Below are 57,843 nucleotides of genomic sequence, written 5' to 3'. Positions count from 1 at the left end.
CTTTTTGGGTCTGGCTTACCTCACTCAGGATAGTGTTTTCTATTTCCATCCATTTGTATGTAAAATTTTTTGAGGTTTTTTAAAATATATTTTGGAGATCAGTTTTTTGTCTGATGTGGAGTTGATGAAGATCTTTTCCCATTCAGTAGATGGCCTTTTTGTGTCGTTGACTGTGTCCTTTGTTTTACAGAAGCTTCTCAGTTTCAAGAGGTCCTGTTTATTTATAGTTGCTCTCAGTGCCTGTGTTACTTGGATTATGTTTAGGAAGTGGTCTCCTGTGCCCATGCATTGATGTCTACTTCCCACTTTATCTTCTATCTATTTCAGGGTGGTCAGATTTTTATTGAGATCTTTAATCCATTTGGACTTGAGTTTTGTGCTTGGGGATAGATACTGCTCTATTTGCATTCTTCTACATGTTGACATTCAGTTATGCCAGCACCATTTGTTAAAGATTCTTTCTTTTTCCATTATATAATTTTAGCTTCTTTGTTAAAAATCAGGTCTTTATAGGTGTGTGGATTAATATCTGGATCTTTTATTTGATTCCATTGGTAACCTGTCTTCTTTTATGCCAATGCCAAGTTGTTTTCATTACTGTAGCTCTATAATAGAGCTTGATATCACGGATGGCGATTGTGTCTGGAAGTTCCTTTATTGTACAGGATTGTTTTGGCTATCCTGTTTTTTTTCCATATGAAGTTGAGTAATTTTCTTTCGAGGTTTGTGAAGAATTGTGTTGGAATTTTGATGGAGATTGCATTGAATCTATAGATTGCTTTTGGCAGGATTGCCATTTTTTATTATGTTGATCCTACCTATCCAAACCATGGGAAGTCTTTTCATTTTCAGGTATCTTTTTCATTTTGTTTCTTCAAAGACTTAAAGTTCTTGTCAAACAGGTCTTTCACTTCTTTGGTTAGTGTTACCCCAAAATATATTATGTCATTTGTGGCTATGGTGAAGGGTGATGTTTCTCTGATTTCTTTCTCAGCTTCTTCATTATTTGTATATAGGAGAGCTACTGATTTTTTTTGAATTTTACTTGTATCCTGCAATATTACTGAAGATATTTATCAGCTGTATAAGTTCCCTGGTAGAATTTTTGTGGTCACTTATGTATACTATCATATTGTCTGCAAATAGTGACAGTTTGACTTCTTTTTTTCCAATTTGTATCCCACTTGATCTCCATTTGATGTCTTATTGTTCTAGACAGAAGTTCAAGATCTGGGTTAAATAGATAAGGAGAGAGTGGACAGCCTTGTCTTGTTCCTGATTTTAGGGGATTCTCTTTGACTTTCTTTCCATTTAATTTGATATTGACTGTCTGTTTGCTGTTTATTGTTCATATTATGTTTATATATGTTCCTTGTATCCCTGACCTTTTCAAGACCTTTATCATGAAGGGGTGTTGCATTTTGTCGAATGCTTTTTCAGCATCTCATGAGATGGGCATGTGTTTTTTTTCCAGTTTGTTTATATGGTGGATTACATTGATAGGTTTTTTTTAATTTTTTTTTTGGTTTTTTTTTTTTTCGAGACAGGGTTTCTCTGTAGCTTTGGAGCCTGTCCTGGAACTCCCTTTGTAGACCAGGCTGGCCTCGAACTCACAGAGATCCTCCTGCCTCTGCCTCCCAGGTGCTGGGATTAAAGGCGTGCGCCACCACTGCCCGGCTTTAATTTTTTTTTAATTTATTTATTTATTAAAGATTTCTGTCTCTTCCCCGCCACCGCCTCCCATTTCCCTCCCCCTCGCCCAATTAAGTACCCCCCCTCAGCCCGAAAAGCAATCAGGGTTCCCTGTCCTGTGGTAAGTCCAAGGAACCCCCACCTCCATCCAGGTCTAGTAAGTTGAGCATCCAAACTGCCTAGGCTCCCACAAAGCCAGTGCGTGCAGTAGGATCAGAAACCCATTGCCATTGTTCTTGAGTTCTCAGTAGTCCTCATTGTCCGCTCTGTTCAGAGAGTCCGGTTTTATCCCAGGCTATTCCAGACCCAGGCCAGCTGGTCTTGGTGAGTTCCCAGTAGAACATCCCCATTGTCTCAGTGTGTGGGTGCACCCCTTGCGGTCCTGAGTTCCTTGCTTGTGCTCTCTCTCCTTCTGCTCCTGATTTGGACCTTGAGATTTCAGTCCGGTGCTCCAATGTGGGTCTCTGTCTCTGTCTCCTTTCATCGCCTGCTGTAGGTTAATATTCAGGAGGATGCCTATATGTTTGTCTTTGGATTCACCTTCTTATTTAGCTTCTCTAGGATCCCTAATTATAGGCTCAGTGTCCTTGGTTTATGCCTAGAAACCAAATATGAGTGAGTACATCCCATGTTCCTCTTTTTGGGTCTGGCTTACCTCACTCAGGATAGTGTTTTCTATTTCCATCCATTTGCATGCAAAATTCAAGAAGCCCTTGTTTTTTTACTGCTGAGTAGAACTCTAATATGTATATATTCCATACTTTCTTCATCCATTCTTCTATTGAAGGGCATCTAGGTTGTTTCCAGGTTCTGGCTATCACAAACAATGCTGCTATGAACATCGTAGAGCATATACTTTTGTTGTATGATAGGGCCTCTCTTCGGTATATTCCCAAGAGTGGTATTGCTGGGTCCAGGGGTAGGTTGATCCCGAATTTCCTGAGAAACTGCCACACTGCTTTCCAAAGTGGTTGCACAAGTTTGCATTCCCACTAGCAATGGATGAGTGTACCCCTTTCTCCACAACCTCTCCAGCAAAGGCTATTATTGGTGTTTTTGATTTTAGCCATTCTGACAGGTGTAAGATGGTATCTTAAAGTTGTCTTGATTTACATTTCCCTGATCGCTAAGGAAGTTGAGCATGACCTTAAGTGTCTTTTGGCCATTTGACCTTCTTCTGTTGAGAATTCTCTGTTCAGTTCAATGCCCCATTTTATAATTGGGTTGATTAGCCTTTTACAGTCTAGTTTCTTGAGATTTTTATATATTTTGGAGATCAGACCTTTGTCAGTTGCGGGGTTGGTGAAGATCTTCTCCCAGTCAGTGGGTTGCCTTAGTGTCTTAGCGACAGTGTCCTTTGCTTTACAGAAGCTTCTCAATCTCAGGAGGTCCCATTTATTCAATGAGGTCCTTAATGTCTGTGCTGCTGCGGTTATACGTAGGAAGTGGTCTCCTGTGCCCATGTGTTGTAGAGTACTTCCCACTTTCTCTTCTATCAGTTTCAGTGTGTTCAGTCTTTAATCCATTTGGACTTGAGTTTTGTGCATGGTGATAGATATGGATCTATTTTCATTCTTCAACAGGTTGATATCCAGTTTTGCCAGCACAATTTGTTGAAGATGCTCTCTTTTTTCCATTGAATACTTTTAGCTCCTTTATCAAAAATCAGGTGTTCATAGGTTTGTGGGTTAATATCAGGGTCTTCCATTCTATTCCATTGGTTGACTTCTCTGTTTTTATGCCAATACCAAGCTGTTTTCAATACTGTAGCTCTGTAGTAGAGTTTGAAGTCAGGGATGGTAATGCCTCCAGACGATCCTTTGTTGTATAAGATTGTTTTGGCTATCCTGGGTTTTTTGTTTTTCCATATAAAGTTGATTATTGTCTTTTCCAGATCTGTGAAGAATTTTGATGGGGATTGCATTAATCTATAGATTGCTTTTGGTAGAACTGCCATTTTTACTATGTTGATCCTCCCAATCCAGGAGCAAGGGAGATCCTTCCATTTTCTGGTGTCCTCTTCAATTTCTTTCTTCAAAGACTTAAAGTTTTTGTCAAATAGATCTTTCACATCCTTGGTCAGAGTTACCCCAAGATATTTTATGCTATTTGTGGCTTTCATGAAAGGTGATGCTTCTCTAATTTCCCTCTCTGTTTCCTTATCCTTAGTGTATAGGAAGGCCACTGAATTTTTTGGAGTTGATCTTGTATCCTGCCACATTAGTAAAGGTGTTTATCAGTTGTAGGAGTTCTTTGGTAGAGTTTTTGGGGTCGCTTATGTATACTATCATATCATCTGCAAATAACGAGAGCTTAACTTCTTTTTTTCTGATACGAATCCCCTTGATCCCCTTATGTTGTCTTATTGCTATTGCTAGAACTTCAAGCACTATATTAAAGAGGTATGGAGAGAGTGGACAGCCTTGGCATGGTCCTGATTTTAGTGGGATGGCTTTGAGTTTTTCTCCATTTAATTTAATGTTAGCTGTCGGCTTGCTGTAAATAGCTTTTAATATATTTAGGTATTACCCTTGTATCCCTAATCTCTCCAAGACTTTTATCATAAAGGGGTGCTGAATTTTGTCAAATGCTTTTTCAGCATCTAATGAAATGATCATATGGTTTTTTTCTTTCAGTTTATTTATATGGTGGATTACATTGATAGATTTTCGTATGTTGAACCAGCCCTGCATCTCTGGGATGAAGCCTACTTGATCATGATGGATAATTTTTCTAATGTGTTCTTGGATTCGGTTTGCCAGTATTTTATTGAGAATTTTTGCGTCAATATTCATGAGTGAGATAGGCCTGTAATTCTCTTTCTTGGTTGGGTCTTTGTGTGGTTTTGGTATCAGGGTGACTGTAGCTTCATAAAAGGAATTTGGCAATGACTCTTCTGTTTCTATATTGTGAAATACATTAAGTATTATAGGTATTAGGTCTTCTTGGAAGTTCTGGTAGAATTCTGCATTGCAACCGTCTGGTCCTGGGCTTTTTTTGGTAGGGAGGTTTTTGATAACGGTTTCTAGTTCTTCGCAACTAACAGGTCTATTTAGATCGTTCACCTGGTCTTTGTTTAGCTTTGGTATGTGGTACTTATCTAAAAAAAATGTCCATTTCTTTTGCATTTTCTAGTTTTGTGGCATACAGGCTTTTGTAGTAAGATCTAATGAGTCTCTGAATTTCCTCTGTGTCTGTGGTTATGTTCCCCTTTTCATTTCTGATCTTATTTATTTGTGTGTTCTCTCTCTGTCGTTTAATTAGTTTGGATAGGGGTTTGTCGATCTTGTTGATTTTCTCCAAGAACCAACTTTTTGTTTCATTGATTCTTTGGACTGTTTTCTGTGTTTCTATTTTGTTGATTTCTGCCCTCAGTTTGATTATTTCCAGTCTTCTACTCCTCCTGGGCGCGTCTGCTTCTTTTTTTTCTAAAGCTTTCAGGTGTGCTGTTAAGTCTCTGATGTATGGTTTCTCTGTTATCTTTAAGTGGGCACTTAGTGCGATGAACTTTCCTCTTAGCACTGCTTTCATAGTGTCCCATAGGTTTGAGTATGTTATCCCTTTATTTTCATTGAATTCAAGGAAGACTTTAATTTCTTTCTTGATTTCTTCCTTGACGCAGGTGTGGTTCAGTAGTTGATTGTTCAGTTTACATGAGTTTGTCGGCTTTCTGGAGATAGGATTGTTGTTGAATTCTAACTTTAATCCGTGGTGATCTGATAAGACACAGGTGGACACTGATATTCTTTTGTATCTGTGGAGGTTTCCTTTGTTTCTGAGTATGTGGTCAATTTTCGAGAAGGTTCCATGAGCTGCAGAGAAGAAGGTATATTCTTTCCTATTTGGGTGGAATGTTCTATAGATGTCTGTTAAGTCCCTTTGCTTCATTACCTCCAGTAGTTCTCTTACTTCTCTATTAGGTTTCTGTCTGATTGACCTGTCCATTGCTGAGAGAGGTGTATTGAAGTCTCCTACTACTAGTGTGTGTGGTGTGATGTCTGCCTTGAGTTTTAGTAATATTTCTTTTACATACGTGGGTGCTTTTATATTAGGGGCATAAATATTCAGGATTGAGATGACATCCTGACCAATTGTTCCTGTTATGAGTATAAAGTGTCCATCTCGATCTCTTCTGATTGATTTTAGTTTGAAGTCAGTTTTGTTAGAAATTAATGTGGCCACACCTGCTTTTTTCTTAGGACCATTTGCTTGGAAGACCTTTTCCCAACCCTTTACTCTGAGTAGATGCCTGTCTTTGTGGTTGATATGTGTTTCTTGCAAACAGCAGAATGTTGGATCCTGTTTTTGTATCCAATCTCTTAGCCTGTGCCTTTCTATAGCTGAATTGAGACCATTAATATTACGTGATATTAATGACCAGTGGTTGTTTACGCCGGATATTCTTATTATTTTTGGAAGTAGAATTTGTGTGTCTCCCTTCTTTGAGTTGTGCTAGTGAAGGGTTGCTAGATGCCTCAGTTATTGTAGGCAGTGTTGGCAATGTTGGATTCCTTGGGTTGCGATTTTCCTTCTATTATTTTCTGTAGGGCTGGATTCGTGGCTACGTATTGTTTAAATTTGTTCTTATCCTGGAATGTCTTGTTTTCTCCATTTATAGTGAACGAAAGCTTGGCTGGGTATAGTAGTCTGGGCTTGCATCCATGGTCTCTTAGCTTCTGCAGTACTTCTATCCAGGACCTTCTGGCTTTCATGGTTTCCATAGAGAAATCAGGTGTAAGTCGGATTGGCTTACCTTTATAAGTTACTTGGCCTTTTTCCTTTGCAGCTCTTAGTATTCTTTCTTTAACCTGTATATTTTGTGTTTTGATTATTATATGGCAAGGGGATGTTTTTCTTTGATCCAGTCTGTTTGGTGTTCTGTATGCTTTTTGAATATTCAAAGGAATATCTTTCTTTATGTTGGGAAAGTTTTCTTCCATAATTTTGTTCAAAATATTTTCTGGGCCTTTGAGCTGTGACTCTTCTCCTTCTTCTATTCCTATTATTCTTAGGTTTGGTCTTTTTATTGTGTCCCATAATTCCTGAATGTTTTGTGATGAGAATTTATTGGCTTTGCAGTTTTCTTTGATCAGAGCGTTTATTTTCTCTATGGTGTCCTCAAAAATGAGATTCTTTCTTCTATTTCTTATATTCTATCGATTATGCTTGTTTCTGTAGGCTCTGCTCGTTGACCTAGATTTTCCATATCCAGCTGGTCCTCAGTTTGTGTTTTCTTCCTTGCTTCCATTTCAGTTTTCAATTCTTGAACTGTTTCCATTACTTGTTTGATCGTTCTTTCTTGGTTTCCCAGCGTATCATGTACGTATTTACTCATTTCTTCAAATTTTTGGTTATACTTCTCATCCATTTCCATAAGGGCATTTTTCACATGTTGTTTAAGGGACTCTATTGCTTTCATAAAGTCAATTTTTTCCACTTCTTCTGTGTTAGGGTGTTGAAGACCTTCTGTTGTAAGATCATTAGGTTCTGGTGTTTTCATGCTGTTTTTCAGATTATTGGGTGAATTCTTGCCTTGGCGCCTGCCCATCTCCTCCTATCGATGCTATCTAAGGGGTCTGTTAAAACTGGTTCAGGTTTCCCTGCTGGCCAGAAACTCCTCTTACAAAATGCCCTTGCTCTGTTTCCTGGTTCCTGCAGGGGGCCAAGATCCCTCTCACCCCTCAGAAGGGTCTTCAGGAATAGGACCCGGCTCCTCCTTTGCCAGGGACCTCCCCAACTGAAGGCCTACCTCTTTGATTTAATTGTAGTGGGGCGATCTGCTCTCGGTGTTGCGCGAGGTCCCCGCAGCCTGCTTCTGCTGCCACGATGGTTCCCATCGCTTGTGGCCTGTGTCCTCTGCTGCCGCTCAGGTCCCAGCTGGTCCCAGCCAGTCCCAGTTGGTCCCGGCCTGCTGCGGAGGTCGTCCTCTGGCCGCCTCCGCCGTCCAGTGTTCCGGCCGCCTCCGCCATCTGGTGTTCCGGCCGCCTCTGCCCTCCGGTGTTCTGGCCGCCCTGATAGGTTTTTGTATGTTGAACCAGCCCTGCATTTCTGGGATAATGCCAACTTGATCATGATGGATGATTTTTTTTTTGATGTGTTCTTGGATTCAGTTTGCTAGAATTTTATTGAGTATTTTTGCATCAATGTTTATGAGGGAAACTGGTCTTTAATTCTCTTCCTTGATTGAGTCTTTGGTTTTGGTATCAGCGTAATTGTAGCCTCTTATAAAGAGTTTATCAATGTTCCTTCTGTTTGTATTATGTGGAATCCTTTGAGAAGTATAGGTATTATCTCTTTCTTGAAGTTCTGGTAGAATTCTGTACTGAAACCATCCAGTCCTGAACTTTTTGTTTGGGAGCCTTTTGATGACTGCTTTTATTTCCTTTCAGGTTATAGGTCTATTTGAATCGTTCACCTGGTCTTGATTTAATTTTGGTATGTGGTACCTATCAAGAAAATTGTCCATTTCTTTTACATTTTCCTATTTTGTAGAGTATAGGCATTAGTATGACCTAATGCTTCTCTGGATTTCCCCAGTGTCTGTTGTTTTCTCTTCCTTTTCCTTTCTGATTTTGTTAATTTGGATGTCCTCTCTCTGCCTTTTGATTAGTTTGGATAAGAATTTGTCTAGCTTGTTGATTTTCTCAAAGAATCAGCTCTTTGTTTCATTGATTCTTTGTATAGTCTTCTTTGTTTCCATTTGCTTGATTTCATCCCTCAATTTGATTATTTTCTGTTTTCTACTTCCCTTGGGTGAGTCTGCGTCCTTTTGTTCTAGAACTTGCAGGTGTGAGATTTTTCTGATTTCTTTATGTAAGCACTTAGTCCTATGGACTTTCCTCTAAGCACTGCTTTCATAGTGTCCTGTAGGTTTGGGTATGTTGTTGCCTTCATTTTACTGAATTCTAGGAAGTCTTTAATTTCTTTCTTTATCTTTCTTACCCAGGTGTGGATCAATTGAGAACTCTTCAAGTCTCATGAGTTTGTAGGCTTTCTGCAATTAGTGTTGTTAAATTCTGACCTTTAACCCTATGATCCAATAAGATGCAGGGTTTTCTTTTTCTAATTTTTTTGTATGTGTTGTGGATTGGTTTGTTACTGAATGTGAGGTCAATTTTAGAGAAGGTCCCATGAGGTGCTGAGAAGAAGGTATATTCTTTTGTGTTTGGGTGAAATGTTGAGTCATAACATCTGTTATTTCTCTTATTTTTCTATGAAGTTTCTCTCTGGTTTACCTTTTCATTGAGGAGAATAGGGGTGTTGAAGTCTCCTCCTACTAGTGTGTGTGGTTTGATATGTGATTTATGCTTTAGTAATGTTTCTTTTACATATGAGGGTGCCCTTGTATTTGGGGTATAGATGTTCAGTATTGAGATTTCTTGATGTATTGTTCCTGTTCTGAGTATTAAGTGTCCTTCTCTATCTCTTCTGATTGGGTTTAGTCTGAAGTCTATTTTGTTAGGTATTAGGATAGCTATACCTGCTTGTTTCTTAGGTCCATTTGATTGGAAAATCTTATCCCAACCCTTTACTCTGAGGTAATGTTTTTGAAGTTCAGATGTGTTTTATTTTTGTATACAGTGGAAGGATGGATCCTGCTTTCATAACCATTCTCTTAGTCAGCCTTTTTATAGGTGAATCAAGTCCACTGATATTAAGAGATATTATTGATTAGTGATTGTTGTTTGTGGTTGTAGTGTTTGTATTTTGTGGTAGTGTTTCCATTTTGGGGGACTTGCTAGTGTGAGGTTTTCTTGTTACCTTTGTTTTTGTGGGTGCACTTATCTTTTTTGGGTTGAAGTTTTCCTTCTAGTACTTTCTGTAGGGCTGGATTTGTGGATAAGCATTGTTTAAATCTGGTTTTGGCATGGAATATCTTTTTTTCTCCATCAATGTTGATAAACAACCTTGCTGGATATAGTAGTCTGGGCTTGTATCCCTGATCTCTTAGTGTCTGCTGCACATCTGTCCAGGACCTTATGGCTTTCATGGTTTTCATTGAGAAGTCAGGTGTAGTTTTGATAGGTTTGCCTTTATATGTTACTTGAGCTTTTACCTTTACAACTCTCAACATTCTTACTTTACTCTGTATGTTTTGTGCTTTGAGTATTATATGGTGAGGGGTTTTTTTTTTTTTGGTCCAATATATTTGGTGTTCTGTTACCTTCTTGTGCCTTCATAGCTATATCTTTATCTAGGTTTGGAAACTTTTCTTCTATGATTTTATTGAATATATTTCCTGTGTCTTTGAGCTGGATTTCTTCTTTTTCTCCTATCCCTATTATTCTTAGTTTTGGTCTTTTCATGGTATCCCAGATTTCCTAGATGTTTTGTGTTAAGAATTTGTGGGATTTGTCATTTTCTTTGACTGATGAATCTGTTTTCTCTTTTATTTATTTATTAAAAATTTCCACCTTCTCTCCTCCTCCCATTTCCCCCACTCTCCCTTCTCCCCCTCCCTCTCCAGTCCTAAGAGAAGTCAGGGTACCCTGCCCTGTGGGAAGTCCAAGGCCCTCCTCCCTCCATCCAGGTCTAGGAAGGTAAGCATCCAAACAGACTAGGCTCCCAAAAAGCCAGTACATACAATAGAATCAAATCCCAGTGCCATTATCATTGGCTTCTCAGTCAGCCCCCATTGTCAGTCACATTCGGAGAGTCTGGTTTTATCACATGCTCATTCAGTTCCAGTATAGTATCTTCAACACTGGAGATTATCTCTTCCATCTCTTGTATTCTGTTGGTTATACTTGCCTCTGTAGTTCCTGTTCATTTGCCCAGGATTTTCCTTTTCCAGAATTCCCTCGATTTGTATTTTATTTATTGACTCTATTTCAGTCTTCAAGTCTTGAACTGTTTTAACTGTTTGGTTGTTTTTACTTGGGTTTCTTTCTTTCTTTTGTTTTTTTTGCTCTTGATTTACAATTGGTGATCCCAAAGAAGCTAAGTAAGAAGGTGAACCAAAGGAAAAGCATATAGTTGTCCTCTTGGCTATGGGAAGTAGACAAAATTGCCGGGGAGAAAATTGATTTTATTCATTTATTTATTTATTATTTTTTCATTCAATTATTTACACTTCCTTCCCCCTCCCAATTCCCTCCAGCTCCCCCACACCCCCTTCTCCCTCTCCCACCCTGCTTCAGAGAGGGCAGGGAAGCCTGCCCTGTGGGAAGTCCAAGGCCTTCCCCCCTACATCCAGGCCTAGGGAGCTGTGCATCCATATAGACTAGGGTCCCAAAAAGCCAGAACATGCCATAAAAACAAGTCCCAGTGCCTTTATCAATGGCTTCTCAGTCAGCCCCCATTGTCAGTCACAATCAGAGAGTCCGGTTTGATCACATGATCATTCAGACCAAGTCCAGCTGTATTTGGTGAGCTCCCATTAGAACAGGCACACTGCCTCAGTTGATGGACCAATCCCTCTCGGTCCTGACTTCTTTTCTTATTTTCTCCCTCCTTCTGCCTTTCAACTGGACCTTGGGAGTTCAGTCCGTTGCTCTGATGAGGGTTTCTGTCTCTATCTCCATCCGTCGCCGGATGAAGATTCTATGGTGATGTTCGAGATAATCATCAGCGTGATAGTGGGGCAAGGACCATTCAGGCACTTTCTCCTCTGCTGTCCAAGGACCTAGCTGGGGACATCCCTGTGGACACCTGGGATCCCCTCTAGAGCCAAGTCTCTTGCCAAACCTAAAATGGATCTCTTAATGTAGGTATCTTCTTCCCTGCTCCTATATGCGCCCTTCCTCCATCTCCAGCCTCCCACTCCCCCAAGCTCTTGCCAGTCCTTCCCTTGTGCCTTCCCTCTCCCCCTCTTCCCTTTTCCCCAATATCACCCCCACTCCTGCCCCCACCCCCATACTCACAAATTTTGCCCCACAGTCTTGTTCGTTTCCAATTTCCAGGAGGAAATGTTTTTCTTTGGGTTCACCTTGTTATTTGGCTTCTCTGGGCTTGTGAACTATAGGCTTAATGACCTTAGTTTATTGCTACAGTCCACAAATGAGTGACTACATACCATATTCATCTTTTTGAGTGGGTTATCTCACTCAGGATAGTGTTTTCTAATTCCATCCATTTGCATGCAAAATTCAAGATGCCATTGTTTTTTTTACCTCTGAGTAAGTACTCTAATGTGTATATATTCTACACTTTCTTTATCCATTCTTCCATTGAGGGGCATCTAGGTTGTTTCCAGGTTCTGGCTATTACAAACAATGCTGCTATGAACATAGTTGAAAAAATGTTTTTGTAATATGATTGGGCATCATTTGGGTATATTCCCAAGAGTGGTATTGCTGGGTCCAGGGGTAGGTTGATCCTGAATTTCCTGAGAAACTGCCACACTGCTTTCCAAAGTGGTTGCACAAGTTTGCATTCCCACCAGCAATGGATGAGTGTACCCCTTACTCCACAACCTTTCCAGCAAAGGCTATCATTGGTGTTTTTGATTTTAGCTATTCTGAAAGGTATAAGATGGTATCTCAAAGTTGTTTTGATTTTCATTTCCCTAATAGCTAAGGAAGTTGAACATGACCTTAAGTGTCTCTTGTCCATTTGAACTTCTTCTGTTGTGAATTCTCTGATCAGCTCAGTGCCCCATTTTTTTAAATTGGGTTAATTAGCATTTTAATATCTAGTTTCTTGAGTTCTTTATATATTTTGGAGATATGACCTTTGTCTGATGCAGGGTTGGTGAAGATCTTCTCCCATTCAGTAGGATGCCTTTTTGTCTTAATGACCGTGTCCTTTTTTTTTTTTTTTTACAGAAGCTTCTCAGTTTTAGAAGGTCCCATTTATTTAATGTTGCTCTTATTGTCTGTGATAATGGGGTTATTCTTAGGAAGTGGTCTCCTGTGCCCATGTGTTGCAGTCTACTTTCCACTTTCTCTTCATTCAGGTTCAATGTGGTCGGATTTATATTGAGGTCTTTAATCCATTTGGACTTGAGTTTTGTGCATGGTGATAGTTATGGATCTATTTTCATTCTTTTACAGGTTGACATCCAGTTATACCAGCACCATTTGTTGAAGATGCTTTCTTTCTTCCATTGTATACTTTTAGCTCCTTTGTTGAAAATCAGCTGTTCATAAGTTTGTGGGTTAATATCCGGGTCTTCTATTCGATTTCATTGGTTGACGTCTCTGATTCTATGCCAATACCAAGCTGTATTTATTACTGTAGCTCTGTAATAGAGTTTGAAGTCAGGGATGGTAATGCCTCCGGAAGAACTTATATTGTATATGATTGTTTTGGCTATCCTGGGTTTTTTGTTTTTCCATATAAAGTTGATTATTTTTCTCTCAAGGTTTGTTAAGAATTTTGTTGGGATTTTAATGGGGATTGCATTGAATTTTTATTTATTTATTTATTTATTTATTTAAGATTTCTGTCTCGGGGGCTGGAGAGATGGCTCAGAGGTTAAGAGCACTGCCTGCTCTTCCAAAGGTCCTGAGTTCAATTCCCAGCAACCACATGGTGGCTCACAACCATCTGTAATGGGGTCTGGTGCTCTCTGCTGGCCTGCAGGCATACACACAGACAGAATGTTGTAGACATAATAAATAAATATTTAAAAAAAATAAAAAAGATTTCTGTCTCTTTCCCGCCACTGCCTCCCATTTCCCTCCCCCTTCCCCTATCAAGTATCCTCCCTCGTCAGCCCAAAGAGCAATCAGGGGTCCCTGCCCTGTGGGAAGTCCAAGGACCACCCACCAAACTGCCTAGGCTCCCACAAAGCCAGTACGTGCAGTGGGATCAAAAACCCATTGCCATTGATCTTGAGTTCTCAGTAGTCCTCATTGTCCGCTATGTTCAGCAAGTCCGGTTTTATCCCAGGCTTTTTCAGACCCAGGCCAGGTGGCCTTGGTGAGTTCCCGATAGAACATCCTCATTGTCTCAGTGTGTGGGTGCACCCCTCGCTGTCCTGAGTTCCTTGCTCGTGCTCTCTCTCCTTCTGCTCCTGATTTGGACCTTGAGATTTCTGTTCGGTGCTCCAATGTGGGTCTCTGTCTCTGTCTCCTTTCATTGCCTGATGAAGGTTAATATGCAGGAGGATGCCTATATGTATTTCTTTGGGTTCTCCTTATTTAGTTTCTCTAGGATCACTAATTTTAGGCTTAATGTCCTTTATTTATGGCTAGAAACCAAATATGAGTGAGTACACCCCATGTTCCTCTTTTTGGGTCTGGCTTACCTCACTCAGGATAGTGTTTTCTATTTCCATCCATTTGCATGCAAAATTCAAGAAGTCCTTGTTTTTTACTGCTGAGTAGTACTCTAATGTGTAAATATTCCATACTTTCTTCATCCATTCTTCCATTGAAGGGCATCTAGGTTGTTTCAAGGTTCTGGCTATTACACATAATACTGCTATGAACATAGTTGAACAAATGCTTTTGTCATATGATTGGGCATCTCTTGGGTACCAAGAGTGGTATTGCTGGGTCAAGGGGTAGGTTGATCCCGAATTTCCTGAGAAACCGCCACACTGCTTTCCAAAGTGGTTGCACAAGTTTGCATTCCCACTAGCAATGGATGAGTGTACCCCTTTCTCCACAACCTCTCCAGCAAAGGCTATCATTGGTGTTTTTGATTTTAGCCATTCTGACAGGTGTAAGATGGTATCTTAAAGTTGTCTTGATTTACATTTCCCTGATAGCTAAGGAAGTTGAGCATGACCTTAAGTATCTTTTGGCCAGTTGAACTTCTGTTGAGAATTCACTGTTCAGCTCAGTGCCCCATTTTATATAATTGGGTTGATTAGCCTTTTACGGTCTTGTTTCTTGAGTTCTTTATATATTTTGGTGATCAGACCTTTGTCAGTTGCGGGGTTGGTGAAGATCTTCTCCCAGTCAGTGGGTTGCCTTAGTGTCTTAGCGACAGTGTCCTTTGCTTTACAGAAGCTTCTCAATCTCAGGAGGTCCCATTTATTCAATGAGGTCCTTAATGTCTGTGCTGCTGCGGTTATACGTAGGACGTGGTCTCCTGTGCCCATGTGTTGTAGAGTACTTCCCACTTTCTCCTCTGTCAGGTTCAATGTGTTGTGACTGATAGTGAGGTCTTTAATCCATTTGGACTTGAGTTTTGTGCATGGTGATAGATATGGATCTATTTTCATTCTTCTACAGGTTGACATCCAGTTGTGCCAGCACAATTTTTATTGAAGATGCTCTCTTTTTTCCATTGTATACTTTTAGCTCCTTTATCAAAAATCAGGTGTTCATAGGTTTGTGGGTTAATGTCAGGGTCTTCCATTCGATTCCATTGGTTGACTTCTCTGTTTTTATGCCAATACCAAGCTGTTTTCATACTGTAGCTCTGTAATATAGTTTGAAGTCAGGGATGGTAATGCCTCTAGATGATCTTTTATTGTATAAAATTGTTTTGGCTATCCTGGGTTTTTTGTTTTTCCATATAAAGTTGATTATTGTCTTCTCCAGATCTGTGAAGAATTTTGATGGGGATTGCATTGAATCTATTGATTGCTTTTGGTAGAATTGCCATTTTTACTATGCTGATCCTCCCAATCCAAGAGCAGGGAGATCCTTCCATTTTCTGGTGTCCTCTTCAATTTCTTTCTTCAAAGACTTAAAGTTCTTGTCAAATAGATCTTTCACTTCTTTGGTCAGAGTTACCCCAAGATTTTTTATGCTATTTGTGGCTATCGTAAAATCTCTGATTTCCCTCTCTGCTTCTCTATCCTTTGTGTATAGGAGGGCTACTGATTTTTTTGAGTTGATCTTGTAACCTGCCACATCACTGAAGTTATTTATCAAATGTAGGAGTTCTTTGGTAGAGTTTTTGGCATCATCGATGTACAGTATCATATCATCTGTAAATAACAAAAGTTTGACTTCTTCCTTTCCAATTAGAATCCCCTTGATCCTTTTGTTTTGTCTTATTGCTGTTGCTAGAACTTCAAGTACTATGTTGAAGATATATGGAGAAAGTGGACAGCCTAGTTTTGTTGTTGATTTTATTGGGATGGCTTTGAGTTTCTCTCCATTTAATTTGATATTAGCTTTTGTCTTGGTATGTATTGCTTTTATTATATTTAGGTATGATCCTTGTATTCCTAACCTCTCCAAAACCTTTGCCATAAAGGGGTTTTGAATTTTGTCAAATGCTTTTTCAGCATCGAATTAAATGTTCATTTGTTTTTTTTCATATATATATATATATATATATATATATATATATGTATATCCATCTCTGGGATGAAGCCTACTTGATTGTAATGAATAATTGTTTTGATGTTTTCTTGGATTCTGTTTGCTGGAATTTTATTGAGATTTTTTGCATTGATGTTCATGAGTGAGATTGGTCTGTAATTCTCTTTCTTGGTTGGGTCTTTTGTGGTTTTGGAATCAGGGTTACTGTAGCTTCATAAAAAGAGTTTGGCAATGACTCTTCTCTTTCTATTATGTGAAACACATTAAGGAGTATAGGTATCAGCTATTCTTGGAAGTTCTGATAAAATTTTGCATTAAAACCATCTGGTCCTGGGCTTTTTTTGGTTGAAAGGATTTTTTATGACAGCTTTTATTTTCTCACGACTTATAGGTCTATTTAAATTGTTCACCTGGTCATGATTTAATTTTTGTAAATGGTATTTATCTAAAAACCAAGTCGATTTCTTTTACATTTTCCAACTTTGTTACATATAAGCTTTTGTAGTACGACCTAATGATTCTCTGAATTTCCTCAGTGTCTGTTGTTATGTCCCTCTTTTCATTTCTGATCTTGTTAATTTGCGTGTTCTCTCTCTGCCTTTTGATTAGTTTGAATAAAGGTTTGTCAATCTTGTTGACTTTCTCCAAGAACCTGCTCTTTGTTTCATTGATTCTTTGGATTGTTTTCTGTGTTTCTATTTTGTTGATTTCAGCCCTCAGTTTGATTATTTCCAGTCTTCTACTCCTCCTGGGTGTGTCTGCTTCTTTTTTCTAGAGCTTTCAGCTGTGCTCTGAAGTCTCTTATGTGAGCTTTTCCTTTTTTTTAAATGTGGGCAATTAGAGCTATGAACTTTCCTATTAGCACTGCTTTCATATTGTCCCATAGGTTTGGATGTGTTGTGTCTTTATTTTCATTGAATTCCAAGAAGACTTTAATTTCTTTCTTTATTTCTTCTTTACTCCTGGTATGGTTCAGTAGTTGACTGTTCAGTTTCCATGAATTTGTAGGCTTTCTGGGGGTAGCATTGTTGTTAAATTCTAACTTTATTTCATGGTGATCTGAAAAGACACAGGTGGTTACTAATATTTTTTTGTAACTGGAAGTTTGCTTTGTTACTGAGTATGTGGTCAGTTTTCGAGAAGGTTCCATGAGATGCTGAGAAAGTATATTCTTTCCTATTTGGGTGGAATGTTCTATAGATGTCTATTAAGTCCATTTGATTCTTTACTTCCATTAATTCTCTTATTTCTCTGTTAGGTTTCTGTCTGATTGCCTTGTGTATTGATCAGAGAGCAGTGTTGAAGTCTCCTACTATTAGTGTGTGGGGTTTGACGTGTACTTTGAGTTCTAGTAATGTTTCCTTTACATATGTGGGTGCTTTTATATTAGAGGCATAGATATTCAGGATTGAGTCTTCATCCTGATGAATTGTTCTTGTTATGAGTATAACGTGTCCTTCTCCATCTCTTCCGATTGATTTTAGTTTGAAGTCAATTTTGTTAGATATTAGTATAGCCACACCTGCTTGTTTCTTAGGTTCATTTGATTGAAAAACCTTTTTCCAACCCTTTACTCTGAGTAGATGTCTGTTTTTGTGGTTGAGGTGTGTTTCTTGTAAACAGCAGAATGTTGGATCCTGATTGCACATCCAATCTCTTAGCCTGTGCTTTTTTATAGGTGAATTGAGTCTATTGATATTAAGTGATATTAATGACCAATTATTGTTAAAGCTGGTTATTTATTTATTTATTTTGGTAGTAGAGTTTGTGTGTTTCCGTTCTTTGAGTTGTGCTGGTAAAGGGTTGTTATATGTCTGAGTTATTGTGGGCATTGTTGGATTCCTTGGGTTGCGATTTTCCTCCTATTACTTTCTGTAAGGTTGGAGTTGTGGCTACGTATTGTTTAAATTTGTTTTTTTCCTGGAATATTTTGATTTCTCCATATATGGTGAAAAAAGCTTACCTGGGTATAGTAGTCTGGGCTTGCATCCATAGTCTCTTATTTTCTGAAGCACATCTATCCAAGACCTTCTGGCTTTCATGGTTTCCATAGAGAAGTCAGGTGTAAGTCTGATAGGTTTCCCTTTATAAGTTACTTGACCTTTTTCCTTTCAGCTCTTAAAATTCTTTCTTTATTCTGTATGCTTTGTGTTTTGAATATTGTATGGTGAGGGGATATTTTTTTTTGATCCAGTCTATTTGGTGTTCTGTATGCTTCTTGTACCTTCATAGAAATATCCCTCTTTAGGTTGGGAAAGTTTTTTCTATGATTTTGTTGAATATATTTTCTGGGCCTTTGAGCTGTAATTCTTATCCTTCTTCTACCCCTATCATTCTTAGGTTTGGTCTTTTTATGGTGTCCCTGATTTCCTAGATGTTTTGTGATGAGAATTTGTTGGATTTGCTGTTTTCTTTGATCAGTGCATTTATTTTCTCTATAGTGTCTTCAGCATCTATATCTTGAATTCTTTTGGTGATGCTTGTCTCTGTAGTCCCTGTTTGTTTACCTAGATTTTCCATATCCAGCCATCTCTCAGTTTGTGTTTTCTTCATTACCCCCATTTCAGTTTTCAAGTCTTGAACTGTTTCCATTATCTGTTTGATTGTTTTTTCTTGGTTTCCTAGGTATCTTTTAGGCATTTACTCAATTCTTCAAACTTTTTGTTATTCTTCTGATCCACTTCTTTAAGGAAGTTTTTCACATCCTTAAGGGACTCTATCACTTTCATAATGTCTATTTTTTCTACTTCTTCAGGATTAGGGTGTTCAAGTCTTCCTGTTGTATGTTCTCTGGGTTCTGGTGTTATCATATTGTTTTTTTTTCAGATTGTTGAGGAATTCTTGCACTGGCGCCTACCCATCTCTTCCTTCAAATGCTCTCCAAAGGATCTTCTGGTACAGGATCTGGGCCACTTGCTGGCCAGGGACCTCGAAAGGACCTCCTGCCTGGTTGCACTCACCACTTTGTCCCAAGAGCCTCAGCCCCAAAACAGGCTGAGTTGGGGGATCTTATGACCCCGTAGAAGAAAAGGGGTACCTGGGAGCAAGCTGGGATGTGATAGGAAGAGGGAGGCAGTAGCTGGGGAAAGAAGCCCCTGCTGAATGACCAGAAAGTTTAGGGGGTTGAGGGGCATCTGTGCTCCCTTTTTGGGGCATCTGCTGGCCAGTCAGGTACACACTCACCTCTTCGATGCGATTTCTAGTACAGCTTGGGTTTCTTTAAGAGATTTATTGATTTCTTCCAACTTTTTTGTTTGTTTTTTCCTCCCTTTCTTTGAGGGAAATTTTCATTTCCTCTTTAATGGTCTCCATTATTCCCATAAAGTTACATTTCAAATAATTTTGTTTTCCTTCTTCTGGGTTAGGATGATGAAGTCTTCCTGTTGTGTGAAATTGGGTTCTGGTGTTACCATGTTGCTTTCTATTGACATCTACCCATCTCTTTCACTACTTGGTGCTGGCAGTGTTTTTGCCTCTTAGTCCTATCCTTGCAGTGTCTGTGTCTTTGGGAACTGTTCTGGATCCACTCTGTACTGTCACTGTCTGTGTCTCAGTGAGCAGCTCTGGTCTCCCTTGGCTCATTCTCTTTGTCTGCTCTCTCAATTCGCTCTCTTGGTCCACTCTGTGCAGTCATGCTTTATTTTTCAGCATTCCTCTCTTCGTTTTTGCTCTGTAGTTGGAATCTATGTTTAATAGTTCCTCTGAGGTCACTGGGGATAGAAGAGTTTGAGGGTAGAGTGGGACTTATAGCTTGTAGGTTTTAATCGATGGTATGGGGTCTCCTTCTAATTTTATGATGATTTTTGGGATCACACACAGGCCATCAGGCTTGTGTATCAAGTAAATTTACCTGAAAACAACCTTGGCAACCTTGGAATTTGTTTTTCAATCATAGACAAAAAGGCTCAGTACCTTGGGAAGATGAGTAATGGCTCTACAAAGACATGGATATTGTTTTCTGCTGTTTGGTTGTGTGTATTTCCAAATTGTGCTAGATAAACTTTTCTGAAAATTTTTTAAGGAACAGCAAAGACCACCACCATGAACATGGATCAACACAGTGGAGACATATGGAGGGTCTATGCAGGGGCTGTAGAGTGTGAACAGTGTGTTAAATATTTCACTTCAGCTACTGGGCTGTTTACTTCTTGTACTCACCTGGGGTTTCTCTACCAAACATTGTCCTGAGCACAGCTGCTCCTGGGCTTGCAAGTCCCTCAGGAGACAATCAGACCCATTGCTGCCTTTCCTGTAGTCTGCAAATGATGCCCAGAACTGTGACCTTGGATGCAAAGAGTCTAAGAAGACTAAGGAGAAGGGAATAAAACTTTTAATGACTCTGGGATTTAGTGGTCACCCACCTCCACCATGTTGTGACCAATATTCTCCTCACAGTCCGTAAACCTAGAATTCCCAGTGTGATCTTAGCCTCAGGTCCTCGATCGAGAGCATCCTCCCAGATATAAGCCCCCTTCACTGTAAGCTACTGCTCCATATGAGGCTGTCCTGTCACTGATTGCCTGGTGCCCAGCAGGCATGTGGCTGTGTACTCTCTTTCCTGTTGTCTTTGGTTGTGTCTTTGTGTCTGCTTTTTCCTTACCAAGAGCCTGGCTGTTGCCAAGGCAGAGGCCTCACTTTGACCGTCCTGGGGATGTAATTGTGGGAGGCAGCTTCTCCATCTTTGATCTCTCTATTGGAACCCTGTCTGACTTCACTGTTCCACCATCTGGACTGCTGGCTTCAGAGTAAGTGTTGGATGTGGAATGGGAGTCTCTGAAACCCAGAAGAAGCTTTAGAAGGTTGTGTGAGCCTTGGATAGGGGTTGATTCTCAGAGTCCCAGATAGATGGCCACCACGTTTCTCTGTGTATCCATGCAGTAGCTCTGTTGCTGTCCTTTTACATCACCTCTGTCTGTCTGTCTGTCTGTCTTGTTTGTCCTGAAGTATGGGTGCTCTTGTACTGGGTGTAATGTCTGCCCTCCACAGGCCAGGTAGGGCTTCTTGATTCTTCTGTATATCCTTGGTTCTTAAAATAGTGTCTGTGTAGGTGTGTTTGCTGAATGGATTAATGTGTAAATAATAGATTTTCATCATTTATCAGCCTCTGTGATTCCTTTGTGCTGTATTCCTTTTGTTTGTTATTTTTTCTAAGCATCATGAAGTCTCGAATTCACTAGGTAGTCATAGATGACCTTGAATTTCTGATCTCCTGCCTCCCCATTCCCAGTGATGAGATGATGGGCTGCACCACCACATTCAGTCCATGAGGTCCTGGAGATCCAGCTCATGATGTTAGCCATATGAACAGTTCCACTTTTGGATATAATCATTCCAGCGTTTGCAATATACTGTAGTTTCCAAAACAAGCCTTTTTAAACATTTGTATTTAGCTTTATTACTTTTAATTGAGCATAGGGTACATGGCTGTACTCTTATCACTCAGAAAGCTGAGGCAGGAGTATTATTAGTTCCAGGCAAGATTGGGGAACACGATGAGTCTCGTATCAAAAACCATTTAAGAGTGGTTTTTAAATTAACATCCATCATTTTTTATTCAATTACAAATGGATGAGATTTTTTTATTACTGTGTTTTCATATTTGACATCATTTGCATTTTTAAAGGTTTATAATTATATTTACATACAGAAAACTCAGCAGTACATTTAACCCTGTGTAGTGGCGAGTTCTTTGGCCTTTGCCTTTTCCAGCTTGCTAATTCAAGCCACAGATTTGGACCCAGGACATTGCCTCCCCAGTGGCGGCAGATCTCATCATATCTGTCGTTGTAATTGGTCCTAATAGCTTCTACCAGCTTGGCCAGAGCACCCTTGTCTCCCGAGTTAACCTGTGTGAAGGCAACAGTGGTGCACGTCTTCCTATGACCAGCCTCCCCAGCCTGGCCTTTCTTTTGATGATGCAATAGGGACTCACATGTCTGCTATGCCCAAATTATCTACCAAAGACAGCATTTCACATCTCTTCTCTCTGTCTTCTGGCTCTTACTATGAGCAATTCTGAAATAGATGTTAATTACTGTTAATTCTAACCAAATGTACTGTGCAATAATTTTTTGTTTGTTTGCATAAGACAGGGTCTCTATATATGTAGTTTCCTGGTACCTGGATGTGTCTCTGTCATACATGCTGGTCTCCACTTCACAAAGATCCATCTGCTCTACCTCCAGAGTGCTGGGATTAAACAAGTGTGCCACCACACCCAGCTAATTCAATAGATCTTCAGTTATCCATTCTGTCTTCTGAAACTGTCCCCTCTGATTACTGGCTCCACATTCCCTCTGGCTCCCCTCTGAGTATTCTGAACTGTGTTTTTGTGCACATCTATGTAGAAATACCTGTGGAGATGTTATTCTACTTGTATCTCTTGAGTCCCTGTGTTTATTCTTATTCTATATATCCCATAATGTGTGATTAATTTGGGCTTCTCTTTCCCTCAGCATTTCCAAGTGGGGCTACCGCGTGGCCCAGAGTTTTGTCTTTGCTATTGAGGAGATCAATAGGAGTGCTCACTTGTTGCCCAATTTGACTCTGGGCTTCTCCATTCGAAACTCTGGGGACTCAGTGCATGGAGCCCTCTACCAGACAATGAGCTTTCTCTCGAGGCAGGAGGAGCCCATCCCCAACTATACCTGCCAGCATGGCTCTCCTCAGGCTGCTCTGGTTGGGGACACACGGTCATCCCTGTCTGTCTCCATGGCCAGACTTCTGGGGCTGTACAAGTTTCCCCAGGTGAGTTACTCAAGCCTTCTTCCTTCATGAATGTAGTGCAGTCCCTTAATGATGATAGAGAAACAGATGGTGATGGCCACAGGCATGAGCAGCTCTGCTGTGGAGCCAGGCTCCCTGCAAGTATTCTCCATGTCCAACATGGTTCCCCTCCATATACAGATAAAGATAGTTTAGAGAGAACTGGCATCCCTCTCATTGACCAGGAAACTGAGAACATTTCTTTTTATTTATTTATTTATTTATTTATTTATTTATTTATTATGTATACAATATTCTGTCTGTGCGTATGCCTGCAGGCCAGAAGAGGGCACCAGACCCCATTACAGATGGTTGTGAGCCACCATGTGGTTGCCGGGAATTGAACTCAGGACCTTTGGAAGAGCAGACAATGCTCTTAACCTCTGAGCCATCTCTCCAGCCCGAGAACATTTCTTTTTATTTAAGAAATATTTTTAAAGATTTATCTATTTTTATTTTATGTGTATGAGTATTTTTCCTTCATGTATATATACACATGTACATATACATGTATCCATATATGCAAACATTTATATGTGTATATATGCATCTATATATTTATTTATATGCACACATGTATTACATGTTTGCCTGATGCCTATGAAAATCAGAGGACATTGAATTCTCTAGACTGAGTTACAGATTTCTTTAACTGCCATATGGGTGCTGGGAATTGAATCTCAGTTCTCTGAAATAGTAGTAAGTACTCTTAACCACTGGACTATCTCTACATCATTTATTATTATTATTATGCGTGTGTGTGTTTGTGTGTATACTCAACACCAGTGCCATTGTACTCATCTGCATGTTAGTTAAAAGACACCTTATGGGAGTCAGTTATTTTCTTCTATGTTGGTTCTGGGAAGTAAACTCAGCAAACAGGAAAGTCTTGCAGTGGTGGTGTGATAAGAGCTAATCGTTGTTCTTGCCTGGTGGTTCTACTGGGAACCCATTGGTCCCTACCAGGGACAGAAAGAAGGTTTGTGGGGTGAAGACGCTAACCAAGCTCGATGACTTGAGTTTGAACCTCTGGAACCCATGTGGTGGAAGAGAACTAGTCCCCACAATTTGTCTCCTGACCTCCACACATGTACTGTCAGACAACACACACACACACACACACACGAAAATGAAAAAGGACAGCATCACAGCTGTATGCAAACCAGAGAGTTTAATATACGTTTATGTGTTTTGTTTCTTATGTGAGTCTATGCCGCAGGTGTAAGAGGAAGCTAAAAGAGGGTATCAGATTTCCTTGACTTGGAGTGACAGGCAGATGTGAGCCACCTGGTGTGTGTGCTAGATCTTGAACTTGAGTCTTCTACCAGAAGAACAAGGGTTCTTAACCACTGAGCCATGTCTCCAGCCTCCTTCCCACCTTCAAACCAGATCATCAGCCTTATGCATAAGCCCAAATCTCATACACTCTTCTATTGCCTGGTTCTTCCTTGACAGGTCAGTTATTCATCCTCATTACCCAGCCTCAGTGACAAGATCCAGTTCCCATCTTTCCTTCGAACCTTGACTAGTGACCTCACATCTTGCCGTGCAGTGACCCAGCTGATCATTCACTTTCAGTGGTCCTGGGTGATCATTCTGGCCCATGATGATGACTTTGGGCAGCAGGCCAGCTCTTTGGCCAGTCAGGAACTGAGCTCATTTGGTGTGTGCATTGAGTTCACCCTCCATGTCCCTTCCCATGAGTCCATGGGGAGGATTGGAGAGATTGTCCAGAAGATGCAGAAATGCACAGCCAGGGTTGTTCTGGTTTTTCTAAGCAATTCAAATTTCCAGCTTATTCTATATAGGTTACTGGGTGTTCCTGTTTCAGGCCAGGTCTGGGTCAGCAAGGGCACCCTGCACATGGCACTTGCCCTGTCTATTCCAGGCATTTCCCAGGTATTGTTTGGCACATTTGGCCTTCTGTATCACAGCAGCAGGGCTACTGGCTTCCCAGAGTTCCTTGCTAACCTACGCCCCAGCCAGACTCCAGAAGATATGTTTATAAAGAAGTTCTGGGAGTTTACCTTTGATTGCACATGGCCCCACCAGAGCAGCCCAGTGACAGAGGGTGTCCAGCTGTGCTCAGGGAATGAGAGTCTGATAAACCAGCAGTATCCTTTCCCAGAAGTGAGTAAAATTGATGCAGCTTACACAGCTGTCTACAGCATTGCCCATGCCTTGCAAGACGTGATAACCAGTGGACAGCAGGATGGGAAAAGTACAGATTCCCAGGACTTCCAGCCCTGGCAGGTGAGAGGACATGTGCAGTGGGTGGCTCTGGGATGTTGGGGGAAGAGGACATTGGTACTGACTAGGCTGTAGAAAAGCTGACTATATGCTTCAGCAAGGATGTCACATGCTTACCAATAAGAGGCATCTTAGAAGGAATAGTCGCCAAGGAATCCGTGCATTGTGTGGGATCTCAGAAGAGTCAAGTTCCTGTGGGTTGCCTGATGTAGCACCATCAGGATGCCAAGTAAAATTAGTATTTCACATAACAGTAAACATGTAAGTGGAGTTTTTTTTCTTTCCACCAGTTCCTGAATAAACACTCAGAGTCTTATATTAATTATAAATTTGGATCTATTTTCTTAATCTTATTATTTAGTAGCTCTTACTTTTAAATTAACCCACTTCTTTTTTATGATTTTATTTATTTTTTTTATTGAAAAAATTTCTGCCTCCTTCCCGCCTCCCATTTCTCTCCCCCTCCCCCTACTCCTCTCCCCCTCCCTCTCCAGTCCGAAGAGCAGTCAGGGTTCCCTGCCCTGTAGGAAGTCCAAGGTCCTCCCCTCTCCATCCAGGTCTAGGAACGTGAGCCTCCAAACAGGCTAGCCTCTCACAAAGCCAGTACATGCAGTAGGATCAAACCCAGTGCCATTGTCCTTGGATTCTCAGCAGCCCTCATTGTCCGCCATGTTCAGAGAATCCGGTTTTATCCCATGCTTTTTCAGTCCCAGAACAGCAGGACTTGGTGAGCTCCCATTAGATCAGTCCCACTGTCTCAGTGGGTGGGTGTATCCCTTGCAGTACTGACTTCCTTGCTCATGTTTTCCCTCCTTCTGCTCCTCATTTGGACCTTGGGAGTTCAGTCCAGTGCTACAATGTGGGTCTCTGTCTCTATCTCCATCCATCGCCAGATGAAGGTTCTATGGTGATATGCAAGATATTCATCAGTATGGCTATAGGATAGGGCCATTTCAGGTTCCCTCTCCTCAGCTGCCCAAGGAACTAGCTGGGGACATCTCCCTGGACACCTGGGAACCCCTCTAGAGTCAAGTCTCTTGCCAACCCTAAAATGGCTCCCTTAATTAAGATATATACTTCCCTGCTCCCATATCCACCCTTCCGTTCCCAACCATCCCATTCCGCCAAGTTCTCCCCATCCTCCCCTTCTCACTTTTCTCTCCCCATCTCACCTTACCCCCATTCCACCCCACCCCCAAGTTCCCAATTTTTGCCCGGCAATCTTGTCTACTTCCAATATCCAGAAGGATAACTATATGTTTTCCTTTGGGTTCACCTTCTTATTCATCTTCTCTCAGATCATGAATTATAGGTTCAATGTCCTTTATTTATGGCTAGAAACCAATTATGAGTGAGTACATCTTATGTTCATCTTTTTGGGTCTGGGTTACCTCCATCCATTTTCATGCAAAATTCAAGATGTCATTGTTTTTTACCACTGAGTAGTACTCTAATATGTATATATACCACACTTTCTTCATCCATTCTTCCATTGAAGGGCATCTAGGTTGTTTCCAGGTTCTGGCTATTACAAATAATGCTGCTATGAACATAGTTGAACAAATGCTTTTGTCATATGATAGGGAATCTCTTGGGTATATTCCCAAGAGTGGTATTGCTGGGTACTGGGGTAGGTTGATCCCGAATTTTCTGAGAAACTGGCACACTGATTTCCAAAGTGGTTGCACAAGTTTGCATTCCCACCAGCAATGGATGAGTGTGCCCCTTACTCCACAATCTCTCCAGCAAAGGCTATCATTGGTGTTTTTGATTTTAGCCATTCTGACTGGTGTAAGATGGTATCTCAAAGTTGTTTTGATTTGTATTTCCCTGATCGCTAAGGAGGTTGAGCATGACCTTAAGTGCTTTTGTCCATTTGAACTTTTTCTGTTGAGAATTCTCTGTTCAGTTCAGTGCCCCATTTTTAATTGCATTAAATTAGCATTTTAAAGTGTAGTCTTAAGTTCTTTATATATTTTGGAGATCAGACCTTTGTCTCTTGCGGGGTTAGTGAAGACCTTCTCCCAGTCAGTAGGTTGCCTTTTTGTCTTAGTGACAGTGTCCTTTGCTTTACAGAAGCTCAGTTTTAGGAGGTCCCATTTATTCAATGTTGCCCTAATGTCTGTGCTGCTGGGGTTATACGTAGGAAGTGATCTCCTGTGCCCATATGTTGTAGAGTACTTCCTACTTTCTCTTCTATGAGGTTAAGTGTGTTCAGATTGATATTCAGGTCTTTACTCCTATGGACTTGAGTTTTGTGCGTGATGATAGATATGGATGTACTTTTATTCTTCTACAGGTTGACATCCAGTAATGCCAGCACCATTTGTTGAAGATGCTCTTTTTTTTCCATTGTATACTTTTAGCTCCTTTATTGAAAATCAGGTGTTCATAGGTTTGTGGGTTAAAATCTGGGTCTTCTATTCAATTCCATTGGTCGAATTCCCTGTTTTTATGCCAATATCAAGCTGTACTGCCAATACTTTTTTTCAATACTGAACCACCCAAGAGTGGTTCATCAGTTGACTGTTCAGTTTCCATGAGTTTGTAGGCTTTCTGGGGGTAGCATTGTTGTTGAATTCTAACTTTAATCCATTGTGATCTGATAAGACACAGGTGGTTACTAATATTTTTTTTAACTGTGGAAGTTTTTTTTTTGTTACTGAGTAGTTGATCAATTTTTGAGAAGGTTCCATGAGTTGCAGAGAAGAAGGTATATTTTTGTTCCTATTTTGGTGGAATGTTCTATAGATGTCTGTTAAGTCCATTTGATTCATTACCTCCATTAATTCTCTTATTTCTCTGTTAGGTTTCTGTATGATTGACCTGTCCATTGGTGAGAGAGGAGTGTTGAAGTTTCCTACTATTATTTTGTGTGGTTTGATGACTGCCTTGAGTTCTAGTAATGTTTCTTTTACATAAGTGGGTGCCTTTATATTAGGGGCATAGATATTCAGGATTGAGACTTCATCCTAATGAATTGTTCCTGTTATGAGTATAAAATGTCCCTCTCCATCTCTTCTGATTGATTTTAGTTTGAAGTCAACTTTGTTAGAAATTAGTATGGCCACACCCGCTTGTTTCTTAGGTCCATTTGCTTGATAAACCTTTTCTCAACCCTTTACTCTGAGTAGATCTCTGTCTTTCAGTTTGAGGTGTTTTTCTTGTAAACAGCAGAATGTTGGATCCTGTTTTCGTAACCAATCTCTTAGCCTGTGCCTCTTTATAGGTGAGTTGAGTCCATTGATATTAAGTGATAATAAAGACCAGTGGTTGTTAACTCTGGTCATTTTTTTTTGGTGGTAGAGTTTGTGTGTTTCTCTTCTTCGTGTTGTGCTGGTGAAGGGTCACTAGATGTCTGAGTTATTGTGGGTATTGTTGGACTCCTTGGGTGTGATTTTCCTTCTATTACTTTCTGTAAGGCTGCATTTATGGCTACGTATTGTTTAAATTTGTTTTTATCCTGGAAAATTTTGTTTTCTCCATTTATAGTAAACAAAAGGTTGGCTGGGTATAGTAGTCTGGGCTTGCATCCATGGTCTCTTAGTTTCTGCAGTACATCTATCCAGGACCTTCTGGCTTTCATGGTTTTTATAGAGAAGTCAGGTGTAAGTCTGATAGGTTTACCTTTATAAGTTACTTGACCTTTTTCTCTTTCAGCTCTTAATATTATTTCTTTTTTTTTAAAATACAGAAATAAAATTTTCAAAATGCAATGTAGAAAGTTCACAGCTGCGTTTATCCTTAAACATAGTCTCAAAAGTTCTGCTTCCGAGATCGGTTCATTGATACCAAAAATTGGTAGCCATCAGGTGAATGCTTTTTATTGCTGATGGAGTGGTTGTAATCCCATTATATGCTTCGTGGTCAGTCTGTGGCGTCATTGGAGAGGTCAGGGGTGCATGCAAAGCAGGCTGGCCATGAGACGATAATTGATGTACCCAACAATGTTCATAATGCTAAAATAAGAAACAGCTCAAACTCTCACAAATGGCAGGACAGACAAACACATTGGCACATTACTGGGTGTAAAGAGGCAACAGTGAAAATGACCCATGGCCCATGCATCAGTCGGGAGAAGTCTTATCTTTCTTTAGGTTGGGAAAGTTTTCTTCTTTAATTTTATTAAATATATTTTCTGGACCATTCAGCTGTACTTCTCCTATTTCTACCCTTATTATTCTTAGGTTTGGTCTTTTTATTGTATCCCAGATTTCCTGAAGTTTTGTGATGAGAATTTGTTGGATTTGCTGTTTTCTTTGATCAGTGCGTTTGTTTTCTCTATGGTACTTCAGAATCTGTGATTCTTTCTTCTATCTCTTGTATTCTATTGGTTATGCTTGTTTCTATAGTCTCTATTCTTTTACCTAGATTTTACATATCCAGCCAGCCCTCAGTTTTTGTTTTCTTTCTTGCCTCCATTTCAGTATTCAAGTCTTGAACTGTTTCCATTATCTGATTGTTTTTCCTTGGTTTCCTAGGATATCATTTATGGATTTACTCAATTCTTCAAACTTTTTGTTATTCTTCTCATCCATTTCTTTAAGGGAGATTTCATCTCCTGTTTAAGGGCCTCTATAACTTTTATAAAGTCAATTTTTTTCTACTTCTTCTTGATTAAGGTGTTCAAATCCTGTTGTATGTTCACTGGGTTCTGGTGATTTCATGTTGTTTTTCAGATTGTTGGAGGAATTCTTGCATTGGCGCCTGCCCATCTCCTCCTAATGCTCTCCTATGGATCTTCTTTTACAGGATCAGGTCTTCTTGCTGGCCAGGGATCTCACAGACAAAAGGCGTACCTTGCTGCAGGCAGGCTATTGAAACAAAGGGACTCCCACCTGCCCAGTTGCACTCACTACCGGGTCCCAGCGCCCAAACAGTCTGAGCTGGGGGATGTTATGGGCCCAAAGAAGGGAGGAAGAAGGGAGGGGTTTTTGGATGCAAGCTGGGTCGGGTATGAAGGGAGGCAGTAGGCGGGTGGGGTATGAAGAGAGAGGCAGTAGCTGGGTAGAATAGCCCCTGCAGGAAGACCAGGTAGTATAGGTGGTTGAGGAATGTCTGTGCTCCATCTCCCGGGCTGCTGCTGCAGGTCAGGAACTCACTCACCCCACTGATGGATCTTCTGGTACCACGATCAGGTCTTCTTACTGGCCAGGTAGCTCTCAGACAAAAGGCGTACCTTGCTGCAGGCAGGCCATTGAAACCAAATCAACCCATTTCTATTATTTTATATTTTGCCATAAGTTTGTGGTTTGTTACTTCACATCTTGCTGCTCCGGCAGCTCCTAGCATCTGTCTGGATTCTTCCTTCTTTCTTCCTGTATTAAGTTTGGGTTTCCTGACTGACTATATTCTGCCTGGCCATAGGCCAAAGTAACTTTATTCATCAACCAATAAAATCAATACATATCCACAGCATACAGAAGGGCATCCCATGTCATAGAGTTTTTAATACCCCAAATTTAAGCTTTGATAAACAGTGGATGACTTTTAGTATAGATGTGCTGCAAATCAGAATTTCAACCAGATATCAAATGCCATTTATTTTTCATTTTTTGGTGTATGGTACATGTATATGGGCATATGTTTGTAGGCATACAGGCCCATGTGGGCGGGTCGTGCTCTCACTTGTACATACATGTGGGAATATCTGAGGATGATGAGGAATCACCTTTCAATCATTTTTCCATCTTAATTTTTGGGGCATGGTTTCTCACTCAATTTCAGAACTTGTTGATGTGGCTAGTCTTGGTAGTCAGCTTTTTCATGCATCTCCTGTCTCTACTTTCTGAGAATGTAATTAGAGAATGGTGGCCATATCCACCTGAATTCTAGGTGAGTTCTGTGTTTTGAAGTCTGATCCTCAGGCTTTTATGACAAGTGCTTTTATGAGCCATATCCAAAGCCCTTAATTATTTTTCTATTTAAAAATATTGAAAATTTCATACATGTGTATAATATATGTTGATCATTTTCCCCTGAGTCTTTGTCCATCTTTCTGTCCACCTCCCTGTCTGTTTTTCTTTCCATATGTCTGTCCATCCATCTACCTATTCATCATCTAACTCATCCATCTCTCTCTCTCTCTCTCTCTCTCTCTCTCTCTCTCTCTCTCATCTATCTATCATCTATCTATCTATCTATCTATCTATCTATCTATCTATCATTTTTTTAAATTTTTTTTTATGAAAAATTTCCACCTCCTCCCATCCATTAATTTCCCTCCGACTTCCCCCACTACTTCTCCTCCTCCTTCTCCAGACCTAAGAAAAGGCCGGGTACCCTGCCCTGTGGGAAGTCCAAGGCCCTTCCCTGTTCCATTCAGGTCTAGGAATGTGTGCATCCAAACAGACTAGGCTCCCAAAAAGCCAGTATATGCAGTAGAGACAAATCCCAGTGCCATTAATCATTGGCTTCTCAGTCAGTCCCCATTGTCAGCCACATTCAGAGAGTTTGGTTTGATCACATACTCCTTCATCCCAATCCAGTAGGTCTTGGTGAGGTCCCATTAGATCAGTCCCATCGTCTCCATGGGTGGATGTACCCCTCACGGTCCTGACTTCCTTGCTCATCTTCTCCCTCCTTCTGCTCTTCATCTGGACCTTGAGAGCTCAGTCCAGTGCTCCAATGTGGGTCTCGGTCTCTATCTCCATCCATCGCCAGATGAAAGTTCTATGGTGACATGCAAGATAGTCATCAGCGTGGCTATGAAAGAAGGCCAGTTCAGACACCCTCTCCTCTGCTGCCCAAGGACCTAGCTGGGAACATCCCCTTGGATATCCATGAATCCCTCTAGAGCCAAGTCTCTTGCCAACCATAAAATGGCTCCCTTAATGAAGATATCTTCTTCCCTGCTCCCATATCCACCCTTCCTCCATCTCAACCATCCCACTCTCTAAGCTTTCCCCAATCCTCCCCTTCTCCCTTATCCCCCTCTTCCCTTTTCCACACCACCCCTACCCCCATGCTCCCAACTTTTGCCTGGTGATCTTGTCTACTTCCAATTTCCAGGAGAATAAATAAATATTTTTCTTTGGGTTACCTTATTATTTAGTTTCTTTAGGATCACAAACTATAGGCTCAATGCTTTTTGTTTATGGCCATAATCCACTAATGAGTGAGTATATACCATATTCATCTTTTTGTGTCTGGATTATCTCACTCAGTAAAGTGTTTTCTGTTTCCATCCATTTTCATGCAAAATTCAAGATGTCATTGTTTTTTACTGCTGAGTAGAACTCTAATGTGTATATGTGCCACACCTTCTTTATCCATTCTTCCATTGAGGGGCATCTAGGTTGTATCCAGGTTCTAGCTATTACAAATAATGCTGCTGTGAACATAGTTGAACAAATGCTTTTGTAGTATGATAGGGCATCTCTTGGGTATATTCCCAAGAGTGGTATTGCTGGATCTTAAGGTAGGTTGACTCAAAGTTTCCTGAGAAACCGCCGCACTGATTTCCAAAGTGGTTGCACAAGTTTGCATTCCCACCAGCAATGGATGAGTGTTCCCCTTACTCCACATCCTCTCCAGCATAGGTTATTATTGATATTTTTGATTTTTGCCATTCTGACAGGTGTAAGATGGAAACTCAAAGTTGTTTTGATTTGCATTTCCCTGATTGTTAAGAAAGTTGAACATGACCTTAAGTATATTTTGTCAATTTGAACTTCTTCTGTTGAGAATTCTCTGTTCAGTTCAGTGCCCCATTTTTTAATTTGGTTATCCAGAATTTTAATGTCTAGTTTCTTGAGTTCTTTATATATTTTGGAGATCAGACCTTTGTCTTATGCAGGGTTGGTGAAGATCTTCTCCCAGTCAGTAGGATGCCCCTTTGTCTTAATGACAGTGTCCTGTGCTTTACAGAAGCTTCTCAGGTTCAGGAGGTCCCATTTATTCATTGTTGCTCTTATTGTCTGTGCTAATGGAAGTGGTTTCCTGTGCCCATCTGTTGAAGACTATTTCCTACTTTCTACTCTATCAGGTTCAGTGTGGTCAGATTTATATTGAGGTCTTTAATCCATTTGGACTTGAATTTTGTGCATGGTGATAGATATGGATCTATTTTCGTTCTTCTACAGGTTAACATCCAGTTATGCCAGCACCATTTGTTAAAGATACTTTCTTTCTTCCATTGTATAATTTGTTGAAAATCAGGTGTTCATAGGTTTGTGGGTTAATGTCAGGGTCTTCAATTCAATTCCATTGGTCAACATCTCTGTTTTTATGCCAATACCAAGCTGTTTTCATTACTGTAGTTCTGTAATAGAGTTTGAAGTCAGGGATGGTAATGCCTCTGGAAGTACTTTTATTGTATAAGATCGTTTTGGCTCTCCTGAGTTTTCTTTTTTTTTCATATAAAATTGATTATTGTTCTCTCAAGATATGTGAAGAATTTTGTTGCGATTTTGATGGGGATTGCATTGCATCTATAGATTGCTTTTGGTAGAATTGCCATTTTTACTATGTTGATCCTCCCAATCCAAGAGCATGGGAGAGTCTTCCATTTACTCATATCCTCTTCAATTTATTTCTTTAAAGTCTTAAAATTCTTGTCAAAGGATCTTTCACTTCCTTGGTTAGAATTACCCCAAGATATTTTATACTATTTGTAACTGTCATGAAAGGTGATGCTTCTCTGATTTCCCGCTCTGCTTCTTTGTTCTTTGTGTATAGGAGGACAACTGATTTTTTTGAGTTGATCTTGTATCCTGCCACATTACTAAAGGTGTTTATCAGCTGTAGGTGTTCTTTGGTAGTGTTTTTGGGGTCGCTTATATATACTATCATATCATTTGCAAATAACAAAAGTTTAACTTCTTCCTTTCCAATTCAAATCCCCTTGATCTCCTTATGTTGTCTTATTGCTATTGCTAGAACTCCAAGCACTATATTGAAGAGATATGGAGAGAGTGGACAGCCTTGTCTTGTTCCTGATTTTAGTGGAATGGCTTTGATTTTCTCTCCATTTAATTTGATGTTAGCTGTCGGCTTGCTGTAATTGCTTTTATTATATTTAGGTATGACCCTTGTATCCCAAATCTCTCCAAGACCTTTATCATAAAGGGCTGTTGAATTTTTTCAAATGCTTTTTCAGCATCTAATGAAATAATCATATGTTTTTTTTCTTCAACTTATTTATATGATGCATTACATTGAGATTTTTGTATGTTGAACCACCCTTCATCGCTGGGATGAAGCCTAATTGATCATAATGGATAATTTTTCTTTTCTTTTTTTTTATTTTTCTTTATTTATTTTCTTACCCCCTACGCCCCCTCCTCCCACCCTTCTCCCCCTCCCCCCACTCCTTTCCCCCTCCCTCTCCAGTCCAAAGAGCAGTCAGGGTTTTCTGCCCTGTGGTAAGACCTAGGACCTCCCACCTCCGTCCATATCTAGGAAGGTGAACATCCAAACTGGCTGGGCTCCCACAAAGCCATCACATTACGTAGGATCAAACCCCCGTGCCATTGTCCTTTGCGTCTCATCAGCCCTCATAGTTCGCCATGTTCAGAGAGTCCAGTTTTATCCCATGCTTTTTCAGTCACAGTCCAGCTGGTCTTGGTGAGCTCTCAATAGATCAGCTCCACTGTCTCAGTGGGTGGGTGCATCCCTCGTGGTCCCGACTTCTTTGCTCATGTTCTCCCTCCTTCTGCTCCTCATTGGGACTTTGGGAGCTCAGTCCCGTGCTCCAGTGTGGGTCTCTGTCTCTATCTCCATCCATCACCAGATGAAGGTTCTATGATGATATGCAAGATATTCGTCAGTATTGCTCAAGGATAGGGTCATTTCAGGTTCCCTATTCTCAACTGCCCAAGGAACTAACTGGGGACCTCAGCTTGGGCACCTGGGAGCCCCTCTAGGGTCAGGTCTCTTGCCAACCCTAAAGTGGTTCCATTAACTAAGAATTGTGGTTCCGTGCTCCCCTGTCCAACCTTCCTTTATCCCAATCCTCCTGCTTTCCCAAGGCATGACCTCCTTCCCTTCTAACTTTTCTCTCCCCATCTCCCCTTACCCCCAACCCACCCCACCCCATAATGGATAATTTTTCTAATGTGTTCTTGGATTCGGTTTGTCAGTATTTTATTGAGATTTTTTTTTTATTGAGAAAAAGAAAAAAAAGTTTCTGCCTCAAATCGATGTTTGTGAGTGAGATTGGCCTGTAATTCTCTTTCTTGTTTTAGTCTTTGTGTGGTTTTGGTATCAGGGTGACTGTAGCTTCATAAAAGGAGTTTGGCAATGACTCTTCTGTTTCTATTTTGTGAAATACATTAAGAAGTATAGATATTAGGTCTTCTTGGAAGTTCTGGTAGAAGTCTCCATTGAAACCTACTGGTCCTGGGCTTTTTTGGTAGGGAGGTTTTTGATGCCAGTTTCTAATTCCTGGCAACTTACAGTTCTATTTAAATTGTTCACCTAGTCCTGATTTAATTTTAGTAGGTGGTACTTATCTAAAAAAATGTTCATTTCTTTTACATTTTCCAATTTTGTGGTACAGGCTTTTGTAATAAGATCTAATGATTCTCTGAATTTCTTCTGTGTCTGTAGTTATGTTCCCCTTTCTTTTTTTTTATTGAGAAAAGGAAAAAAAAACCAAGTTTCCGCCTCCTCCCAGCCTCCCATTTCCCTCTCCCTCCTCATACCCTCTCCCCCTCCCCCCACTCCTCTCCCCCTCCCTCTCCAGTCCAAAGAGCAGTCAGGGTTCCCTGTCCTGTGGTAAGTCCTAGGTCCTCCCCACTCCGTCCATATCTTGGAAGGTGAACATCCAAACTGGCTAGGCTCCCACAAAGCCAGCACATTAAGTAGGATCAAAACCCCCTGCCATTGTCCTTGGATTCTCATCAGCCCTCATTGTTCGCCATATTCAGAGAGTCCGGTTTTATCCCATGCTTTTTCAGTCACAGTCCAACTGGCCTTGGTGAGCTCCCAATAGATCAGCTCTACTGTCTCAGTGGGTGGGTGCACCCCTCGTGGTCCCGACTTCTTTGCTCATGTTCTCCCTCCTTCTGCTCCTCATTGGGACCTTGGGAGCTCAGTCCAGTGCTCCAGTGTGGGTCTCTGTCTCTATCTCCATCCATCACCAGATGAAGGTTCTATGGTGATATGCAAGATATTCGTCAGTATTGCTATAGGATAGGGTCATTTCAGGTTCCCTATCCTCAGCTGCCTAAGGGACTAACTGGGGACATAGCCTTGGGCTCCTGGGAGCCACCCTAGGTTCAAGTCTCTTGCCAACCCTAAGCTGACTCCCTTAACTAAGATTTGTGCTTCCGTGCTACCCTATTCAACCTTCCTTTATCCCAATCGTCCTGTTTCCCCAAGTTCCACCCCATCCTCCCCTTCTCACTTTTCTCTCCCAATCTCCCCTTACCCCCATCCCACCCCACCCCCAAGATGTCAATTTTCTCCCCGGCAATTTTGTCTACTTCCCATAGCCAAGAGGATAACTATATGTTTTTCCTTGGGTTCACCTTCTTATTTAGCTTCTTTAGGTTCACCAATTGTAGACTCCGTGACCCTTATTTATGGCTAGAAACCAATTATGACTGAGTACATCCCATGTTCATCTTTTTGGGTCTGGGTTACCTCACTCAGGATAGTGTTTTCTATTTCCATCCATTTGCATGCAAAATTCGAGAAGTCATTGCATACCACAATGTAGTACTCTAATGTGTATATATTCCACACTTTCTTCATCCATTCTTCCATTGAAGGACATCTAGGTTGTTTCCAGGTTCTGGCTATTACAAATAATACTGCTATGAACATAACTGAACAAATGCTTTTGTCATATGATAGGGTATCTCTTGGGTATATTCCCAAGAGTGGTATTGCTGGGTCCAGGAGTAGGTTGATCCCGAATTTCCTGAGAAACTGGCACACTGATTTCCAAAGTGGTTGTACAAGTTTGCATTCCCGCCAGCAATGGATGAGCGTACCCCTTCCTCCACAATCTCTCCAGCAAAGGCTATCCTTGGTGTTTTTGAGTTTAGCCATTCTGACAGGTGTAAGATGATATCTCAAAGTTGTTTTGATTTGCATTTCCCTGATTGCTAAGGAGGTTGAGCATGACCTTAAGTGTCTTTTGTCCATTTGAACTTCTTCTGTTGAGAATTCTCTGTTCAGTTTAGTGCCCCATTTTTTAATTGGGTTAATTAGCATTTTAAAGTCTAGTTCTTGAGTTCTCTATATATTTTGGAGATCAGACCTTTGTCTGTTGCGGGGTTGGTGAAGATCTTCTCCCAGTCAGTAGGTTGTCTTTTTGTCTTAGTGACAGTATCCTTTGCTTTACAGAAGCTTCTCAGTTTTAGTAGGTCCCATTTATTCAATGTTGCCCTTAATGTCTGTGCTGCTGGGGTTATACCTAGGAAGCGATCTCCTGTGCCCATCTGTTGTAGGGTACTTCCCACTTTCTCTTCTATCAGGTTCTGTGTGTTCGGACTGATATTGAGGTCTTTAATCCATTTGGACTTGAGTTTTGTGCATGGTGATAGATATCGGTCTAATTTCATTCTTCTACAGGTTGACATCCAGTTGTGCCAGCACCATTTGTTGAAGATGCTATTTTCTTACATTGAATACTTTTAGCTCCTTTATTGAAAATCAGGTGTTCATAGGTCTGTGGGTTAAAATCCGGGTCTTTTATACAATTCCACTGGTCGACTTCTCTGTTTTTATGCCAGTACCACACTGTTTTCATTACTGTAGCTCTGTAATAGAGTTTGAAGTCAGGGATGGTAATGCCTCCAGAAGATCCTTTATAGTATAGGATTGTTTTTGCTATCCTGGTTTTTTTTCCATATAAAGTTGATTATTGTCCTCTCAAGATCTGTGAAGAATTTTGATGGGACCTTGATAGGGATTGCATTGAATCTATAAATTGCCTTTGGTAGAATTGCCATTTTTATTATGTTGATCCTCCCAATCCAAGAGCAAGGGAGGTCCTTCCATTTTCTGGTGTCCTCTTCAATTTCTTTCTTTAATGCCTTAAAGTTCTTGTCAAATAGATCTTTCACTTCCTTGGTTAGAGTTACCCCAAGATATATTATGCTGTTTGTGGGTATCGTGAAAGGTGAAGCTTCTCTGATTTCCCTCTCTGCTTCCACATCCTTTTTGTATAAGAGGGCAACTGACTTTTTGGAGTTGATCTTGTATCCTGCCACATTGCTAAAGCTGTTTATCAGCTGTAAATTTCTTTGGTGGAGTTTTGGGGGTCGCTTATGTACACTATTATATCATTCACAAATGACGAAAGTTTGACTTCTTCCTTTCCAATTCGAATCCTCTTGATCCCATTATGTTGTCTTATTGCTATTGCTAGAACTTCAAGCACTATATTGAAGAGGTATGGAGAGAATGGACAGCCTTGTCGTGTTCCTGAATTTAGTGGGATGGTTTTGAGTTTCTCTCCGTTTAATTTGATGTTAGCTGTCGGCTTGCTGTATATAGCTTTTATTATATTTAGGTATGACCCTTGTATCCCTAATTTCTCCAATACTTTTATCATAAAGGGATGTTGAATTTTGTTAAATGATTTTTCAGCATCTAATGAAATGAACATATGGTTTTTTTCTTTCAGTTTATTTATATGCTGGATTACATTGATAGATTTTCATATGTTGAACCAGCCCTGTATCTCTGGGATGAAGCCTAATTGATCATAATGGATAATTTTTCTAATGTGTTCTTGGATACGGTTTGCCAGTATTTTGTTGAGGATATTTGTGTCAATATTCATGTGTAAGATTGGCCTGTAATTCTTTTTCTTGGTTGAGTCTTTGTTTGGTTTTGGTATCAGATGACTGTAGCTTCATATAAGGAATTTGGCAATGACTCTTCTGTTTCTATATTGTGAAATACATTAAGGAGTATTAGGTCTTCTCGGAAGTTCTGGTAGAATTCTGCTTTGAAACCATCTGGTCCTGGGCTTTTTTTGTAGGGAGGTTTTTGATAACATCTTCTAATTCTTCGCGACTATTTAGATTGTTCACCTGGTCCTGGTTTAACTTTGGTATATGGTTTTTACCTAAAAAAGTGTCCATTTCTTTTACATTTTCCAGTTTTGTGGCATACAGGCTTTTGTAGTAAGATCTAACTATTCTCTGAATTTCCTCTGTGTCTGTGGTTATGTGCCCCTTTTCATTTCTGATCCTATTAATTTGCATATTCTCTCTCTGCCGTTTGATTAGTTTGGATAGGGGTTTATCAATCTTGTTGATTTTCTCCAGGAACCAGCTTTTTGTTTCATTGATTCTTTGTATTGTTTTCTGTGTTTCTATTTTGTTGATTTCCGCCTTCAGTTTGATTCTTTCCAGTCTTCTACTCCTCCTAGGTGAGTCTGCTTCTTTTTTTTCTAGAGCTTTTAGGTGGGCTGTTAAGTCTCCAATATGTGCTTTCTCTGTTTTCTTTAAGTGGGCACTTAGTGCTATGAACTTTCCTCTTAGGACTGCTTTCATAGTGTCCCATAGGTTTGAGTATGTTGAGTATTTATTTTCATTGAATTCAAGGAAGACTTTAATTTCTTTCTTTATTTCTTCCTTGATCCAGGTGTGGTTCAGTAGTTGACTGTCCAGTTTCCATGAGTTTGTATACTTTCTGGGGGTAGCATTGTTGTTGAATTCTAACTTTAATCCATGGTGATCTGATAAGACAAAGGAGGTTACGAATATTTTTTTGTAACTGTGGAAGTTTACTTTGTTACCAAGTATGTGGTCAATTTTCGAGAAGGTTCCATGAGCTGCAGAGAAGGTATATTCTTTCCTATTTGGGTTGAATGTTCTATAGATGTCTGTTAAGTCCATTTGATTCATTACCTCCATTAATTCTCTTATTTCTCTGTTAGGTTTCTGTCTGATTGACCTGTCCATTGGTGAGAGACGAGTGTTGAAGTCTCCTACTATTAGTGTGTGCAGTTTGATGGCAGCCTTGAGTTTTAGTAATGTTTCTTTTACATAAGTGGGTGCTTTTATATTAGGGGCATAGATATTCAGGATTGAGACTTCATCCTAATGAATTGTTCCTGTTATGAGTATAAAATGTCCCTCTCCATCTTTTCTGATTGATTTTAGTTTGAAGTCACCTTTTTAGAAATTAGTATGGCCACACCTGCTTGTTTCTTAGGTCCATTTGCTTGATAAACCTTTTCTCATCCCTTTACTCTGAGTAGGTGCCTGTCTTTGTGGTTGAGGTGTCTTTCTTGTAAACAGCAGAATGTTAGATCCTGTTTTCGTAACCAATCTCTTAGCCTGTGCCTTTTTACAGGTGAGTTGAGTCCATTGACATTAAGTGATATTAATTACCAGTGGTTGTTAACTCCGGTCACTCTTTTAGTAGTAGAGTTTGTGTGTTTCCCTTCTTTGAGTTGTGCTGGTGAAGGGTCTCTAGATGTTTGAGTTATTGTGGTCATTGTTGGTCTCCTTGGTTTGTGATTTTCCTTCTATTACTTTCTGTGGCTACATATTTTTTAAATTTGTTTTTATCCTGGAAAATTTTGTTTTCTCCATTTATAGTGAACGAAAGGTTGGCTGGGTATAGTAGTCTAGGTTTGCATCCATGGTCTCTTTGTTTCTGCAGTACATCTATCCAGGACCTTCTGTCTTTCATTGTTTCCATAGAGAAATCAGGTGTAAGTCTTATAGGTTTACCTTTATAATTAACTTGGCCTTTTTCCTTTGCAGCTCTTCATATTCTTTCTTTATTCTGTATGTTTTGTGTTTTGATTATTATATGGCAAGGAGATGTTTTTTTTTTTGTCCAGTCTATTCGGTGTTCTCTATACTTCTTGAACCTTCAAAGGAATCTCTTTCTTTAGGTTGGGAAAGTTTTCTTCTATAATTTTATTAAATATATTTTCTCGAGTGTTGAGCTGTACTTCTTCTCCTTCCTGTATCCCAATTATTCTCAAGTTTGGTCTTTTTATTTTGTCCCAGATTTCCTGAATGTTTTGTGATGAGAATTTGTTGGTTTTGCTGTTTTCTTTGATCAGTGAGTTCATTTTCTCTATGATATCTTTAGTGTCTGAAATTCTTTCTTCTATCTCTTGTAATCTGTTGGTAGTACTTGTCTCTGTAGTTCCTGTTCATTTACCCAGATTTTCCATCTCCATCCTTCCCTCGGTTTGTGTTTTTTTCATTACTTCCATTTCATTCTTCAAGTCTTGAACCACTTCCCTTACCTGTTTGATTTCTTTTTCTTGTTTCTTTTGTTTTCATGGGTATCTTTGAGCGATTTATTGATTTCCTCTACCTTTTTGTTTGTAATCTCTAATTGTTTATGGCATTTTTTCACCTCCTGTTTAAGGTCTTCTATTATTTTCATATAATTCACTTTTGAGTCGATTTCTTCTAATTCTTCTAGAGTAGGGTGTACAATTCTTCTTATATCGGGATCCCTGGATTCTGGTGATGTCATGTTGCCTTTCAGGTTCTTGGAGGAATTCTTGCATTGGTGCCTTCCCATCTCTTCCTTCAAATGGAGCCAGGAGAGGCCTGGTGTCTTGATCCAGTCTTTGCTGTGACTGACTCTCTGGGTGTATCTCTTCAGTGTAGAAGCAGGAACCGTCCCATTCAGATGGAACTCCTCAGCACTGAAACATAGATGCCTCGTAGTCCAATGACCGGCAGATAAAAGGGAGAACTTGGGGGGCAGGGCGGGGACGAGTAGAACACATTACACCCTGCTGCAAAAGCTGAAGGTGTGCGTGCTCCCTTTCACGGGTCCTTGAGGCCTGACCAATAGGCAGGCACTCACTGCTCTGGGTGGGTAACCTTAGTGTAGGAGCAGAAAACTGTTCCTGAGCAAAGGACCTTGCAGAAAACGCAGGCTTGGGGGGGGGTCGTGTGTAATAAAGACAGCCCTGCAGAAGGAGCTGGGAAAGGGGGGTTTGTGCTCTCTTCCAGGACAATCCGTCCCTGGATAGCACACATTCACCCATCCTGATGGAACTCCTCAGCACCTAAACAGGGCTGCCTGGTAGCCCAATGATCCAGGGACCAAAGGAAAAATGGGGCAGGCAGGGCGAGAACAAGGAGAGCACAGGCACCCCTGGAGCACAAGGTGAATGTGCCTGGGCTCCCTTACAGGGGACCTTGAGGCCTGTCTGGTAGGCAGGCACTCACCGCTCTGGGTGGGTAGCCTTAGTATAGGAGTTTAAAACTGTTCTTGAGCACTGGTCCTAGCATACAGCAGGGCAGAGTTGGGGCGGGGTGCTGGGGGACTGGGTTGTGCATAAGAAAGAAAGCCTTGCAGAAGGAGCTGGGGGAGGAGGGTTTGTGGTCTCTTCTGGGACAATCTGCCCCTGGATAGCACACACTCACCCATCCAGAATGAACTCCTCAGCACCGAAACATAGACGCCTGGTAGTCCAATGACCCATGGACAAAGGGAGAACTTGGGGGGCAGGGCAGGGATGAGTAGAACACAGGACACCCTGCTGCAAAAGCTGAAGGTGCGTCTGAAGTAATTTTTTGAAGGTGTTCGCTGCAACCTTTCAGGAGGGCGTGGTCTATCATACCATATTGGGATAGAAGCAATCCACAGGGTCTCATCCTCTGTGGAAACCAAGATGAACTTTCCCAAAGCATCATAACCTTAGATCCAAATTTTGAAGTGAAGGTATTTTCAAAATATCTGTCTTGGATTAGTTTAGCAGCATTTATAAACAAATATCTTTTAGCAACTGTTGCTCCTTCCTCAGAATTCAAACAATTCAAAGAGAGTTTAATAGCATACACTATCAAGATTCTCTGTGTATTTTCTTTCTTTGTGTGGCTTTGTTTTAACCTCTCTTTCTTTTATTTTTACTTTTATTTTTTGAGACAGGTTCTCTGTATATCTTTGTCCTAGAATAACTCTGTAGGCCAGGCTGTCCTTGAACTCTCAGAGATCCCTCTGTCTCTGCCTCCCAGGCACTGGGATTAAAGGTGTGTGCTACCACACCTTGAAGTCACAAAGGTCAATCTTCCTCAGTCCCTTGAAGTCTCAGAGGTCAATCTACCTCTGCCTCCCAAGTGTTGGGATTAAAGGTGTGTACCATCACACCCAACTACTCTCTTTTTTTAACTTTAAGAACTTTAACTTTTTTTTCAAGCCTGCATATATTTTTAAACATTGTAAACCATTTAGACGTTTTCTTTCTTCAACTTTGAGTCTTTCTTTTACTGAATATCTCTCTTTTTGTGATCACATGAGTCTTTAATTTACCAAGCAATATCAGTAGGACCAAAGACGTGGCTTTGATGGCTGGATCCAGCCCAATTCTTAACGTTACAGCCTCATGGCAGAGGTACCGGCTGTAGCCATGTTTATTGCCACGACTCTACAATATTTCAAGGTCCCTGCCAGCAAGCAAGCTGCAACATTCTGCTCACAGACCACACTCAGTCAGACTGCTTGCCTGAAAGAGTCAGAGTTTGCCCTGGCAGGACAGCCCAGAAACCCGGCCTTTTAATACAGCACAACTTTTTTCCTGCTATGGCTGAAAACTGAAAAGCATGCGGTTGGCTTTTCATCAACACTATTTAAGTGTTTCGTGGCAGGACCTCTTAAAAGTGCCGCAGGGTTTTGCAGCTAAAGCCGAGTCACGAAGCCTCTCTTAGATGAGAGCGCTTCCTTGCCTCTAGCAAGCAGAGCAGACCTGAGAAATTGCTGCTACCAAGAAAACATGCTTTACTCTATTCTTTTCCAAGATTTCTCGGGCTTTCTGTGGATTCAGTAATCCACATCTGGGCACCATTCATAGATGGAGCTGCGGGCAGGCCTGCTTTTTGTCCCGCCCAGCTCCTGCACAGCTAACTTTACACCTGAAAAAAAACCACACAAACTGTATTCATTTAAACACTGCTTGGCCCATTAGTTCTAGCCTCTTATTGGCTAGTTCCCACATCTTGATTAACCCATTTCTAATAATCTGTGAAGCACCACGAGATGGTGGCATACCGGGAAAGATTCAGCATGTCTGACCTGGTGGCTGGCTCCATGGTGGCTGCCTCATTGCCTTCTACCCAGCATCCTGTTCTGTTTACTCCACCTACCTAATTTTCTGTCCTATTAAAGGGCCAAGGCAGTTTCTCTATTAACCAATGAAAATAACACATAGACAGATGACCGTCCTCCATCAGGCTGGATCTCCTCAGTGCAGGAGCAGGAACTGTTCTTGGGTCAAGGACCTCACAGACAAGAGGGCAGTCTTGGGGGAAGCAGGGTTGTGTGGAATAAAGAAGTCTCCTGTAGTAGGAGCTAGAGGGGCCCTGTGCTCCCTTCCTGGAACATCCTCCCTGGGTGGGCACACACTCACCCCTTTGGATGGATCTCCTCTCTATCTATCTTTTCTTAGCCACCCAGGGTAGTTTAGGTCAAGATCTGTACGAGGACCTCTGGAAGACATGTTGCTCACTGCTGAGGTAAACAGCGAGAATGGTTGCCAAGGAGGAGGTGTGTTTTCATTACCATCACTCAGATGACCCGAGATTCTAGTGTGTGCCTGGTGAAGATACATAAGGTTGTAAGCAGGAAGAACAGTCATAATTTTTTGTCATTTTACTGGGGGTGACAGATTAAAATTTGCAGAAGGTCAGGCTTGGAGGCCCATGTTTATCATGCTAGCACACAGAATGTTGAGGCCAATCTGGACTACTAAGGAAGATTTCATCACAAAATTAAAACACATAAGTGTCAAGCTGTCTGTGTGTACTTCATGATGAAGATATAAAGTAGACTGAGTATGAACAAGTGAAGGGAAGTGAAAGGCTGGGGTAGTTTTCTCTGTCAGCAAGTATCTGAGTTCCAGATAAGAGGATGAGAAGTCTCACCATGGGTAAAAATGATAGCATTGCAGATGGCAGGTCCAGCATGTCAGGGCCATGAATGGAGACAAACAGCAGAGCCACTGGGCTGGGACTGATGAACTGTGGGAGACTGGTTGGAGTCAGTGGGCAGTCTAGGTGAGCTGAGCCCAGTCTGTGGAGGTCATCCTAGAGTTTGGAGTCTTCTGAGTGTGATGGGAAGACTGAGGACAATAGTGCACAGCCAAATGAGACCCTGGAGCAGGAACTACATTGTCATGTTTTTTTTTTTTTTGGTTTAATTTTAAGGCTGCTGAGATGGCTCAGTGAGTAAAGGACTTGTCCCCAAGCATTAGTTGGATTCCCAATCCCACATGGCAGCAGAAGGAAAAACATTCCTGAGAGTTGTCATGTGGATTATACAGTGTTAATGATCTACACACACACACACACACACACACACACACACACACACACAGAGAGAGAGAGAGAGAGAGACAGAGAGAGAGAGAGACAGAGAGAGAGAGACACACACACAGAGAGAGACAAATATATTTGTGAGTTCCTGAATATATCACACATACTTGATCTCCCTTATGCCCAATGGTGAATTGAAGTGACTCTGTCTCACTGCAGAGGTGAATGGAATGTGGTATTTTGGACAAGACTCCAGACTGCCCCTGGCTGGTCTACAATGTCTCCCTTCTTTCCTCAGCTGCTTCAAGCTCTTAGGAATGTGCACTTCAAGACTCCTGATGGAAGTGAAATTATATTTGATGCCAATGGGGATTTGGTGACAAAATTTGACATTTTCCAAGGGCAGAAGACCCCTGAGGGTATATTCCGCTTGGTCCATGTAGGAATGATAGACCCTCAAGTCTCTTCGGGGAACAAAATGATGGTCCATTTGAAGGAGGAAATTCAAGTGAGTTTCCTGAATGCAGAGATGACTCTTGTCCTAGTGTGTTTAAGCCACAGGGAAATTTCAGTTCAGGGGTCTTCATTGCTACTTCTGCACCAAGTTGGTGAGTCTCTGGATTGGGTCAGTCAGTCATAACTGGCTATGCTGTTTATCTCATTAGAGATATTTCTCTGAATGATATTGATTCACCAGCAAAAAGGAAAATGTAAAAGATGGATTTAGGAGATTGCCAGTGGTTAAAGTGTTTTGTATGCAAGTACAGGAACCAAAATTTGGATCTCCAGAACACTTGAACATGCATAGTGGACAATGGGTCTCACCTGTAATTTCATCCCTGGAGGATGGAAACAAAGAGATGCCCACAGAAACTTGATGAGTAAGACTAGCCGTATCAGTGAACTCTGGGTTTTCCTTTGAGCCTCTGCCTCAATGAACACAGTGGAACAGCAATTGAGGATGATTCCCAGCATTAACCTTGGGCCTCCACATGTGCTTGTTTATACATGAACACGAGTCCACATAGTACAGAGTACAAATGCATGCATACATATTTACACCACCCACACTTATGGATATGGGGGAAGGTTTTAACAAACAAGATGTACAAATACAATGAGAATCTGTAGCTGGTACTACCTTGGAAATATATTCTTTGTGCTTGGGATCTGTTATGAGAAGATGAAGATAGTGATACACTCAGTTAAATACCTTCCCATAGACCATATGGAAAGTGGACTCAATAGACATTCAGTTTACTTACTGTGTTAGTTATTTCAACCACAATGACAAATCCCATGGTTTGAGGGATTCAGGGTCAGATGTATCAATTGATCTGCATGTGTGTGCTTGATGCAGTGTGTCATGTAGGACAACAGACATGTGTGGTGGGAGAGGTTGCTGATGAGTGCATGTGGCTCAGGAAGTGAGGTGGTAGGGATCTTGATAGATTAGACAGGTAAACAAGTTATATCTGACCAGTGCATAGCCTCCATGTCACACTACCCCAAACCTAGTCCCATGTTCTATTTCTAATATGTATACTAATTTATCAGATTGCAAATCCATTGAGGAATTAATCCATTGATCTTGTCAGAAGCATTCTTTTACTTAGGGTTTCTATTAGTGTCAAGAGACACCACAGCCAGGCACCTCTTATAAAGAAAAGGATTTAATGAGGAGGCTTACATTTTCAGAGGTTTATTAGTCCATAATCATCCTTATGGATCATGGAGGCATATAGGCAGAAATCATGCTGGAGAAGGAGCCGAAAGTCTTACATCTTGACCTGTAGGCAACAGGAAGTGAACTATGTCACTTGGGATGACTTGAGCATGTATGATACCCCAAGGCTCACCCCCACAATGATATAATTCCTCCAACAAGGCCACACCTTCTCCAACAAAGCCATGTCTTTTAATAGTGCCTCTTCCTATGAGTTTATGTGGGCCATTTACATTCTAACCACCACATTCCATATCCTGACTCCTCAGCTTGTGACAATATTATAATAAAAACTGCATTTAGCACATTATCCAAAGTTCTCACTGTCTATCACAGTTGAAGCATGTTTAAAAGTCCAAAATTCAGTCTCTTCTGAGATTCATGCAATTTCTTAACTGTAATCTCATATAAAATCAAAGTAAGAAATCAGGTTACATATTTCCCATATATAATGACACATGGTGAAACTTCTTGAGCCCGGCCCAGAGTTAATCTAATCAGACTCAGTCCCTTGTTCTTCTATGCTTTCATTAGTATGGCAATAGTAGCATTAAGTGACACTTAAAATTTTCTACTGCTTTTCTAATCTACTGTCCCATGGTCCATGTTTATTGAAACAGAAGCATTATCAGGCCTATCAATTCAATACCCAAGTTGCAGAACCCAACTTCTGTCTTCGTTAAGGTTTCTGTTGCTGTGAAGAGATACCATGACCCCAACAACTCCTATAAAGGAAAAACATTTCATTTTGGTGGCTTCCATTTTCAGAGATTAATTCATTATCATCTTGGTGCACCATGGTGGCATACAGGCAGACATGGTCCTGGAGAAGGAACTGAAAGTCCTAAATCTTGACCTGTAGGCTAAAAGAGGTGAACTGGGTCACTGGGTGTGACTTGAGCACATATGATATCTCAAATCCACACCCACAATGACACAATTCTTTTAACAAAGTCAAATCTCCCATAGTGCCTCTCTGTATGAGCTTATTTTGGCCAATTACATTGAATCTACTGTACTATCAAGATTCAATCATTCTTTACATACCCACTGTCTGGTAACCAGTGGTCCAACACAAGAGACTTTGGGAAACATTTGAGATTCAGACCCTGATATTTATTAACAAAATTTGAAACAGTGTTGTGTTAGTTATGTCTATGTGTGGAGTCCGGTACATAGAAATGGCTCAGCTCCCTGTCCTGTGCCAATGAAGAAAGAGTCCCCTCCTCTGCAACTTGGTCTAACTTTGTTCTGGTGGCCTCATCTATCAATGGTGGCCTTAAGGTTTTCCACATGAGAATGAGATTCCAATTCTTGGATTTCTCAAGCATGAAAGAAAGACACATACTATGTGTTTCCAGGACTCCTTTGAAGAACTTTTCAATGGCCGTGATCTGGGGAGGGTTTTCTGCTGTCTTCTGTTATGGCAGAAATGTCAGCACCCACACTTCCTTGTTCATAATCCTTGCCTGGAGGTAGAGCTATCCTAAGATAAACTGGGTCATCCTTGGTAGTTCCGAAGTAAATGAGAGGGCCACTTAGTGTGCTATGAATGTGTGTGTGTGTGTGTGTGTGTGTGTGTGCATGTGTGTGCTCTCTCTCTCTCTCTGTGTGTATTCGAGGAGTCAGTAACTGCATTTCTGCTTTTACTGAAGCTGGATGATGCTTTCTTATTAGAATTTAATTGTTAATCACAAGGTCAGCCAAACTGTAAATCTCAACAGCATCACAGAGGGAGATGGAGAAAAAGAAAAGATATAACCAGGTCTTTTGTGTTATAAATGGAGTCCATGAAGAAGCCACAGGGCTGGCTGGAGTTTCAGAAAATGCAATAATCTGAAGGCGTCAAGAAAATCATACCCAGGCTATATGGACTTTTGTAATGACTGCCAATACCCACAATTATTGTTTATATTTTATTTTGCATGTATGCATGTTTCCCTGCATCTATATTTGTGTACCAGTGTCTGTGCAGGCCAGAGGAGGGCAGTGGATCCTTTGGAACTGGAGTTACAGTGTGAGCTGCTATACTGGTGCTGGGAATTGAACCCTGATCTTCTGGAAGAGCAGTCTTTAGTTTTAACCTTCTCTCCTGCCCCCATATCTTCAATTGTTTTTGCAGGAGCCCTGGAGAGACTGGAAGATAACACATTAAACTTTTTAGCTATGTATTTAATCCCTTAGCCAAGTAAATCACATGTAGCTCTGTTTATTACACTCAAAGGTACCTTTCCAGTCTGACATCAGCTCGGATAGACATGTTTCTGAAAGGCCTGTCATCTAGTGGGCTGAGAGGGAACTCTCCTGTTCTGGTTCTTAGGGTGAGGGCAAGCATCTGTATCCCTAAAGAGTCACCGGTGCCACTATGTTCACTGTTACTAGGTGCCCACCTCTGTCTGCAGTGAAAGCTGCCTTCCAGGGTTCAGCCAAGTGCCCAGGCTGGGAGCGCCCCAATGCTGTTTTGATTGCAGTCCCTGCCCCGAGGGACAGTTTGCAGACAAAAAAGGTAAGGACATGTAGATCTGGAATCTGAGGGACCAAAGGGAATTTTGGGCCTCTTGTATTTCTCCATTGTCTTAGTTACCGTCACACTGCTCTGAAGAGACACCATGACCAAGGCGACTTCTAAACGAAAAGGCTTTACCTGGGGGCTTACTTAGCTCATGACCATCATGGCAGGATGCATGGTGCCAGGCAGTAGCTGAGGGTTTCTATTCTGATCTACAGGCAGCAGGCAGGCAGTGAGGTGGAGAGTGGGCCAGGTGTGTGAGTCTGAACTTTCAAAGACTACCCACAGTGATACCCGTCATCCCACAATGTTCCACCTCCCTATCCATCTCCAACATCTATAAGGTAGGAAGAAATCATTTAATATATGTGACTTTGAAGCCATTCTATGTCAAACCCCCACACCCATCCTCCAAAACACCGTGCAGTCCTTGCTGTCCCATGGAACACCAGCAAGAGCTCTGCTAATAGATATTGTTAGGTAAATGCTTTATCCTAAAAGACAAGCATGCTACCCATAATTAGAATGCAGAAGAATTCTCCTCTATCAAACACTGCTCATCCTTGACACCTGATCAAGAAACAGGCATAAACTGCTTCCACAAGCTTCTAATGGTCGTGTAGTCAGAACCCTAGCTGTGGCTAACACTGATGATTTCACTTGCTTTTCAAACCTCCCATAATTGGAGTAGCATGGTGGATGTCTTTTTGTGACTTTCTCCTTGCTTTGTGTTAGTGGGATTAATCCCAGAAGTTTAGTGGCAATGGACCACCACATTCCCTACTATTTCAGCTACAGAAGTTATTCCTTTACCATTTTGAAAGTTGGAAAGCAAAGCCAAGTTTTCACCAGAGTTGGTGTTGTGTGAGGCCTTGGAAGAGAATATCCTCACTGGGTGCTCTCATTTCATTGTTGTTATGTGTGTTTGTGTTTGTGTGAGTGTGTATGTGTTTATGTGTGAGCGTGTGTGTGTGTCCTCTTTTGGCTTGTTGTTTGGTTTTCTAGCCACTGTCTCTGCAGCCCTGGCTGCCTTGGAAGTCACTACATTTATCAGTCTTCCCCCAAACTATTAAAAGTCTACCTGCCCCTTCCCCTAAAATTAAATCATGATATTAAAGTCATGTGCAGCCACCTCCAGTTCCAGCTCCACCTTCTTAGTAGAATAGCTGCACTGTTGGAATTAGTGTGTACCTAATTTAACCTGGAGTTCTCATTTAACCTTTATTACTAATCTCCAGTTTACCCATGAGAAATATATCTCATTTTGAGGTACTTAGGTGCCAGATTTCAACAAATGAGTTTTGGGGACACAGCGCAGTCTAAAACATTTGTTAATTTGACCAATTACTGGTACTGTTGCAAAAAAAATGAACTGTTAAGAACTCACACAAGAGACCTTTAATCTCAGCACCCAGGGGCCAGAGACAGGAGGGTCTTTGTGCAATGTGGCCTGCCAGTATAGTCAACAAAGTGATCTCTAGGTTGAGTAAAATATCCTGTCTTAAAAATTAAGGTGAAAAGAGGCCCATAGAGGTAGCTCAACAGTTAGAAATACCACATGGTGGTCACAACCAAGTATAACTCCAGTTATAGGGAAACTGTTGCTTCCTTCTGACTTCTGCACACTCTAGACATGCACATGATTTCAATAAATATGTACCGACAAAACTCTCAACAAGTAAAATTAAAGTGGTCATTATAAGATAAGAAACTGTGGAGACTGTTTACATGGCCCATCAGTTAAAGTATTCACCGTCAACCCTGACAGTATAATTTCAGTTTCTGGGATCTAAATTGTAGAAAGAGAGCAACAAATTCATGAAAGCTTTGTTTACCACTATGTGCAAGCCAGGGCATGCCTGAGCCCATAAACATACTTATGCACACAAAATATACAAATAAGTTTAGTTAGCAAAATAAGGGGGAATGATTGAGGAATTATATCACATGTTAAATGTCTGGTCTTGACAAGCATGTGCATCCACTTATAAACATGTGTGCACACACAAACCTGCACACACAAGCATAGGTTAGGTAGAGTGGTGCAGGGCTATAGTGACAGCACTTAAAAGGTTGAGGAAGGAAGCTTAGGAGTTCATATCCACCCTCTGCCACTCAGCCTGAGTTCCATGAGAAACTGAGGACAGAAACAAAAACTCTCGCAGAAAACAGACACAGAAATGCAGCATTTTCCTTTGTGCCTCTGCCTCTAATACCACCCATCCCAGCCCTGGTCACCAAGAATAATTCATAAATCCATGACTTGATGGAAAGGCTGTAAGGGCAGGGAGTGCTTGAGGCGCCTTCCTTCCGAGCTGGTGCAGTTGGCACAGTGTTGCAGAAATGGTGTCTGTGTCTCCCGTAGACATGAAGAGATGTCTCCTGTGCCCCAAGGAACAGTACACGAGCCACACCAGAGACTGCTGCCTGCCCAGGACAGAGATCTTCCTGGCCTTTGAGGAACCTCTGGGATTCATGCTGGCTTTGGTGGCACTCTTCCTGGCTGGTCTGGCTGTCCTGGTTCTGGGAGTTTTCCTGAAGCACAGGGACAGCCCCGTGGTCAGGGCCAACAACAGAACCCTCAGCTACTTCCTGCTGATCTCCCTTTCCCTCTGTGCCCTGTGTGCCTTGCTGTTCCTTGGCCGCCCCAGTGTCCTCACGTGTCTCCTGCGCCAGACGACCTTTGCTGTGGTGTTCACGGTGGCCGTCTCCTCTGTTCTGGCCAAGACTCTCACAGTGGTCCTGGCCTTCAGGGTCACCAGGCCAGGGGCCAGGATCCAGGTGTGCCTGAGCCCTGGGGCTTCCACCTCAGTGGTCCTCATTGCTTCCTTCATGCAGGTTGTTCTTTGTGGGGTCTGGCTGGCCACCTCCCCACCATTCCCAGACAGGGATATGGTCTCGGAGCCCCAGCACATTGTCATCCAGTGCCAGGAGGGCTCTGGCACCATCTTCTTCTGTGTGCTGGGCTACTTGGGGTTCCTGGCAGGGGGTACCTTCTCTGTGGCTTTTCTGGCCCGGGGCCTGCCGGATGTCTTCAACGAGACTAAGTTCCTGGCCTTCAGCATGCTGCTCTTCTGCAGTGTCTGGACAGCGTTCCTGCCCCTGTATCACAGTGCTCGGGGCAAGTCCACTGTGGCTGTAGAGATCTTCTCCATCCTGGCCTCCACAGCTGGCCTTCTGGGTGGCATCTTCATCCCCAAGTGTTACATCATCTTGCTGAGACCAGAGAGGAACACGCCTCCCTGGCTAAGGCAAGGCCACAAGGCACAGCAAAATAGGCAGAGTGAGATGCTCCAGAGAAGGTGTCTCCCCAGGTCTGCACCACAAGGATTCATGACCTAGTCCTTGAGGGGGGCCCATTAGGACCAACTGTGATTTTAGCTCACTGTTTCTGTGTGGATCCAAAGGTATTTAAAGGAACGATCAAGGTAAGAGTGAGACACTCAGAACAAAACACTCCTGACTATCGATTTGATACTACACACATCGATGTTATTTTCTACTCTCTCTCCATTTTACTGCTAACATTTGTCACAATTAGAAAGTTTATAAATGGGAGAAGGTAACATGGCTCAGTGGGTCAACATGCTTGCCACTAAGCATGACTACCTAAATTTGATACTCAGGACCCACATGTCTGAAGGGGAGGGCTGATTTCACTAATTTGTTCTGTGACTTTCTCTTGCCACCCGAAGCACACACAGTCCTCCATATGCAAGAGTGTGAAAAGCGTGATGAGGGGATGAGGATGTGAAGTGTTTCTGAGGGTGTGAGGAACTGACAGGCAGATCACTGGTCTCTCTTTGTTCTGAGAGCTTCAGTAGTGTGCATTGATCTCTTCACTGGCTGTTCCTGTGCAGAATTTGCATGTGATTTACAATCTCTCTCTTAGATATATGTATGCATGATAATAAACATATGGCTGCCAAGATTGTGAATGAACCTTCAGGCAAATATTATTAATGTAGTAAGACTTCAAACAACCTAAACGTTTATCAGTATATGAATTTTTGGTATGACTTGCTCATCACTAGAACATATTTGGCAAAAGAAATAAATGTAAAATGAAATAAAACAGTGTTCATTATATGGTTCAGTTCCCAGAATGTTATGCTGAGTTAAGGAAGCTAGATAAAGGAAATAGTATATTTTCATATTCTAATACATGAAGAAGCAGTCCCATAAAGACATATTAAACTAATGGTTTCTTGAGGGGAAACTATTTTTGAGGGGAGTTTGGAGGTGAGGAATGTAGCCTAAATGGTGCAGCATTTATTTCTGGGGAGTTGAAGGTCTCAAATTTATTAGGTGGGGCTGGAGAGGTGGCTCAGTGGTTCAGAACACTCACTTCTCCAGAGGACCCAGCCTGGTTGCCAGAGTCCATGTCAGGCCGCAGACAGCTACCTGTGATTCCACTCGAGGGGACTCAATACGTCTGGTCACTGTGTGCACCTGCACTTATGTGCCCGTACTGCACAATTTGTTTAATTAAAAAATGATTTGGAAAGGTTGTAAGACTCCACAAATAATCTAAAGACAACTCAATTGTCATCTCCTTTTTTTAATTAAATTTATTTATTTATTAAAGATTTCTGGCTCTTCCCCGCCACCGCCTCTCATTTCCCTCCCTCTCCCCCAATCAAGTCCCCCTCCCTCCTCAGCCCGAGGAGCAATCTGGGTTCCCTGCCCTGTGGGAAGTCCAAGGAACCCCCACCTCCATCCAGGTCTAGTAAGGTGAGCATCCAAACTGCCTAGGCTCCCACAAAGCCAGTACGTGCAGTAGGATCAGAAACCCATTGCCATTGTTCTTGAGTTCTCAGTAGTCCTCATTGTCTGCTATATTCAGAAAGTCCAGTTTTATCCCATGCTTTTTCAGACCCAGGTCAGCTGGCCTTGGTGAGTTGACAATAGAACATCCCCATTGTCTCAGTCTGTGGGTGCACCCCTTGCAGTCCTGAGTTTCTTGTTCGTGCTCTCTCTCCTTCTGCTCCTGATTTGGACCTTGAGATTTATGTCCAGTGCTCCAATGTGGGTCTCTTTCTCCTTTCATCGCGTGATCAAGGTTAATATTCAGGAGGATGCCTATATGTTTTTCTTTGGGTTCTCCTTATTTAGCTTCCCTAGGATCACTAATTATAGGCTCAATGTCCTTTGTTTATGGCTAGAAACCAAATATGAGTGAGTACATCCCATGTTCCTCTTTTTGGGTCTGGCTTACCTCACTCAGGATAGTGGTTTCTATTTCCATCCATTTGTATGCAAAATTCAAGAAGTCCTTGTTTTTACTGCTGAGTAGTACTCTAATATGTAAATATTCCATACTTTCTTCATCCATTCTTTGATTGAAGGGCATCTAGGTTGTTTCCAGGTTCTGGCTATTACAAACAATGCTGCTATGAACATAGTTGAGCATATACTTTTGTTGTATGATAAGACCTCTCTTGTGTGTATTCCCAAGAGTGGTATTGCTGGGTCCAGGGGTATGTTGATCCTGAATTTCATGAGAAACCGCCACACTGCTTTCCAAAGTGGTTGCACAAGTTTGCATTCCCACCAGCAATGGATGAGTGTACCCCTTTCTCCACAACCTCTCCAGCAAAGGCTATTATTGGTGTTTTTGATTTTAGCCATTCTGAAAGGTGTAAGATGGTATCTTAAAGTTGTCTTGATTTGCATTTCCCTGATCACTAAGGAAGTTGAGCATGACCTTAAGTGTCTTTTGGCCATTTGAACTTCTTCTGTTGAGAATTCTCTGTTCAGCTCAGTGCCCCATTTTTTAATAGGGTTGATTAGCCTTTTACGGTCTAGTTTCTTGAGATCTTTATATATTTTGGAGATCAGCCCTTTGTCTGTTGCGGGGTTGGTGAAGATCTTCTCCCAGTCAGTAGGTTGCCTTTTTGTCTTTGTGACAGTGTCCTTTGCTTTACAGAAGCTTCTCAGTTTTAGTAGGTCCCATTTATTCAATGTTGCCCTTAATGTCTGTGCTGCTGGGGTTATACATAGGAAGCGATCTCCTGTGCCCATCTGTTGTAGGGTACTTCCCACTTTCTCTTCTATCCTTTTCAGTGGGTTCGGGCTGATATTGAGGTCTTTAATCCATTTGGACTTGAGTTTTGTGCATGGTGATTGATATGGGTCTATTTTCATTCTTCTACAGGTTGACAACCAGTTGTGCCAGCACCATTTGTTGAAGATGCTTTCTTTCTTTCATTGAATACTTTTAGCTCCTTTATCAAAAATCAGGTGTTCATAGGTTTGTGGGTTTAAATCCCGGTCTTCTACTCTATTCCATTGACTGACTTCTCTGTTTTTATGCCAATACCAAACTGTTTTCAATATTGTAGCTCTGTTATAGAGTTTAAAGTCAGGGATGGTAATGCCTCCAGAAGTTCCTTTATTGTATAAGATAGTTTTGACTATCCTGGGTTTTTTGTTTTTCTATATAAAGCTGATTAATGCCCTCTCAAGATCAGTGAAGAATTTCGATGGGATTTTAATGGGGATTGCATTGAATATATAAATTGCCCTTGGTAGAATTGCCATTTTTACTATGTTGATCCTCCCAATCCAAGAGCAAGGGAGATCCTTCCATTTTCTGGTATCCTCCTCAATTTCTTTCTTCAAAGACTTAAAGTTCTTGTCAAATAGATCCTTCAATTCCTTGGTCAGAGTTACCCCAAGATATTTTGTGCTATTTGTGGCTATCGTGAAATGTAATGCTTTTCTGATTTCCCTCTCTGCTTCCTTATCCTTTGTGTATAGGAGGGCATTCCACCCAAATAGGAAAGAATATACCTTCTTCTCTGCAGGTCATGGAACCATCTCGAAAATTGACTACATAGTCGGTAGCAAAGCTAACTTACAGAGTTACAAAAAAATATTAGTAACCACCTGTGTCTTATCAGATCACCATGGATTAAAGTTAGAATTCAACAACAATGCTACCCCCAGAAAGCCTACAAACTCATGGAAACTGAACAGTCAACTACTGAACCATACCTGGATTAAGGAAGAAATAAAGAAAGAAATTAAAGTCTTCCTTGAATTCAATGAAAATAAAGAAACAACATACTCGAACTTATGGGACACTATGAAAGCAGTCCTAGGAGGAAAGTTCATAGCACTAAGTGCCCACTTAAAGAAAACAGAGAAAGCACATATTGGAGACTTAACAGCCCACCTGAAAGCTCTTGAAAAAAAAGTAGCAGACTCACCTAGGAGGAGTAGAAGACTGGAAATATTCAAACTAAGGGCTGAAATCAACAAAATAGAAACACAGAAAACAATCTATAGAATCAATGAAACAAAAAGCTGGTTCCTGGAGAAAATCAACAAGATTGATAAACCCCTATCCAAATTAATCAAACGGCAGAGAGAGAATACGCAAATTAATAAGATCAGAAATGAAAAGGGGGACATAACCACAGACACAGAGGAAATTCAGAGAATCATCAGATCTTACTACAAAAGCTTGTATGCCACAAAACTGGAAAATGTAAAAGAAATGGACACTTTTTTAGATAAACGCCATATACCAAAGTTAAACCAGGACCAGGTGAACAATCTAAACAGACCTGTTCGTTGCGAAGAATTAGAAGCTGTTATCAGGAATATCTTTCTTTATGTTGGGAAAGTTTTCTTCCATAATTTTGTTAAAAATATTTTCTGTGCCTTTGAGCTGTGACTCTTCTTCTTCTATTCCTATTATTTTTAGGTTTGGTCTCTTCATTGTGTCCCATAATTCCTGAATGTTTTGTGTTGAGAATTTGTTAGCTTTGCAGTTTTCTTTCATCAGTGCGTTTATTTTCTCTATGGTGTCCTCAGAATCTGAGATTCTTTCTTCTATTTCTTGTATTCTATTGATTATGCTTGTTTCTGTAGGCTCTGCTTGTTGACCTAGATTTTCCATATCCAGCTTGTCCTCAGTTTGTGTTTTCTTCCTTGCTTCCATTTCAGTTTTCAATTCTTGAACTGTTTCCATTACCTGTTTGATTGTCCTTTCTTGGTTTCCCAGGGTATTATGTACGTATTTACTCATTTCTTCAAACTTTTTGTTATACTTCTCATCCTTTTCTATAAGGGCATTTTTCACATGTTGTTTAAGGGACTCGATTGCTTTCATAAAGTCAATTTTTTCCACTTTTTCTGTGTTAGGTTGATGAAGACCTTCTGTTCTAAGATCATTGGGTTCTGGTGTTTTCATGCTGTTTTTCAGATTATTGGGTGAATTCTTGCCTTGGCGCCTGCCCATCTCCTCCTATCGATGCTATCTAATGGGTCTTTTAAAACTGGTTCAGGTTTCCCTGCTGGCCAGGGGCTCCTCTTACAAAATGCCCTCGCTCTGTTTCCTGGTTCCTGCAGGAGGCCAAGATCCCTCTCACCCCTCAGAAGGGTCTTCAGGAATAGGACCCTGTTCCTCCTTTGCCAGGGACTTCACCAATTAAAGGCCTACCTCTTTGATTTAGTTGTAGTGGGGCGATCTGCTCTCGCTGTTGCCCGTGTTCCCTACAGCCTGTGTCTGCTGCCATG

At 41.1% G+C, this 57,843-nt stretch overlaps 1 protein-coding gene across 1 annotated transcript; it reads left to right on the top strand.

The window, feature by feature from the left end:
- Positions 1 to 20,399: 20,399 nt before the first annotated feature.
- LOC121449898 (vomeronasal type-2 receptor 26-like) lies at positions 20,400 to 52,656 on the top strand. The gene is made up of 6 exons (XM_041654560.1): positions 20,400 to 20,608; positions 22,319 to 22,610; positions 24,084 to 24,881; positions 45,378 to 45,587; positions 49,188 to 49,311; positions 51,680 to 52,656. Exons 1-6 carry the CDS (start codon positions 20,400 to 20,402, stop codon positions 52,654 to 52,656), a joined length of 2,610 nt encoding a protein of 869 aa, XP_041510494.1.
- The last annotated feature ends 5,187 nt before the right edge of the window (positions 52,657 to 57,843 follow it).

This window comes from Microtus oregoni, unplaced genomic scaffold (assembly GCF_018167655.1).
Source record: "Microtus oregoni isolate MIOR12 unplaced genomic scaffold, Mior012 000006F_ref0000085, whole genome shotgun sequence".
Lineage (NCBI taxonomy): Eukaryota > Metazoa > Chordata > Mammalia > Rodentia > Cricetidae > Microtus > Microtus oregoni.
Note: the sequence above shows the minus strand (reverse complement) of the source record. Positions and strands in the feature narration are given on the sequence as shown.

Bases quoted from the DNA above. Each gene is read 5' to 3' on its own strand.
- LOC121449898 (XM_041654560.1), top strand. From the start codon at position 20,400: ATGTGGCTGTGTACTCTCTTTCCTGTTGTCTTTGGTTGTGTCTTTGTG. The intron at 20,609-22,318 runs GTAAGTGTTGGA...TCTTTCCCTCAG, and splicing joins TCTGGACTGCTGGCTTCAGA to CATTTCCAAGTGGGGCTACC. The intron at 24,882-45,377 runs GTGAGAGGACAT...TTCTTTCCTCAG, and splicing joins AGGACTTCCAGCCCTGGCAG to CTGCTTCAAGCTCTTAGGAA.